Source organism: Orbicella faveolata, unplaced genomic scaffold (genome assembly GCF_042242905.1).
Source record: "Orbicella faveolata isolate gen_17 unplaced genomic scaffold, um_ofav_v1 contig_46, whole genome shotgun sequence".
Lineage (NCBI taxonomy): Eukaryota > Metazoa > Cnidaria > Anthozoa > Scleractinia > Merulinidae > Orbicella > Orbicella faveolata.
Window position 1 is genome coordinate 8,429,283 of NW_028301576.1, and position 69,217 is coordinate 8,498,499.

The 69,217-nt window shown below is 39.4% G+C and overlaps 4 protein-coding genes across 6 annotated transcripts; 1 reads left to right on the forward strand and 3 right to left on the reverse strand.

Annotated features, from left to right (window-relative positions):
- Window positions 1–2,335: 2,335 nt before the first annotated feature.
- Window positions 2,336–21,970, reverse strand: LOC110050858 (unconventional myosin-VIIa-like). 3 transcript variants are annotated; one of them, XM_089277812.1, is made up of 25 exons: window positions 21,760–21,970; window positions 19,648–19,702; window positions 19,414–19,527; window positions 18,591–18,743; window positions 18,034–18,221; window positions 17,502–17,623; window positions 16,878–17,020; window positions 16,443–16,625; window positions 16,020–16,104; window positions 15,727–15,803; window positions 14,883–15,068; window positions 14,342–14,412; window positions 14,007–14,085; window positions 13,384–13,515; window positions 13,046–13,181; window positions 12,162–12,268; window positions 10,664–10,801; window positions 10,339–10,400; window positions 9,749–9,929; window positions 8,241–8,420; window positions 7,535–7,696; window positions 5,707–5,785; window positions 5,237–5,359; window positions 3,588–3,768; window positions 2,336–2,981 (listed from the first exon to the last, which is right to left on the reverse strand). In XM_089277812.1, exons 2-25 carry the CDS (start codon window positions 19,663–19,665, stop codon window positions 2,900–2,902), a joined length of 2,982 nt encoding a protein of 993 aa, XP_089133938.1. In that variant the 5' UTR covers window positions 19,666–19,702; window positions 21,760–21,970; the 3' UTR covers window positions 2,336–2,899. The 3 variants fall into 3 exon arrangements, with proteins under 3 accessions (XP_089133938.1, XP_089133936.1, XP_089133937.1); XM_089277810.1 differs by having other exon boundaries at window positions 5,237–5,362; window positions 21,760–21,969; XM_089277811.1 differs by having other exon boundaries at window positions 5,237–5,362; window positions 19,648–19,708; window positions 21,760–21,969.
- Window positions 21,971–23,521: 1,551 nt separating this feature from the next.
- LOC110050915 (uncharacterized) lies at window positions 23,522–34,938 on the reverse strand. The gene is made up of 12 exons (XM_089277790.1): window positions 34,802–34,938; window positions 33,143–33,230; window positions 32,372–32,404; window positions 31,820–31,885; window positions 30,974–31,085; window positions 30,095–30,162; window positions 29,301–29,349; window positions 29,080–29,110; window positions 27,582–27,896; window positions 25,330–25,437; window positions 24,957–25,072; window positions 23,522–24,470 (listed from the first exon to the last, which is right to left on the reverse strand). Exons 1-12 carry the CDS (start codon window positions 34,891–34,893, stop codon window positions 24,391–24,393), a joined length of 1,158 nt encoding a protein of 385 aa, XP_089133916.1. The 5' UTR covers window positions 34,894–34,938; the 3' UTR covers window positions 23,522–24,390.
- Window positions 34,939–39,746: 4,808 nt separating this feature from the next.
- On the reverse strand, window positions 39,747–47,239 carry LOC110050951 (vacuolar ATPase assembly protein VMA12-like). The gene is made up of 6 exons (XM_020756933.2): window positions 46,976–47,239; window positions 45,064–45,143; window positions 44,058–44,147; window positions 42,470–42,506; window positions 41,542–41,654; window positions 39,747–40,152 (listed from the first exon to the last, which is right to left on the reverse strand). The coding sequence occupies exons 1-6, from the start codon at window positions 47,190–47,192 to the stop codon at window positions 40,075–40,077; spliced, it is 615 nt and encodes a 204-aa protein (XP_020612592.2). The 5' UTR covers window positions 47,193–47,239; the 3' UTR covers window positions 39,747–40,074.
- Window positions 47,240–47,255: 16 nt separating this feature from the next.
- LOC110050950 (uncharacterized) lies at window positions 47,256–58,905 on the forward strand. Its single transcript, XM_020756930.2, has 4 exons — window positions 47,256–47,590; window positions 51,069–51,380; window positions 52,793–52,966; window positions 55,013–58,905. Exons 1-4 carry the CDS (start codon window positions 47,299–47,301, stop codon window positions 55,351–55,353), a joined length of 1,119 nt encoding a protein of 372 aa, XP_020612589.2. The 5' UTR covers window positions 47,256–47,298; the 3' UTR covers window positions 55,354–58,905.
- The last annotated feature ends 10,312 nt before the right edge of the window (window positions 58,906–69,217 follow it).

The window sequence follows — 69,217 nt, forward strand, 5'->3', positions numbered from 1 at the left end:
TATAACAAATATTTAACTCGATCAAGGTCCTTAAAGAGTTCCACTCCTAAATATTTTATTTTGTTTACGGTGTTTATTTATGATGTATTTCTCCTTTGCGCGGGACCTCCTCCGACTTTTTCCTCTTTGGACTCATTGAAGAACGCCGTCTGATTATTGACTTCATTAGGCGCCTAGGAAGCTTAGGCCCGGTCGTCCACTCTACACCGGAGGAATTTAAAAACGTAACCACTACCGGTCGGTTTATATTTTTGTTTGAGGAAATCTCGGCCAGGGAAATCACGTGATTCTCCTAATCCTATCGTGTTCGAAAAGGTCCGTTTTAAAAAATGTTTTCATGTTTTCCGTCCACCCGAAAACTCAAAGCCGGCGTTTTCAAATTTTCCCCAGTTTATAGCGTTTTCGAAAAGCTCCGTTTTCGTGACAGATTACTCTGGACCGTAGGCCTAACCGTAGGAATAAAGCTGTGAGCGTTTTAAAAATTCCTCCGGCGTAGTGTGGACGGAGTCTGGAGCAAACCACGACGTCAATGAGCACCACCAAACAAAAGATTTATGAGGAAAACAAAGGCTGTACAAATGCGTTCAGTAAACCTTTGTACATTTCATAGCCGTCGTCTGCAAAACAACAGGGACCTTAAGATACGAGGACGGGAAGGCCAGGACGGGAACGGCAGTGGACGCGGGAAACTTTCTCGGGTCCAGTTGGGTCGCCAAAAACAAAATGCTCAAGATGTGTATTTTCGTAAAGGACGGCGACGTCAATAATTCGAACTTTCGTACAAACTATTCACGGAAGCAATGGCATCCTTTAGACCATAAAAGAAGAGAAATCTTATCCTATCAAGCTTAAAACTCTATCCCGACCGATGTATCGATTATGTTCACTCCAGTGGCCATAGATTGAAAACGTGACAGAAAACTGGCGTTACTTTCGATTCTCACCAAATTTGGACAGTGGGATGATCTCATCATTAGCCAATTGCAGGCCATTTTGTTAGCCAATTTAATATGCAAGCCACCGTAATGGACTTATGTGCAGTGTAAAACAAACCAGTGACGTCATCGTTCAGCCGTTCGAACGGATACCGTAAGGAACGTCTTCGCGTGAGAGGTCACATATCTGCCGCTGCATTTTTGTGGTTTAATTGGCAAAGTTGAATGAAAGTTGAAAGTTCTTCTTTTAGGGTCGAGAAAGTAAAATTGGCGATGTACTTACTTCTTTTTACGTGACGCGTAATTGGTGAAAAAAATTCTCCGTGATGCGTGATTTAATGGAAAAATTCAGCGTGATGCGTGATTGGTACCCCCACCTTTGCCACCCTCAAAGTAGCCTGATTCTCAGCCGTTCCAGGCCGCGAGCGACCTGGACCGTCAGAGAATCCGGCTAATAGCAAGGAGACCTTATGCTTATTCGACATAAGATCCTTAAATATGAGGCCTTTCCACAGTGTAAATATATATATTGTATAAATGATATAGAATTGTAATTGTATTTCATTTTATTTTATTTTATTTTATCTATTTACTTTTTCTTTCTAATATTTATTTCTCTCGAAAATATTAGCTAACAAGCTACTCGGTAAATTCGAGGTTAAATAAAGTATATGTATGTATGTATGTATGTATGTAAAGCGCGTACCAGGCTACAAGTTGTCTCTCTTTTTCTTAGTCCGTCGAGCAAGACCGTAAATAAACCGCAAGGAAATAATGGCCGCGTGAAATCCTGGGGCGAGAAGCTACTTTCGCGCGCCTCTCGCCCCAACGATTTTGCGTGACCATTTCTTTTCTCGTGGTTTTCTTTCGCGTCACGGACGACGGACCCAGGGAAAGAGGGACTAGTCGTAGTTTAAGCGCGTGCCGGATCGTTTGACCACGCGCTAAGTATCGAACAGACCTTCTGTCACGCTTTTCAGTAAGCTCTAATCTTCTCTCGTTTTCATTTTACAGACTAGAATTTGTACAATCGCGCCCCAGCCGTCCCATCAGATTTCGAATGAGGTTTGATACAGTCACTCTTTCCTTGAACATGTGCTGGACACATCGAAACGTCGGACAACCAAATTTTTGTAAAATCAGGGTTCTTTTGCTCTAATTTCCCTTCTGATGCCGAGCTCTTGCAGATCCAGCTTGAACATCTTTCACAAAGCGACCGCCATGAGATATTTGAAATCCCAAATAATGGCTACAGATCCTGTGAACATGTGACGAAATCTAATTTTAAACTGGGGAACAAAAGCTTCATGGTTTGTTATTGTGCAAAAGAGCATGCTACTGGCTTGAAAGTGCTTGAAGTTTTTGTTCTTATTGATCCACTTAAAAAAGGCACAACATCGTGGAAGAAAAAAAATATATTTTGCGACAAGATACAATGCAAGTTTACTTTACAATTTTTAATTATTTCCACGTGCTTTTTTTGTCTTTTTATAGTTCACTCTTAAATTATTGAACTTGTTAAATTATGAGAAAATAGCGAAAATACTAAAGAATACCCTGATTCCACTAGGCCAATTTGAAAGTGTTAGTTACCTCTAGACACAAATGATTGTACTGTTAGTTGTTTGTTGTTGTTGTTATAACTTTCATGTCATGTCATTTAATTCTATAAATTGCAGACGCGACGATCATTTTGTAGCTTAGTTTTAGCTTACTTTGCCGTGTGTTAATGCTAACCCTAATAGCATCACACTTTTATTTTAAGTTCTGTAAATGCTACTTTATTGTCTGTTTGTTCTTGACTCCAGTTATTACTCAGCTGAATGTATGTGTTGGGTCTTTCTAATATTCACTGTTCTCCTCTTCTGAAGTTTAACTCCCAACAGTTTTGATTTTATTCCACTAGGAAAAAAATATTGACTGACTCATTTTCGCTGGCCCCAGTGAAAATATTCCTCTTGTAGTTATGATTGATCAGAGCGCCACCGAAGTGATCCTTGCGGTCCCTTAGGCTTAGACCGCAGAGGGGATACAAATTCTGAGTCCCTGCAGAAAGAGCCCAAACAAAAAAATTAGATGCAAAAGCAGCAATGGGCATCACAGAAATGACTGCAATCTGACTGGTCAACTAAAGTTCACCTCAAATGTACTCTGTGGCCCCGACCAAGGTTAATTCCTTCAAACATGCCACCGTACTTTTCTAGCATCTGCAAGGAGTCTGTAACCGACTTCCAGAACAGCTTATTTGTGTTATTTCGTGTTCAAGATTATTTTTGGAACATTCCTTCTCTTGCAAATTCGTCGCTTTGCTCTCGTTTTGAGTCCGTTACATCCATTGGAAGCTGATGTTTCTTAATTAGTTTGCAATGCAAACGTATCTCTTCTCTTTTGATCCTTTTCTCTTGCATGCATCTATGTCATTTTCCAAGTTCTTTAACTTCTATAAAACTGAGTAAATATGAGCACTATTCACTGGAAGAAAATAGTACCGCTGGAAAAAAATTTTGGGAATAAATTTAATTTGAGTGTGAACCGGAAGCTTTTTCTCTGCTTGTCTACTGATCAAAATCTGATAAAAAGTGTGCTTTATTTTTTTTCCGGCAGTCTTGATTGACACTTCAAATCGTGCCACTTGACGTTTAACTTGCTTACCTCGATGTTGACTCATTGTTAGGCCCATCACGTGATGAAGCTGCTTGATCCTCATTGGTGGATCCTTGTTGGCATGCTAGTCCCAGGATGAGGGCTGTCAATGTTAGGGCAAGTTCAGACGAGTGGGACTGGGTAACTCGACCAAATCCATTCAACACAGGAGAATTGTAACTCAAAAGAGCTGAAAGAAAAGAACGACGAAATTTTTTTTTTCGCGTATTTTCATTCACAGGAATAGGTGGAAGATAAATATTTCCAGTCAATACCTCTTAACGATGCAGTCGTGAGCAAGTTAAGATAGGGATCCCATGTTATTTCCAAGAGGCTTGCCAAATGTCAAACCCTCAGCTATGTTTAAACTTATTAATTAGCAAGTTGGTTCGTGTTATAAGTTATCAGCATTTCATGAACGGCTTAAGAATGAATGAATGAATGAATGAATGAATGAATGAATGAATGAATGAATGAATGAATGAATGAATGGATGAACTTTATTTAAGTGTCAGAGTGTTCAGCAAGATATTGTGGACACTAAAAGAACATTCCAAATAAAAAAAAAAATTAAAAAAAAAAATTAAAATAGGGATGCTACGAATGTTAATAATCTGTATTAAAATTTACAATCGTTGTAAAATCCTTCAAACTTTACAATTTTTAATTTTTTTAAGAAACTTTTTGAACCTCCCCAATCTTTATCATCGCATTAATACCTTTTTTGTACCAGTTAACCTTGCCACTCAAAAGATTATTTGTAAAACTGTAAAACTATAACCGTGAACGGCGCTTTAAATTAGCAAAGCGTCAAGTAAGACTCTCTAACCTAAGGTACAAAATCAGATCAGTAACGCTGGGTCGCCATTGACCAGGCTTACGTAATATGAACTTCATGACTATCGTTAGTCAACAATTAGATTATGAGCTCAAGATTTCTATGAGGTGATAGTTGATGAGGCCTTCGGCCTCATCAACTATCACTATCATTTCTATCGCCCCATAGAAATCGAGAACGTTTAGTAGAAATCGAGACCGTTTAGTAGAATTCAAACTGAAATAAACGCAAATAATGGTTTTTGATGATTTTTTCTACGCGATATTGAACTTTACGCTTTAACAAAAACGCACGTATTGAATCGTTCTTGGTAAATTTGCAGTTGTTTACGCGCGCGCACCCGTTTTTTCAAAAATTTCAAGTTTTTAAAGTCAAGAAACCGCTAATGTCCGTCTTTTAGTCTTCTCAGGAATTTAATTATCCCTTTACATCTAAAATTTCTCACAAAACTTCGGAAAAACGATAAAAACGTTGCATTTTGTGGACGACCGACTGCCATTGCACTCTAATGGCTGATAGCATACGAGTAGCTCAGCCAATCAGATTGCAGCATTTGCATTAGTATACTAGTAGAATTCTACTAATAGAAAATGGACAATAGCTTCTCTCTAAGTACGACGTCTAACAAGGGACGTGCAGACTACGATTCGAGAGTTCCTCCAAGGGAGAGAAGGGGGGGGGGGGGGAGGGGAGAGGGAAGGTGAGAACGGGAAAACTAGGAGGAGAAAAGAGGGGGAAAAGAACAAGTTTTGGAGCATAGTTCGGGCTAGAGTGTGACGTCGTTTGTAGTGTACACTGTGAAGGGGTAAGGGATACCAACCTGGCCTGTTGAACTGCTCTATTCTTCTGATACCATCCACAAGGCTTGATCCCAAGGTTGATGGAGGTAACTCTTGTTTTGGTTCTTGTGATGGCATACGCCCACGTGACGGTCTCGACTGTTCTGCTGTTGAGCACAGATCAAGGAACAAGAATAAAATCGTTTCTCTTGTGTGAAACTATTCAAATTCGGTTAACAGTAACTTTAATTACTTGCTATCTTGCACTGTTGATGGCGAGGTCTAAGCTCGGCTCAGTTTCCTCTCCGCCCAGTGGAGAGGATCGCGGGCTCACTGAGCCTAGGTGTGAGTGTAAACAAAACGGGAGTTCAGACAATTTCGAAGAACCTCCACTGGGAAAAAAAATCCTCTCGGTGTGTCAAAAGAAATCCTCGTACTGGCATAAAAGGAACTGAATGACGTTACTGTAGGTGTCAGGCCAAAGTAACCTCAGGTAAGACGTGTCACAAACCTTTCTCAGAGTACTTTTCTTCTTCTTTTTCAATGAAACTGAACATCTCCTGGATTTGAGCTGCGGCATCTTCTTGCGCCTTGATTGAGAATAAAACAAGTGAATTACTATTTAACAAATAAAGAATCCTCGACTGTGCTCTGTTCTGTTGTAAAGCACGCAGGAAGCGGTGGAGCACGAAAGAAGTGTAGGGGAAAACACGAGACGTAGTCGAGTGTTTTTCCCTACTTCTTGAGTACTCTACCGTGTCCTAAGTGCTTTACAACAGAACAGAGCACAGTCGAGGCTTCTTTATTTGTTTTACGATAAAGAATCCAACAATTTCCCCACGCATTCGGCTGAATTTTCAAACCAAACTTTATTTTCCAAACGAGCAAAAGTGGCGTCAGCCATGCACTGTTCTCTAATAAAGCACGCTGAAATAAGCCAATCACAATCCTTGTTAGAATTGTTCAAATAATTTGATTGACTAACGAAGCGACAGCTGCCAATCACAATCTCGACTTCAGCTAAGCTTTCAGTTTCGAGTAGTTTGAGCGGCTTTCGAGAGAAGAGCGATGCTTTCAAAGTTCGCTTTTAAATTAATTTATAAATACGGATCTAAAGGCAGGTAAAGGTTCATAGTCCAGAGGAATCCGGCCATATTATGACTAATGAAAACGTGCACTTTTCCAGTGGAAATTACGAAACGCAGAGCTCAAAGCTTGCGGATGAAAATGCGAAATGCCGAGTTGAATTTGAAAGGAGCTACAGTTATTTACGGCTTGTAGCCGCATGCAGCAAGATTGCCCGAACTAGCGTAAAGGTTAGAAAGACTAAACGGCTCCCACTGGTCTTACTCCGAGCACAGAAGCGAATATCAGAGCAATCTTTGCACTGACCACTCGTCGGTTCACTTCGTTGAGATGACGGAGAACGAGCGTTACTACACTGCATGTAAGTGTTGTTTGAGCAACTGAGCATTTTTACAAAAATAAAGCTTCTCATCATAAACAGAGCCAGTTCAATTGTTGTTTTCTGTCGTTGTTTTACTTCTTAAGTATAATTTCTGCCTTCCTAACAAATATAATGTCTATCTTATCGAAGCACTGTTTACGTTAAGAATTTGTTTATTTCGCTACGTGTTTTGTCGGCGGGAATCTAACAACACTTGTTATGTTAGTACAGTTTTAACACTACTGTTGCTAACAATGGTCTCTGTGAGCCGTATTTGCTGCAGACAAATAGCTCGTTTCCATTGCGTTTGTCTGAGTCACAGGGAATGTTTAATTTGGGTCAAATTTGTCAAAATTGCGAAGCAAAAATTTGAAAGCCAACTTACCGTCAACAACCCGTGCTCTGTTTTCTGATAAAGCACGCTGTTTCAGCCAATCAGAGCGCACGTTATATGGAAACTTTATTTTAACATGATATAAGTAATGGACCACTATGCCTTTTTCTAGTCAACTAATGCGCACTAGAAGATGCAGACAGGAGTTGTTTACTCGTCGAATGCATGTTAATAGGCAAAGATCCTCATGGTAACTCCCAGGTTACCTGTAACTTACTAGGATATCCTAGTGGTCGGTTTGATTGTCCTCCTTTTTCAGCGCCATTTGAATTTATTTTTCTCGGATTTAGATTCTTGCCGGGATTTTGAGATACTTCAAAACGTCAACAGAATTTCTGAATGTTTAAATGAAATGTTAAGTCTGTGTTAATAGGCGAGTTAAGAAACAAGAACTAAATGGTGCATGAAACCTTGTTTTCAAAACACAGCAACCTAGATCTCGACATGACCACAATATTTGCTGTCAGATTACAAGGTATTTTACTTTTACTGGCCTACCTTCTTGAGTTTGGCTTCATTCTCTCTCTGTTGCCTCTCTCTCTCCAGTCTCCGCAGTCTTTCCTGCTCAGCTCTCTGCTTTTCTTCACGCATGCGTTTGAATTTGGAAGATAGAATGCGAGCCTTCATAATAGCCTGAAGTCTAGTGATACCTTTAAGAACCTAAGAGAGGATGGTTGAGCCCAGTCAACTTTCATTAAGTTAAAACTATAATTATCAATTTAGGAGCAGTGAGCTCCTGTCATTTGGCCCATAACTTTGGAATGTTCGTCGCTTCAAAGACATCAAAGGTGTGGGCGAGAGCTAGAAGTCGAGAATTCTGACTATGACCATTGCCACTGTTCAAGATACGATAACATACTGCTCAGCCGTCTACCGAGGTGCTAAGTTGAGGCACTGGGAAATATTTTGGCAACCTGATAAAATCTTTCGACAGATTTTATGTCGTTTTTTATCCTTTAGTTTTTTGGGTAACTAAAAGCTAGTTAAGTCTGGAAGCAGCACGCGTGTTTATTTCCTCATTCGATAACTAAGTCAAAATAATTCCACAGCAATGGATTTTTGCAATAAAAACTAAAGTGCAAATCACTTTTAATCAAATGGCTCCAGTGGCTCTTATTTTAGATGAAATCCTAGTGTAAACGACGCTATTTTAAAGCGGTTTCAGTTTTCTTTCCACGTAATGTTAAAACATTTTATCACCAACCTTCTGGTAGGCTCTCTTTTCTTGGTATCCTCTCCAAGTTCTCTGAATCAACACAGCTGCGCTTGTCTGTTTATGACGTTTTCTCTGACGTAAGAACTTCTTTATGGCCCTTTGAAGTACAACCACTGCATTGGTAAGTAGACCATCGCGGGCCTGTTCAAGTATGTCTCCATGGTGATCCTGATGTATCAAAAAGAAAACATGTCAACAAATGATTTAAAATTTAATTTTGAAAATATCTCACAACATTGTGCTACTCCATCAACTGCACGGCGAATCAACAGTTCCATACCGTAAGCTGCCGCTTATATTATAGGCCCTGGGGTCCGTTTCTCGAAAGTCCCGGAAACTTTTCGGGCCCGTAAAGCCCTTTTTAGTCCATCTGTATCTAAAAACGGAGGAGTGTATACGCCTGAAACGTCTTGTATGAAGGGAACTTCTCTTCATATTAAGAATATGTGAATAAACAGCTCTGCAATCGTAAGGTTCGAGATTTTGCTATGGCTTTACGAGCCCGAAAAGTTTCCGGGGCTTTCGAGAAACGGGCCCCTGGGCTTATAAAACTTCGTAAGAGGTATTAGATGGGCTTATAAACGGAGGGGCCTATATCCGGAGAGGTTTATAACCAGAATAAAAAAACCGTATCAAATTTAACTACAGCACTGTTGATGGAAATACGATTTTCGTCATGAAATTGCATTGTAGGGGGTCTTACATCCGGGGTGGCTTGTAATGGGAAGTAATATACTATTTTGTTTACAAGTAGACGGGCCTATAATTGGGGAAAATTAAGCCGAAGGGCTTATAAGCGGTTTACGGTATTCCCAAAAACTCACATGGTTTCTTATTCTAAGGCGACATATTTAAGATCTTATCATTGCTAACTTTAAAAGTTTAAGTGCCTTCTGAAAAAACAAACATCTAAAGTTCTGTTTTACCTCGTAAAATATGTTAATTATAAGTCATTTTGTCATTAAGTTCATTAGCTTAGAACGCACTTTGATATCTTAGGACACCAAATTTCCGTCTATGTGTTAACAACTGCTTAAGTTTTTACGCGCAATCATTCAGAATTTTGCCCTTTTTCACGACAGTCATTGTTTGAGTTTACATTATGTAGATTGCAAACGATCAATGTGCAAAGTAATCAAATGAGCTCAAAACTACATGTAAAACTCATATGACACTGCGACGATATACTAAATTATAAAATATACGACTGAAGAAGCCATTGAAACTGGACGACGTACGTTTAGGGCCTAGGCCTTCCTCGATTTTTGAAATGGAAATGCTATGCACTTATACATTTTGTGTTGATACATTTCTATTCTGGTATTAAAATTACTAAAGTTCACTTCAGAGCATACAAAAACCTCTACTTTATCTTACTTTAGATTGCTTTTCATGAGACTTTGAGGAAGGAAGCTTTGTGTCATAAATATGGTTCTCTAGCGTTTAGAACCAGTCATTATTACGTGCTGGTCAGCCATTGAAAATGATCTATCTACCTTTAAGAATATCATTCTGTGACCGAGGGTCCATTCCACATCATTGAGGAGTGCTTTTGCTAACGCCTCTGTCATTTCTCGTGGAATATCACGTGGCAACTTTAAGTCCTTCATGATGACATGATATCTGTTCACGAATTCGTCAAAAGTGTAACGAATTGCAAAGCCAGCTTTACGAATCCTGTAATTACAACAAAGAATTCCTTGTCAAACATGTCATTTTCTATCTTAAAGAGCTTCAAGGACACTTGCATTTTTTACAGAGGTCCCCGTGCTGCTACGACGCTCGTATCTGAAGCATATTTACCTGGACTTTGGCCTCGATTGTCTTGATGAAGGCCGTGATACTGGAGAAAGCGAAGTCGAAGGTGAACCCGCCATTTTGGATCTTTGGACGGGCGAAGTCTGGAACCAACAGTTTGCAAACTCGTCCCAGTGTTCACGCACTACCATGCAACGTAAGTCCCAGAATAATTAAGACTACCTACGGCAAAACCTTTAACATTCTTATTTGCTGATCGAAATCAAAGTAAATATAGCTTTTGTTTCACTTGTCACCGTTTAAAAAGTCAAAAATAATAAAACCGTACTTTACTGTTTCCAACATCCCCGAGTATTTGAGCTGTTGCCAACACAAGTGGCGATCAAACATCTGCGTGAAAAGAAAAATAAAATACGCGGGTGTCGATAGAATCTGATGTAGTGTAGCATTATAGTAAATTGTTTTCTCATAAAAAAAATATATTCTCCCTCCCAGGCTATCACAAAAGCAAAACCTTCTTTACCGAGGTTTTATTTGCTTGGTAGCTTTACCAGGAATAATGCATTGGATTTTAGTCAATGGACACGATATAAGTGACATTTTTTCGCAAGGGAAAGGAGCATTTACAAGAATAACAAGACTCGATGACGTACCATGGGTTTTTTCAGATCATTGGGCTTAATGCAACGAACAAAAGACGGCTCACAGCTCAGTAACATCTTCATCAACACATCTAAAGATCTTCTAAACTGCGCACTCAGTGTTGGTGACCTTTTCCTTGTTTCTTCACCCTGTGTACAGATGTGAAACTTTGAACAAATGCTACAAACACTTTACACAACTGGAAAGAGAGGGAGTATAGAAGTATTATTGGTCGAAACCCAGACGAAACCCAGACGAAACCCAGAAGACACATCATGAAGAAACTTAATCCTACCTCACTTAATTAGAAAATGGACCACATCAACTTACATTATAATATAGATAGGACCCTGCGCGCGCTCTGATTGGTCAAAAACCCATGTTTTATCAGAGTATAAAACATAGAAAAAGGGTGAAAGTGAAGAATTATCATCGCAGTTAATTTTCCAATTTAAGCAATTGGAAAGAAGAAACCTGAAAAAATCAGGGCTTCAATGGGATTCGAACCCGTGACCTCCGCGATACCGGTGCGATGCTCTACCAACAGTTCATATATGAATGCTCTACCGCAGTTCATATATGAATTATTTCATATAAACTTCACATCATTTCACTCCTCACGGGAAGATTTGAACTCAGTTAATTGACCTCGCTCCCAATATGTGACTTCATAGCTCAGTTGGTAGAGCATCGCACCGGTATCGCGGAGGTCACGGGTTCGAATCCCGTTGAAGCCCTGATTTTTTCAGGCTTCTTCTTTCCAATTGCTTAAATTGGAAAATTAACTGCGATGATCATTCTTCACTTTCATCTACAACCGCAGTTCATATATGAATTATTTCGTATAAACTTCACATCATAGAAAAAGGGTATTTTATTGTATTTCGCCACATTACCTCTATATCATAAAGCAAATGAAAAAGCCTAAGCCGTGTATTACATTGTGATAAAACACTCCGGACATTTGAGAACCCTCGAGAAATGTGGAAAACACTCGCCTGCGGCTGCGGCTGCGGCTTCTTTATTTGTTAAATATATACTTAAGTTTCCTGGGGAATTTGGGCTTGGGGTTCGAAATATTCGTCAGTCGAAGAAAGGCTCGCGGTAATAGTAGGTGGATCGATTCTCAGTGACACACGTACGTGCAATGATACTGGCTCAGAGCGAAATATTTTCCCTAATAGCCCGACCCAACCCATCGAAAAACTTGAACATTTGTTACACCACTTTTATTGAACTTGATCGTCTTGCAAATGGCAAAAGTGTGTCTTGCCTTATAGTTTTGGAGAATTGCTGACGAGTGAGGAGCCAGGAAGCTTTTTCTCCCCCGGAATTAACAGCAACAATTTCGCACTTTAGAGAAAAACGAAGCATCTGAACCACGCTTATAATTTTTTGGTATGGGCGCAACCGCGCAAATTAAATGGCTCTTGAAGTATGTAGGAGGTTAACACGTTGTGATGGAGGTGTGTATGTTAAAGACGTTACGTAAATACCCTCTCAACTTACCATGGACATCTCCTTAGCAAACAAATTAAAAAGAAACTCCATGTTACTTTCGCAGACTAATCCCACGAGGTCGGCGCTGAAAGTGTCTCTATTCTTGTCGAGTATTCCTTAATGTAGACAGTGAGTACAAAGAAAATCGTAGATTGGCATCAGAGAAAAGAAAAAAGCATTTTCCCAAAACATTCTACGATAGGGTACTTGAACGTTTCCAGTTTTCAGTCTTCTTCCTTTTATTCCTCGTCATTCCCTCTGGAACATAGGGCCCTGACTACTAGCTTCCATCTTTCTATTTCAGTAAGTACTGAAAACTTTGAAAGTCGAGTATAAATAAGAAAAACAGCCTGTTTCAGCCCTTTGATAAGTTCAAGAGTGCCGGAAAAAGGGGCGAGTGAAAATAAGTCAAAGGTTAATAGCTGAGGTGACAATTTAAGGCACTCCTCGAACTCCTCGAACTCCTCTTCCCACTGCTACTCCCAAACCGGTCTCCTGGAACAGGAAAACTGGCAGCTTGAGAATCATGGAAGACTCACATGACTGATTCCATGATATAAGTCATAAAAATACCATACAACTATCGTAGGAATATTTTAATGGTGTTCAAAAACTATCTGTACTGTGTTCAGTCATTTGTATTTCTTTCAAATTATGGAATTGAGTTTCAAACACGTTCCCAGGGTCTCTTTTACCCGCTCCTCTCACCCGCCTCCTTGAGCAGGAAGACGAGAGACCCTGGGTACGTGCTTGGTTGAGGTTTTGCCACATTAAAAACTCTTTTCTCGACCGAAAGGTCAAGGGAACACGGGTTCTGAGTGCAAGAAACTAACACGCTACTGAACCTGCGCAAACCCGGAGCTTCAACCAACGGGAATTTTGTCACAATTTACCTCTGACATCGTACTCAATTGTTCCTGCAAAGTGCACCACTCCAAACGATGCCCTGGAAAGTGATTTGGACTTCACAAAACAACTGCTGCTACCGTGCTGGGAGTTAATTTTCTGCAAAAACGATTCGTCGCTTCCCTGAAGTTAAAAACCGTGGAAAATAATTAATTGCTGTTGAAAGACGAAAGTATGAAAGAAGCATGTTACAAGGAAGGAAGGGGAGGGGCGGAAGGGGACAGGAACGGGAGAAGATTTAAGGATTTTCATGCATTTCAACTTTCAGAAAAAAATTAATCTTTTCTTTAAGTCACTGACTACTTTAATTTTCTTTACTGTTTACCTGAGGAAATCTGCTCTCCTCGTCCATCAGGGCGAAGCAGTTCATTGGTTTTTTTGCCAAAGTGTCTACAACTTCTTGGTTGTCAATAAAAGCGACCGGGCGCCAATCCAGGCCCTCGCGACTATATTCAGCCTAGACCACAATGAAAAGAACTGGTAAAACAACCCTGCAATGTTTGTTGATTTACAGTTTGCTGATTCTAAATTGTAGAATAATTTGAAACATTAAATAGTCCATGACTGAAGTTGAGATTGCTAAGCCTAAGATATTTTATTCTGTGATCAGCCTTTCTCCAGCTGCCAAAAGGTTCTTACCAATCGGTTGGTGGACACATTACGTTTTTTTTGTTACCTAGTATTTAATTTTAAGTTTTTTTCAATAGATTTTGTATATAGTTCAGTTAATTATTTTTTCCACCTTTCTTTTAATTTTGTATTTTGCAAAGTCACTTTTAAATGAGTTTCGAACTCATCTGTGTTACGTGGGCAAAAAAAACTTATTCATTCCACTATCACCACATAGTTATCGTGGATGAAAGAAAACATTGGGATTTATGTAGACCGAGGGTTTCTCATGCTCTCAAATTTTGTGTTTGCTAATCGGTTCCAGTCTTTCTCACTAACCTGTTCCATCTTAAACACGTGATCAACAAAGAAACTGTGGAGTTTCTCGTTTGCATAGTTGATGCACAGCTGTTCAAAACTAAGAAGAAAAAACAAGGGAGAGAAGTTAGTACTTGCTTGAGATCGAACTAAAAAGATAATTCAAATATTAACACGCTGCTTACAGAAAGTGGGCTAGAAATGTTATGTTTAGAGAAATGCTTAAGTGCATTTTCCTTCAAGTAAGTCATCAAATTGAAGTTCATTCATGCGTGCACTTGATGGGTTTACGCCCAGCTGGGGCTTTATCGCTGCAATTATGATAGCAAGTCTTTGCATTTCACTTAATTTCTTACCTATTAATGTCAAAGTTTTCAAAGCCAAAAATATCCAGAACACCAAGGGAAACGCAACCCTCTGAGTCAACCTTTGATGAAGAAATGCTGTATTACATTACAAGCTAATTAGAGACCTGATACTCTCGACGTACCCAGGCTATCACCCATCATGTTCAAAGTCAGACCACGCTAAACCACATTCGATTTGTTAACTTGACTAAATGGAATGTAATGGAGAGGAATGGTGACTTAATAATTATGTGCACTTTAATTGGATTTGTACTGAATCAAGCTACGGAAAGTACTGAGATAAAAATCTCATCATGGTAAACTGGAAATGTTCATGTTTATACATGTAATCATCTTCGTTGATTTGTATAAATCAACTTATAACGGGACATTCTGTTCAAATAACTAGGCTTTCTTTATAGTACCAGAAAAGAGGGTTGCTCCATAAGGTCGTTGAAATCAGGTGAGCCTTACTTCCTTGTTTCCATGCTTTTTCTTTCTTTGAGGGGAGGGGGCGGATGTACACAGGCAACTATAACTACGCACTCACCGCAGGTTTACTTATAGACAAGTTAATTTTGCTGACAATCCAGATGAATAGTCTTCCATAAATTCCTTTAACAAATGCATCCCTGATGTGTCTTGCGCTTTCCTCTGCGATAGGAGAGTAGATCAACTCGCCAGAGGCATAAGTCGACTTGCTTGTGAACGCTTCGTGAATCCTTTCAGAAGGAATCTGTGGCGGTTATGAAATAAATGAAATGTTTTGTTTAGTATTTCATACAGAAAAGACGTCTCTTTAAAGTTCCATGACCGCATCACTTATTAAAGTATTTTGCAACTACGAGTAGTCCATCTTTCACTTTGTCTGTTGTGCGTGGCGAGATGGAGAACCGCGAGAAATCCTGGAGCGCTTCTCGCCCCCAGGATTTCGCGCGGCCATTTTTCTCACGCGGTTTTCTTTCACGTCACGCACGACGGACTAAGTGAAAGAAGGACTACTCGAAGTTTTATAATTGATTTGGTAATCTTGCATTTTCATACAACTTATATGTCCACCCTTTATGATGGGCTATAGAAGCTATCGCCCTGCGTTAATAACGTAGCGCGCGTGAAATGCTTGGGAAGGCGTGCTGTTCTTTCGATAGTTGCTAGATTGCTAGCATACGTGCGTGCGTGCGTGCATGTGTGCGTGCATGCGTGGTGTTTACGGAAGTGTCGAGTTGACTTGAGGCCTGGGATCAGAAGGCCAATGAAATCCAGCGGCCCTCCGCACCGTATATTTCGTTTCTTTATCTTCACAATCTATATGCTCCATTTCGTATTAAAACTCTAATATGAATTACATGCAGCCATTTTTGTACGAGATTGGCAAGAGTTAAATTAAAACCAACCTGTAATAAATGCGCTATTGAGTCAACTGTGTCATTATTTAAAATCGCACAGGCCTCCATGTTGTCCTGAATCAAAGCTGTAGGTTGAATGACAATTCAGGCAAACAACAAACGAATTAAAATTTTCAGAAGATGTTATTTACAACCGGTAATCTCGCATCACCTGGGATGCATCTTATTACTCTACCTTCGTGGGACTCGCTTACAAACGATCAGAAGAGGTGTTTACAAGAACTATACGGATAATAAGTTCGAATGTGTATCAATGTTATTCGGTAGCAGTCCGATCTTACCTTGAAAGCGCAAATTGCCGAGGTGAAGGATGGCTGCCAAGAGAGTAAAAATAATCCAGCAATCCTCTTCAGAAAACAGCAACACCTGAACAAAAACCGATATAAACAAATTTACTTTTCAAAAGCCTCGGGAAAACCCCCCAAAGCGTGGGGGAAGCATTTTACAGAACTGCGTCGATTGTTAATTTTGCCGGGAAGATTCTCCACCGATGGTCAAGACAAGACAAGAATATTATGTCTCAAGTACACCTAACCAAAATAACATGAAAAAGCTCTAGTCTTTTTAGAGTACTTGTTCACTTTTGTCCAAACCGATCAGGCACGATGTATACACATAAGCTACTTTCAGCCAATTTTATTAAAGAACTGATTTCACGACGACTTAAAATTTTTATGGTCATTAAAAAAGGCTAATCATTTCACCTTCATTGCTCTTAGAATGTTAGCGAACGCTTCTTTATCGTCCATTCCCTTGCAAACATAACAGTTCCCTTGGGAGAGGTAGTGATAATCTTTTGCCTCCGTGAGATGGAGGCTACTCTTGTCCTTGTCTGTCAGCCCGGCGAGCAAACGATAAAATATGTGATAGTTACGTTCTTCAGGCATCTAAATAGAAGGAAAAAAGCAAATCAAATGATATCACAAGTAAAATCTGTCATTTTTTTTACACGTAAGACGTTTTCTAAACAGTTAGATCTTTCTTAACGCACTTTTAAACCTGTAATCGCGTCTGTCTTAGTTCATCGACATAGATTACACACCCATCTTCTTATGCCGTTTGTGTCAGCGCTACTGCAAAGGTATAAATTTTAACATCAACCGAGTTTGTATTGCGTAGCAGTTCAGTGTTCAATGTACCTGGTACACAATTCTTGACTTCTCCAAGAGGTACTGCTCAATTCTAGCTCCTTCAATAATGGCATGTCTGTTAAAGTAGATGTTGATGTATTTCCCAAATCGACTGGAGTTGTCATTTCTTACGGTCTTTGCATTGCCAAAGGCTGCAAAACAACAACAATAAACCATGAAGTGAGTGTCTTAAAACTATACCCAAAGTTGTCACTGACGTGCTAATCATCTTACCTAAAAGTGTTTGTTAGCCAATCAAAACACAAGGGGCCCAAAAAACCCAATATCAAGCGCAATAGCAGTCACGTGATCTAGTGACGATTAATTTTTCAACGTGAGCTATACATGATCACGAGGGGCCGAAAGAGTAACATGTTTGCTCTTTTTAGCCGAAGCATGTTTTACGTCGTCCGATCCCAAACTAAACTATATCGACCCCAGGGGCGAAAAAGAAAAGAAAAAGAAACAGGTAAAACCATTTTACTGAAGCTTATACGCTAAAGTAACGACACAAATATTCAGCTAAAGAGTTTAATTTGTGTTGAAGACCAACGAGTCGAAAAAGGTTCTTCAGTGGTCTTTAAATCTATGGGGTATTTTCCGTAAACTACGTTTTATGAGGTATTTCAATACCTTCTAAAATTGGATTTGCGTCCAGAATCCGTTGATCCAGTGTGGTGTGCTGCCCGCCTACTGTTGTCAGATATCGCAAAATCAGCTTGGTAGATTCTGTTTTTCCTGCGCCACTTTCACCACTTAAAGAAACCATACACGAAAATAACTAAACTTGACAGTAATGAAATTGCGTAGAAGGTTAGATCTGCGTTCGAGCCTGGTAGCCCGTTGGGCAGACGCTTATTTCTGCAAGTTTTCGTGGCATGAGGCATTTAGGAGTACTTCAACTCCCCTCTGGATGGAATGACTAGTCTATCGCAGGATTACTCTCAACATTTAACTCGCTGATACCCGATTATACACCTGGGAATAGAAAGGCACTGGGGGAGTTAAGTACCTTCCCAAGATGGAGCCAGCTTTTAAGCCGATAGCGCGGGGTACTAATGCACAACCAAAGCAAAAGCGGATTACTTTCAACAGTCTAATGAAAACTGCTCTGTGTAAATCAGAGAGGATCATTACTTGTTTTCAGAAGCTCTTGACATTGTACCTGATTATAATACTCTGGTTTTGGAGTCGTCTTTTCATAGAAGTGAACGCATACTGTGCTGTCGAGAATATATGTGGAGGTAGCAGGGTCATATCTGTTTGTTGACTGTACTTGTCTATGTGCTCTGTACCGTAGATTGGATACAACTCATAAGGGTTTACTGCTACCAGCACCATACCTATATGTGTCTGTAAATGTAGACAGAAAAACGAAAAATATCATCAACGTCATAGGAAGTGTAAAAGTAGTGCAGAAATTGAAGTAAAAGTAAAAGTAGTACACTAAGCGAATCATTGGAAAGATAATGTAAACAAACTGTGCAAAAACGTAGTGTGACCTATATTATCTGTTTTAGATTTAACAAATTGACGTCAGTTTTTTCTGCGTCTGTCCTCTTATTGATGATAAATTGCGTCCCACCCCCGATAAATTGATCCCATCCCCGGATGCACCACTGGACCTCTCCTATCATTTCTTACAATCTCTTGGTCGCTTCAGAACTACAAAAAGAACCTACTATTAGGTAGTCTAGTATCTTTCTTTTCATTCAGACTTACGTAGATTTTGTGGCTGTAATATCTGATTAGCAGATTTCTCAATATTCCAGCTTCACTGAGCTCCCCAAGTTGAATCATGTCATCAACTCCAGAAATACAGCTGGGATGCATCGACTGAACATCGCCAAGAGAAGATCCACCCAGAAAACGTTCCTGGAGAGGTTTAAGGAAGAGAGAGGTTCGTTCAGTTTTCATTACCTGCTATTTAATGACATTGGGACTAAGTGCGTGAGATCAAATTCAGACTGTAATCATATGACCGCCAGATTTACGAAATTGGCCAACGGTGAGGTGGGAGTGTGATATATTTGTTTAATCACAGAGGTACTGGATCTCAGGGTACGACTACCGACGGTTTATAATCGTAGAGTGTAATTACAGACCCAAATAAACGGCACGAAGTCATTTTACCAATTAATAACCACAGCCATGACATGATAGGCCATATTCGTATTCTCGGTATTGGACTGGGACTAGCTTGTACTGGACGCTAATGCGAGGAATATCATTACAAAGAGATTAACGTCATTTACATTTGAAAAGACTCCCCGCATGAGCCTCGGTTGCAAGCTAGTTCCAGTCCTATACCGAGAATACGAATATGCCGGTCTGTACGAATATGCCAGTTCAACGGACGCTTTGGTGCATAAAATTAGTTGAGATCCATGAGTGAGGGAACCTGTCCGATAGGGTATTGTCCAAAAACAATGGAACGACGCTTAAACTGCACGTCGAATAAATTTTTAAACAGGGCCTGCTCATGATAACAAATCAAATTCGAGCATTTGTTGTAGTAATGATCATCCGGGAACTTATGACGCACCTGTCCTTGATCATCTGTGAGAAGCATGCCCAGTCCATCAACTGATTTCACCACCGCACCAATAGGAACATCAAAGTCCTTCACGTCTTTTAAAGAAATCCACACATGGTCTCCCTGTACAAATTAAATGACACCGAGGTAACAGTAATTACTGGGCCTTAAACCGCTGAAACCGATATGACGTTAAAACTGAAAGCTGGGGAAAAAATTAAACAAAACAATTTTATCACAAACCTTTGTAAAGAAGGCCATGTTGACGATAATCTTTGATGATGTCGTTGTCTGTAGACTAAGACTTGCCGTTAGATAAGTCGAAAAAAAATCACATTGACAACCTTATCTACTGTTTAGGTGACTAGTAAAACCGATTGGAGATTTGGAGTGAGGATGGAAGAAATGAATATCTGGTCAGAGTTTTCTGAGAAAAGGAACAGCCCTCAAAACTTAATCCAAATTTCCCTTTCCACTGTTTCTGACTGACCGACTGACCGACGACCGACTGACCGACTGAATGACCAATACCTTCAAAGGGAGGTATTGGTCTAAATATAACAAAGGTTTGAACATTAACGAACAAAAATACAAAATAACATTTACCATATCCGTATACAATTAATTAGAAAAATTCATAGCGCTTATTACATTTGTGAACCAAGAATCTCTTTCCTTTATTGAAACATTGAATGGATATATTTTCCTATAATTTTAGATGTAACTGTGTTTTCTGGTCCGTAAGTAAATACTTCGTCTTCTCGTTATCACTTAAACTGGGGTAATGGGTATCAGCGTTTGAAATATGTTAGTGCAGCTCAGGGCTTAATGTGGTATACCCCCGACAATACATCAAGAAATGCTGTTCATGTTCTATGCAATTTTCTTTGCATCCATACTAAACATGTTCTCTTCTACTGGGATTAATGCTCCTCTATTTTCATATTTGCCAGTTTGTATTCGTAATGCACGACATCCTAATCTAAGCCTTGTCAGGCTAATTTTGCAGATCGATTTACCGGCCGGCTGCCCGAGAGACGGTCAATCGTTTGTCTCACTCAGTCAGCAGCTGGTCAGTCAGTTGATTAGTTAGCTGGCCAGTCAGTCCGTCGTTCAGTCAGTCAGTCAGTCACTCAGGCAGTCAGGCAGTCTTTAAGTCAGTCAGTCAGTCAGTCAGTCAGTCAGTCAGTCAGTCAGCTAGTCAGTCTGTCGGTCAGTCAGTCAGCCAGTCAGTCAGTCATCAGTAAGACAGACAATCAGTCATTCGGTTAGTCAGTCGGTCAGCCAGTCAGTCATACAGCAAGGATGCTTTATTCATAACTACCATCAGAAGCTATTTCCTATCAAGCTAGTTACAAAGTCATTCGTCATCAGACATTGGATTCTAGAAACTGTTTCGACCGTCCTCATTCCCTCTGTCCGTCTATTTATGCATGCATCCATATTTTCCCACGTTCATTTGTTCGCGATATTTCTTCAATCGCTTCTCTGCTCACAGCGGTCAATCAATTTACCAATTATGACGTTAATGAACGACCGAATAAATATAATTAGTGGAGAATCAACCGTGTATGTGTTCGTAGTAACAAGAAGCTAAGACGAAAAAGTTTGATTTCTGTTGCCTTCATACCACACCACCAGATTTCATTCTCAAACACTGAAAGTGAAAAAAAAATGGCCCGAAAACAATGCGCCCTTTCCTTTAAAATCAAGTCTAAAGAGGATGTTTTAAAATAACATTTCGCTCAATATAAATATTAATTTTTCTGCGGTTTGCCCTAAGCCGCGCATAATACATATCAAACCTATTTTTTCTATACAGGTATTTCTCGATAAAACAATGCATGCAAATAGAACTCTGAGTGCGGGAGAAAAGTTATGTCGTACAGTATCAAAGACCTAAAAACTTTAGGAACAAGTAGTTATACACAGAAAGATGCTAAATTAACTTCAGTTCATAACTCGCGCCGGGTACACTAGAGTTATGTTTCGCACTGAAGAGCCGGCACTGCAGAAAGTTATGTTCAAATTTATGCGACAAAAAGCAACCAAAAACGCTTGCTTCTAAATTTTCGGCCCTTCGAGTTATGTCGTCGAAGAAATTATTTGCCGCTCGGTCTCGACGATTCTGGAAACCGGTTACCAACACCTAAAATCATAATTATTGTTGTCTCGTGCAAAAGAATGGTAATTTATAATGATTGGCAAAATAATATTCCGCCGAATGCAAGAAAATATGAATCTCGTTTATCGCTTGGCTTATAAAACTTAAAAACCATCTGAGAGATTACCCTTGCAGGGTTGAATTTGTACAGTGTATCAGCTGAACATAAATACATAAGTGGCTCACCCTACCTGTAATTTTCTCTGGTTACCGTCTCAGCTTTTGTGCTCAAAATGCATTGCAGCTATCGCCTAAGACCACAGGAATACACTTTGAGTCAACCTTTTCGACTGCCATTTCAGTGCTGTGAGGTTATGTAAAGTTGACTTTGTGAACAATACTACCCGACGTTGCTTCGTCGCTCGTGTTGTCATTATTTGTCAGTTTTTCTCATTTGCATTTCAGTGAGAAGATTGAACAGGAATAAACAATGTGTGAATGACAAAAGCGACCAAAAGATGACAGAAAAACACTGGACGTCAACCTTGAATAAATTACTCGCTTTTGAACTTCCATACATATTTTGTATGGCTCATTACCTCCCAGTGGAAAAGTACTTTATTTTGCCTTAATTTTTTTATTCTGGAAAAAGATTCATTTTATTTCTTTCTTATAACCGAATGTCGACTGAGTATTTAGCTCTCTTTTCACGTAAAAAACTGATTGGTGATATTAGTTTCGATAAGTTGTTTTGACTAACATAAAGCACTTAACTTATCATTCACCTAAACGTCAATATACTGTAAGAGACTATTTTTTTATGAGCACTTCACAGAAATATTCCATATTAAAACACTGCAGCTACTCAGTGTATACCAAAATACCGAAATGTCATCACGTTTTAAAAGGACCATTCTAATAATAGCCTGTCTCAAATAGTTCACAAAACTGACTGACGTGGATCAAAAACTGACATTGACCCTGTATGAATTTTCAAATATAACAACATACTTGGCTAAGTAAAAACATTTTAGTTATGACCATTGTTAAAAACAGGCAAAGCAAATCTCTTTCAGAGCAAATACCTGTTCCTTTTGAATCAGTGTGATTAAAACACAACAGTTCATTTTTTGTTTTGTTTTGTTTTGTTTTGTTTTGTTTTGAGAACGAGCTAGGCACTACCTGATAAATTTAAAAGCACTTTTGAGTACACTGTCTTGATGATTCTTCCCAGAGCCTCCGATTCTTCGGGTTGACATTTTATAATGAGTAAACCTGGGGACTAGAATGGCTTCGTTTAACAGTTCCACTCGAGAGTTGAAAACCAATCGTGACTCACTCGCCTTCATATTTCTCGAGCCCTCTGAATGTATTTACTTCGAGATTTGATCACTTCTTCTATCAGTGTTCTTTGTAATTGGCTAGATGAACCGGTTAAGATATTTTGCAGATATTGTCAATCTCGCACCCGGAGCCTGCGTCCCCCTAGACCAGCGGTCGGGAACGAGATTGCGATATTTTCTGCTACAGGAGGAGACCAGGAAGAACTCGCACTGGTATGAAAGTCATTCCGGTATCATGAATGTAAACGCACCCCGGCCCAGGCGTTCACTTAACTGAACACCTGGAAGAGGCTACCCGCTTTTGACCTTCAATAGTGCTCAGTCGATAAATATGGGAGTAGACCAAGTGTTTTCGGTCAAGATGGCTGGATATTGGCCATGTTCTTTTTTTCTTTTTTTCTTTTTTTTTTTTTTTTTTTTCATGTTTATGGACTGAGCTAGAGGTCGATAGACACGCAAAACGAGAACGAGGCTAACAACCAGCCACCTTGATCGACCAAGCTTAGTTAATATGGACTTCATATGGAAAAAGAACACCATTTTCTGCGGTCAACAGCGGGTAAGATAGAGCCATCTTTCCCACTCGGGTAACCATTCGCAGAGCAGGATTCGGTTCATCTTGCCCGCCCACTGAACTAGCCATATAATAAACCACCTTCCGTACACACAATTGTTGCTAAGCATTGTTTAATTGTGTAATTTCATTACGTTTTACAACAGTTCACAACACTACTATTTAATGCGGTGTTACTGTAGTTGCAAACCGAAAAAGGCATAAAATATCTTGACTAAAATATTAAAACAATGACGTAAAATTACAACGGCCTTTAAATAATATTATCATATTCTCGAGTGACATCGAACCTCTTACAAGATATACACGAGATCAACATTATTAATTGGTAGACTCTACCGTTACAGCTTACAAAAGCTGACTAAGATAATTACGTTGACGAGGAATTTTTTACGAGTACGCAACTGCGAGAAGTCTTTGAGATTAAACATTGTAAGGATTTACATTTTAAAACGCACCATGAAATGTCAGTACAGTGACATCGTAGATACGTTAATTTTATGTACAATTCGTTTACAGGAATAAGGAACGTGTTTATAAGATCTGCACTCGAGAAGCTAACCCGCCATCTAATGTAAAGGGAAAGGAGGGAGTAAACTTGGTTATTCGCCCCAAAATGTCCCTGCAATTCAACCCTTAATAGAGGGAAAACTGGGCGGGTAGGGGTACAAAAACAAGACGTGGGTGATTACCGAGAGCGGTAGTTTTGACTCTTCTAGATACATCATGGCAACAATAACGCAATAACCACGGAAAAAAAAGGCATTATCCAGTGGATAAACGTTGACAAAATATACTGCGCTATTCACTGGAAAATACAGTGATTTACCCCGTGGATAGCGTTATCAGTTCAACCTAACACTACAAGCGTCTATAAGAATGATAAAACCAAAGTACTGGAGCAGCACTGCACTGGCAAAGACCTGTTGTATTCATGTTCAACAGGCATTCCAGGTCTGCATGCTTTAGAAATGGCTTACAGGACAGAACATTGATCCTACAACCAAATTATTATTGGGTCCCTTGTGATTGCTTGCTTGAGCACCTGTCACAGGAAAATGAAAGGAGTAATGGATTACACAAGAGTGCATACAGTAACTAATTTTATCGATTGGTATCGATTGATCGATTGCTTTTCCGATCATCGATTTCTATCGATTGGACACCCCCCGCGGGATACAGTAAGGGAAAAGACGGGAAAATGGGTAAGTGGATACAAGGAAAGAAAAATTTGAACTTTGTAGAAAAGTACTTGACGAGTGCCAGAAATAGAAAAACAAAACAAATAACAACGCATAACAAAATCTATTGCTTCTTGTTTAGATAGTTTCTCTTTTGCTTTATCTGAGTTTGAAACCCTTTTGGCAGCTGTTATATAGGTTGTAACGCAACGTTATTCGCCCGTAGTAGAGAGGAGCGTTCCGTGACAGCTGCATGTGATATTTTAGGCTTAAAGTAAACCAGGAGTAACACGTGCGAAGTACAGATGTAATGCATATATCAAAACGTTATCATCTAGCTCAATACGTACCACAATTTAAGGGCACTTTTCTGGTGGTGGGTCGCCTGGCAGGTCCCTTTCGAATGCCTCTCTGCGGTCCCGCACGATTCTGCCTCTGAGGGCCTTCAGTTTGAACCCACTCAGGCCTATTGCAAAAAAAAAAAAAGAAAAAGAAAAAAAAAAAAAAAAAAGAATGAAAGAAAAAGAAAAAGAAAGAAAGAAAGAAAGACTGATTACCAGTTTTGACTCCTAACACCCGAAAACTGAAGCCCAAAGCTAAGAAGATTTATTTTGTGTAAAGTGCGCTCACTGACAAGGCCGAAGTCACGCGGAACCGCATTCAGTTGAACTCTGTGTAAAATTGACACCTTTAATTTCTGCATGTACAGACATAAATACTCACAGCAGCATCAGTGGGTTTGCTCCTTGTGCATTTGCTGGATTGGGTCCACTAGGAACAGACAGGAGAGGAGACCTGTAGGTTTTACTGGCCACCGACACCATCTCGCGTCTAAGACAAAAGAGGAGAGGAAAAATTAAATTAGCTAAAAAAACAACACACAGCCATACTGACCTTTTTATTCTCAGTGTCCTCAGTTAGTTTCATTACTGAGCATTGACACTAAACTAAAGTTATTTTCATTTCAATTACAGGTGTACATAAAAACATTCACGCCACTGCGTTTCAGAAAATACGAAAAAATGTAACACACTCTTGTAGATTTCATAACAACAGTCACGTGCAATAAACACACAAGTCCATGTATATTTTACAAGCAATGTATCAAGCAAACATTTTAAAAAAATCAAGAAAACTCTTTTGATAGATTCGATGGCTCCTTTTTCGTTGTAAGAAGCTTTCAGGAGAGGGGCTGATAGAGGCCCTACAGGTTCATTTGCAAGCTACGTGTACATGTATGATTCGTCAAAAGCTGGCTCCTCCGAACGAAACATTCTACCCGCTACGATTTGTCTGCTTCATTTTCTTGCCTTATTTGAAACGCGTGGATGAAAATCGACCCAACCCGAATTGATTCTTTTGCCCTATTACAGATTTTTAAAAAGTCGGGCCAATTTTGTGTTATCCATGCGGCCGTTATCAATATTGGACAAACTGAATGTGGCCGACAAATCGTAACGTTGCGTGACTGACCCATCATATCTATGTCTGACGGATGTGGAGACAACTGTTAAATTTGTTATCTACTCTCAATTGTTTTAGCTCACATACTGTACCTCCTTAACCACCGCTGAAGTTTCTCAATGCTCTGAATCTGAAGCTTTATTTCTCGTGTGCCCATATACTGTGTTTTCCGACCCAAATACTGTAATGAGGATTGCACAACTACCTCACGTGTAAATCACAAGTTTGTATGATCTAATCTACGTCACGCAAAAACAATTTTCTAAGTATGTATTGTCTAATTACTAATACTTGGTATTACATTGCACTGCATGTCTGTCAAAAATGTTGTTGTTTAAAACCCAGTCAATGTCCATGAAAAACACACATGATGTTGCATAGAAATGTTAACTAAAGGAGTATTTCATAAACAACACCATAGTTTTAAGAGTGAAATGGTTATGAAGCCCTTCAAACATCAAAGGAGCAAACAAAGATGGCAAGGTTTATGCTGGAAGGTCCACGACCGTGCACAATCTTTTGTTTTGCGCTCAGACATTACGTAACCAAAACGTTTCTATTGCTTAGTACCTCAGTCAGGTGTGAACAACTATTGTGCTTTGAGCACGGTCAAGGCCAAAAAAAGAGAAAACCATACAACAAAGAAATTTGTCGGGGGTTCATAACCATTCCCTTTCTATTAACTATGATAACACCAACAAATAAGACCAGTGGAAGTCTTAACCGTACTTGAAACGGCTTCAAAATATGATTTATTCCACGACGCATTTTGAAAAATTTCACTGCTCTTTCTTTTCAGTATTCTTCGACTAAAGGATCGATAAAGGATTTAGAGACTGCGGGACCGTGGGGGCAGTTCGGGGGTGCGGGACTGCGGGACCGCGGGACTTCCTGGGTATGAACTGAAAAACAAACCATTATTTATTTCCTCATTTCGGAAAAAAGGAGCAGTATCTAGATTAACGTTCAAAAATGGCCGGGTATTCTGAAGTTACACACACAAAAAACAGAGGTTATTTTCAATCTTTTTCAGGCGTAACCATCCTTGTCTTTCTACATGTACCTTGGAAAACCGGTATTTGAAGGTTACCATCAATTTGAAATTAATGTTGTACAGTACACATCTACATCAGAAAAAGGGCTTGGAGGATCGCCTCATAGTGTTAACAAATTTTGACGCATAAAAGGCACACAATGTACTGTCAAATTTAGAGGGTAATCAAGATCTGGCCGGTTAGTCTTCAAAGACCATTCTTGTGCACAAAAAATCGAATTATATATACCGATATTTACCGATACATTGACCAATGGCACTTTCCAAAAGTTAAGGAGAGCTAGGATAAGGGGTAGTCTCCTTCGCAGCCGTTATCAGAGTCGTCACGCAACGCTTCTCCAGTGGGGAGAAGCGTTGCGTGACGACCCTAATGACGGCTGCGAAGGAGACTAGGATAAGGTGCTGAAATCAATTGTTAATGAATAATCACAGAATAAGACAAGTGCAGTCTGCTTACTGAGCTTGTTTGGGCTGGGTAGCTGCTGGCTTTTTCTGTGCAGTGGTCGTTGGAGGTGCAGGTGATGTTGACTTGACTGTCTTGGGGGCCGCAGTAGAAGTGGTTTTCAAGTGAAGCTCCTGACTGGAAGATTTTGCCTTAGCAGCAGCAGTAGCCGCTGCAGCAAGACCACCACCACCAGCGGCAGCAGGAGTGGCCTTTGCACGAAGCTCCTGACTAGAAGACTTTGCCTTGGCGGCAGCAGCAGCTTGAGCCTTGGCTGATGAAGCAGCAGGGGCGTTTCCTTTGGGTTTGCCTGGTTCCTTTTTTGTGGCCCTAAAATTGACACTCTCAAAAATTGGTAAATTCATTACACACGTCACGTGTTACAGAGGATTGTCCAAGAAGAGGGTTTTATATTGTGCTCACTGATTTGGAGGTGGCTGTAAATTTGAATCAATTACAGTGTACCTCAATTTAAATCAAGAATTTGTTAAGATACAAACAATTGTGCTCTATCAGCAACACACAAGTTGCTCACAAAAAGTTCTGAGTTGTTCCAACATAAGTCAAACCTAAAGGGAAATGCATCGTCATCTTCTACATTGTATGTGCACCCGTGTAGGATGAATACTATACCATTAAGCTACATGTACATGTACAGGAGACAAAATTTGTCTTAATGGTCCAAGCTATGCCATATACATGTACAGTACCGCTCAGAATTAAGCGAACCAAATTTCGCGTTAATAGCGCGTTAAGAACGCGAGGGGATTAACGCGCCGCGCGTTTTGCTGCGTTCGACTGATTCACTGTGTTTTGACTTCGCGTTATAGCACGTTAAAGTAAATGCAATAGTACAGCTGTATGTATGAGTTTGGTTGTTGTTCGCTGCTTTTGTTACTTTGTGAAAGGAAGTTAACGACCTTTTCAAAAGACGACATTCAAGACGACATTCAAAATGAATGTCATGTGTTTTCAAGGTTCACACAAGTTCTAATTTTTTCGTACCGGCTGAATATGTAATAAGGCTCAAATGCAACAGTCATCTTCAGTCATTCTGCCTGAATGGACTGGATTGAAATGTCTCGTACTCTAGTATCACTTGCAATTTTCTAAAATGTGCAACTAGCCTTATCCTCCTACTTGCATGCAGAGAGATAATGATGAGAGATGATAATATACTATGATGACGATGACGAAAATGATGAAAATGACAATGACAACTATAATGACAATGGTGGTGATGATGATGACGACGACGACAACGACGATGATGATGATGATGACGACGACGATGATGATAGATGCAATATACCCACTGCCTTTGTCTGCACTTCACTTAACACAAGTGATGATCACATGTTAACCAAGTTGTGTACACATATTTGATAAGATGTTTTCTTCTAAAGAGTAAAGCTGCATGACTGTTTAAATCAGTACAACACTGCTACTCTAACTGACAGTGCATGTAAAAATCCACTACAAATGTTAAGAGCTTATACATGTATGAACTCACTTTGCAGGTGCACTTTGTTTGTCGTCATCCCCTACAACACAACAAATAGAGTCAACATGATCATACTGTACATGTAATGAAATACTGAAATACATGATTGTGCATTGCCATCAACACAGGATTATAAACGAGCACTGCCTTATGTCAACCCTGGGCAATAAGGAAGTCTTTTACAATGGCATCAAAATCTGGATAAAAGATTGAACTTAAATTACATGTACCTTTCAACTTCTTTATTATTTCCCTGGCGCGGCTCTCATCATATTTGGTCTAAAAAAGTAATGAGAGTTCATTCTTTGCTTTCAAGTGATGTCATTAAATTGAAAATGGATTTCACAATACAGTGTAATTTCACGGAGCTAAAACTCTGAGTATATAGTTTACATACATGTATACATGTAACATAACTTTCTCATGAGGTGACTGTGAAAACCAGCCATAAATACAAGTAAACACAAACAAGCGAACCAAATTTGAGTAAATGAAACCACAAATGCACCAACAAACAGACAAAACCAATCACCAGATGCAACGAAACAAAATTTCTTCCCCACAGTATTTGTAACTCGACATGGTCAAGACTGATATTGAAGAGAACATGTACACTGTATTTATTTAATGGCAAGTTAAAGCAGCTTTATGACCTTTGGGTCACTTTTACTGTATCATAATGTATCATTAAGAGTGACTCTTTATCATATTTTTAATTTTTTTAGATTGCTAGTTTTTGAGGTATTTTGCTAGTTTTTGTTTCTAAGTTTCTTAGAGTAAAACTGTGGTTTTAGGGATAATTTTGTAAAGTACCTTGGGCAAATCATGGATGTGTGTGCTATATAAATGAACAATAATTATTATTATAAATAATATGGTGGGTTTGTGACATCTACCAATGAAAATGTAGTGATTTAGAAAAATAATGCATTGACTCATGTTCAAATTATGCCACATATGACATGCAGTTTTCCAGTACAATGAGCACTCAAATTCATGTAATATGAGTACACAGTAAACTTACCGTACGAAGGGAAACATCAATCACAACCTCATCAACATCGGGGAACTCTCGGACCAACTTCTTTTTCACTGCAAGAGGTCAAATATTACATTCAGCAGCAACCTTAGGGCCATTTTCACACGCAGATACACAGATGAACAAGAAGAACTGAATAGCAAAACAGGTTAACAATCACAAAACTGATTATGAAACAAAAAGAATGCCAGGAAGGGAAATTTAGAAGTACGATTGTAAAATTGAGACTATTCATCTTTATGCATGAGATTTTCTAGTGGTTTGAAGGTTTATCAACATTAATATACAATGATATTTTAAGCTTGCCAAAAAATTCTACCATTTCACTCCATCATTCGGTGGTCTCAAATGTTATCATGTTACTGACTGACATTGTACATGTATTTTCTTGTTCTTCTGACAGATTGTTTCTTGTCAATGGCATGGTCATGTTATATGTCATGGGAGGCGCGGTGGCCTCATGGTTAGTGCGCTCGTCTCTGGATCGAGCGGTCCGGGTTCGAGCCCTGGCCGGGGACATTGTGTTGTGTTCTTGGGCAAGACACTTTACTCTCACAGTGCCTCTCTCCACCCAGGTGTATAAATGGGTACCGGCAAACTTAATGCTCGGGGTAACCCTACGATGGACTACCATCCCATCCAGGAGGGAGAAGAAATACTCCTAGTCGCTTCATGCTACAGAAACCGGGATAAGCTCCAGCCTGATGGGCCACTTGGCTCGCATGCAGACTTTACCATGTTATATGTCAGAGTTCTGCAAAGAACTTATTGTGAAATTATTTTTGGTGCAAACCAGTTGTTTTACTCTGTCTAAGTATAAACATGTAGTATTTACACCAGCAAGAAAGCACGTTGAAAACTGACCATTTTGCTTGTCTTCCTCACTCTTGTCCTCCTTCCACATGGTTGCCAAAATGTTATCAATGGGAAAGTCCTCCTCAGAACCAAAACTGGCTGGATGCTGAGGCTCAGCAGGCTGCCAGTGAAAGAAAGGCAAAATTTAATATATTACCAGCACATAGTTATACTGTAATTTACAGTACCGCAAGTACATGTATCTGTACCTGTAAGCAAATTGTCTTTTCCATTCTCTGTATCCTTTTAAACTAAAATTATTTAAACTGTACATTGTACACACACCCACACTATTCGGTGTTGTGTTCACTGATCTCAACTTGCAAACCCACTAAACATTAATATTTGGATGTAAGAACTGTATGTAAATTTTGATGACTTGAGAGAAAGTACAACCTGTATCTACATGTACATGATTCTTTGATTAGTATTTACATTTGGTACAGTGAATATCAGAAAATTGGGGAGTGACATTTTTTATAAGAAGGCAAGAATGAGAACAAATTTCACAGAATCTAGCACCACTAGACAGTTCTGAATAGTTTATAACATAGACAAGACAAGTGTGAGGATAGTTAGCATCATTGAAAACCAAGTTTTGGTTTATTACGAGTTACTGTTTCGAACCCTGCATACCACACTTACAATGTAGCTTTCAGCATTGACATAAAGAAAACAAAAACAGAATGTGCTTGTAATTTGTACCCTCCTTAATGTTATACTTATTAAGTTTAACAATTAATTTACAATACAGCTAAGGAGGGTGCAGGATCTCAGCAAATACACGTACAAGTATAATAATATTATACAATCATGTACATGTATGTTTTCAGTATAATGCCCCTCAGAACATACTTTATGTGTTGCTGGCTGTCTTGGCTGTGACCTTGGCTTGGAAGATGTGCCACCAAAACTGGTCTCCTGAAGACATGACAAGAATTGATATAATATTCTATACACGTTCGTATTTTGAACAAGTTCTTACAATGTACATCATGTAGCTCCTTGACGAAACATAAATGATTGATTGATTAATTGACTGATTGAATGAACGAATGATTGTTTGATTGATTGTTTGATTGATTGATTGATTGATTGATTGATTGATTGATTGATTGATTGATTGATTGATTGATTGATTGATTGATTGATTGAAGTACTGGACAAGTATATGTTTCTTGACCTTTAAGAAAATATTTAAATGTGGTATATGTCTTGTACATGTACATGATCATGCAAGACTCCAGCATTTTGCTTTCTTCAGTAAAAGAAAATGTTGCTTTCTCCAATAATAGACACAGGATACATGTATTTACTCTGCATTTATTTGATGATGATTTCTGTCAAGTGTGTCCAAGTTAAAATATGCACTACATTGTTAAGTAGCATTTCAAATCCTGTCCTTACCAACTGACTTGAACCTCCAGTGTTTGAAGATGCCTAAAAATAAATTTAAAAAAAAAACAGATTGAGCTGTGACCGGAGGAGGTGTGCATAATCAGGATACTGCTTGAGATACACATGTAACACTAACTCTTATGGGAAACAAGGCTCCCTTCTCCTTGAACAAGGAAAAAGAAGGGTTTTTTCCTCAGGCAGCCGTCTTTGCTTGTTATACTGCAGTGCAGTATTAAAGGCTTTTGTGTTTAAGGTCATGTGCATATAATTTTCATGTTGTCTAGTAAGTAGATCGGTCTAAAGTATGATTATTACATATTTGTGTAACCAGAAAGAAATTGTGATGCTGCAGTTAACGCATGTAGATGTGCAAGTTGTGTTTACCAGATTAAACATTTATTCTATTCCACACGATTTTATAAACCAAACTTTTAAATGATGCCCTGACAGTCCAAGTGTCCTCGATATTCGAAAATGCCCAAGAAGTTCCGATCCGTACTGCACACACCGAGGATTAGAATTTTTTTCACTTATTTTTATGAATGAAAACTAATATATGAAAAATGTATGATGGCAAGTAAAACAAAAGGATTACGTAATGCCTAAAGGTATTGGTAAACACTAACGAATGCAATTGCCCGTGTTCATTATGTAATGCGCAAAGGTATTGGTAAACACTAACGAATGCAATTGTCCCATGTTCAAGTTGTGTTTCTTCCACATATCACACTGTACATATCGTTGGATGCAACTGACCGCTCAATATATGTAGTGATTTACCTTAAATTGACTCAAAGGAATGGCTTCTGGTTTCTTCACCCTTGGGTCCTGCCATGTTGTCTTGTGAGTTGTATGATCTATGAAATAGCTGAGAAAACACCAAAAGGTCAAAGCCAAGTTCATGTATGTGATTCTTGTCTTTGCTTTAACCCTCCTTATATTTTCAGACTGCACCTTTTTGATCTTCTAGGACCAGGGAGGGGAATGTGTGGAGTCTGTACCCCTCTGTATAAATTTAAGAATGTTTAACAATACACAATAATAGTTAGACTTTCAGAAAAGTCCTTCGTCTTGTTTATTCATCACCTGCCGGACGAAAGACTTTTCATACTTGATTGGCACCAATTTCAGTGACCCAAAATCAGGTCTTTGCGCTATGACCAATCAGAGTTGCCATGAATACGCCTTGGGAACTGAACTGTCAAACAAATGTGACTTGCGGTTAAATTCAATATAAGGTTGATTGCAAAAGTGATTAAAGAAGCTGCAAATGGCCATGGGATATTCTATATTGCATGACTACCAACACAAGTCAGTGGAAGCATATCTGCCCAGAAAAGATGTGTTTGTTTCTGCCCCAACCGGAGCAGTGAAAAGCTAATGGCTTTTGAGCTAGCTCTGAATGCTTTCAATTGTTTAAATGAAGAGAATAGCAATGCTCTCCTCTTGGTAGTGGTTCCATTAATTTTGCTCACGAAAGATCAGGTCTCAAACCTAAATTCCTGTGCCATTTAAGGGTCTTACATACCCAGTACATTGGAGATGATTGTTCAGAACAACAGTTGTCGGGCATTTTAGATATTAAAGTTAAACTGGTGTTTGGAAGTCCCCCAGTCAAGTCAAGCTCGCAAATATCACCTGAGACAACAGTTGCAAGCCACGCCATTCCTCATTTTTGGCGTGAAATGCAAAAAACTCCCTTCAAGCAAGACAAGTCAACCTCTCGTGACTTCATCGCTCCCTTGACCACTTCAGGACCTTTCAACACCTAAAACCTCACAGGTCACTTCGCTCACTTAGCTATCATGAGGTCGACTAGTAGCAAGTCTAAATGAAAGTGAAATTTGGAGGGGATATACATGTAGCAGAATTAAAAAAATATCTTTTGAGGTAAGCAACATGAGACGAAGACATCGTGTCTCATGGGAGGTACATGTATGTACATCATGACATCAAAAGAGCTGCCCCCTTGGATCTACCATTTTTTCGAACAACATCACAAAACCACCTTAAAAATGACTCGAAGCCAATCAAAAACAATAAAGGAATGCTAAAAAGTGCTATAATTGTAAAACTAATTAAAATGGAGTTCATTTTGGTTAATACATCTGTAGAAACAAGACGTCGTGTGTTTCACCCTACACTTCTTTCGTGCTCTACCGCTTCCTGTGTGTTTTACAACAGAACAGAGCACAGTCGAGGCTTCTTCATTTGTTAAATATTGCCTGTGAAACAGCAACGACATAATCATAGTAGCCTGCCTATATCTATAACTACTCTGATCTAACGGTCACCGGAATTTTACCTTTGCTAAAAATTTATCTCGCGTGTTTGTAGCCATCTGGCTACAAATACGGCAGAAAACTTTCGGTTCAGTCATCGATCAAAGGTTCACTGCTTTACGAAACAAATTACTGCCATATTCGTACTAGTACTTACTATCTTCTGACGTTTGCGTCATATCTTGTTTCCCAACCTGGCGGCAAAGCCTGGTTCTGCCATGGTTGAAACTGGTTCCAAGCATTCGCCATCTTTGTTTAGTTCTTTGCAAAACAATTTAGACCTCTGTCATGTAGTGTTACTTGAAAAATACCTCATCTACGCCCATCAGTGGAGGTGGGCTAACCACGTTTTTCGATATTCAATTATTTTCATTTTTTGTTTGTTTGTTTGTTTGAATAATCAACTATTGATTTATCAAATTATGTTTTCTGAAACGTTTAAAGTTCTTATTTTTGATTTCCTACTGGTGATACTCGGCCTGGTGCTCCATCACACGAGCGCTTTATTGTATGACGGAGAAAATTACTTAAGTGTGATTGGCTGAGAGGTATAAATGCGACCATTTTTACCGTCTGTAAAAGAATTAGTGTTAACATAACCAGTCTTGGAGATATGAAAAATCTCAAAACTAAGTATACCGCTGGTGTTTTAAAACGAAATAAAAATCAGATTCATTAAAACTAAAGTTGGCCCTCAAGGTCAGTTCTAGTGATCGGTCAACTGATGGGAAAAAATAATACGTTAAATTAAAACAAACGTGTCAACACGGGCATGAAAGCAATAACACATATCATTCATATAAATGAATTAATGCCGAGTTAAAAAGTTGTCAGTCTCGGTCTTTTAATAAACTGGACTCGGCGGTGATCACTGGTGATAAAGATCAGTTTCATTGCAGACAGTCAGACAGGCAAAAGCCGTTAATAGAAGTGGTACTAATAGCTTGCCATAACAGCTTGAATTGCGGCCGTATTCAACCACGCAGAAGAGTATCAGAATGTTGTCATCTTGACTTTATCTGATTTGATCTCTGATCTGTACCGGCATTTACCAACAGTGATGTATTCAAGCGGCTGGTGGATTATTTTCAATAAAATAATCGAACATTCGTTTCTAGCGGAATTGGCTATATTGTTTGTAACTGGCTTAAGATCACTGTTCACCGATCGATAAGGAGTATTACCATTGTGTTGGATTGACATAATTTTTTGGCGAGTTCGTAAATTATGATCCAGTCATTACTGATCCAATATTCTAAAAAGCCCTTGTTATGATTAACATATATATATAGATCTTTGCTTTTTACTGAGTTTTCGCGCAAAACTGATACACTCGCATACATTGTTTACTTCATTTTCTTATAGTAACTTCTTGTTCGAAGTTTTAGCGTCCATCTTGAAATTCGTTTTAATTTCCCGAGTGACCAAAAGGCAAAACTATATGTTATTATGATTTAAAAACAGCTATCGCGCAATTGTCTCGTTTGAACAAAATGGTTTATAACGAGAAATCTTTTCTCTTAATTTTAATCAAGGCTATTATGCTTCCAAAACGCTTTCGAAGCGGTTGAAACAAGAGTCAAAGCAAATGTCTCAACCGTAAACTGATGGCGTAAATTAAAACATAACCATTAGTCATCCCTTAAATTTTTGAAATTGGCCAGACGAGTTGGTTGTTTTAAGAACGTTTTTATCTCTATTTCTTGTGTTTAATTCCTTTCTATAGCTAGCGGACACCGTTTATGAGATATGAAAACTGAAAACTAACGGTATATTTTAGAGTAAATCGAAAATGCGGAATGCCATTAAAATTTAATTAAGCCCTCAGGCTTAGTTCCAACCCTTGATTTGTTATGTCATCAAAGACTTACAGAAGACTAAGATGTTCCGTTAGGAACTGAAGAAAAAGGTGTTGGAACTGCAACTGTAGCCTGCAGAACAAGCGGATTTTCGGGGCAGAGAGCGAAACGTTACCTAGAGCGAAACGCGATAGGCGAGCGCGAAGCGCGAGACGAAAAGAATTTTCGAAAGCACCTCAAAAGCGAGACGAAAAGAATTTTCGTCTCGCGCTCAGCGCTCGTGTATCGCGTCTCGCTCACTGACCCGCTAATCCACCTGTTCTGCAAGCTAAGAGGAAGTAAAAACAAGCCGTAGGGCAACAGTCAGCAGGTGGCCAAAACAATTAGTTAAACCAACTTGCATACCTAGAGTTACGGAAAATATCTTGCTCCTATATCGTATTATTTTGGCTGAGCGTGAGGTCATATGACGATACAGTGAAACCCCGCTCTACGGACACCCGCTTAATACGGACACTCGCTTATAACGGACAGTTTTCTTTGTCCCGACAACTAAAAAGGTCATATATTTTCTCTTAAATTAGTCCGCTTAATACGGACACCCGGATAATGCGGACACTTAATCATGTCCCTTTGGTGTCCGTATTAACGGGGTTCCACTGCTTATGAACTAGAGCTTTGTGTATGCTTTGAGTCAGTTGTTCCTACTAGTCCTGAAGGAAAGCACAGAGAAAATCATTGTCAAACTGAGCAGCCCAAGCCAGCCGTAGAAGATGTCATCGATTCGCTTCATCCAAATTACCTTGCTTCTGGCCCTACTTGTGATGAACCGCTTGGCCTCACCCAGGGCGGTTGATTCTGGTTCCAAAATTGACAAAGGTGAGTACATTTGTAGCATCGGATTCTCTTATCTCGAAGCTACTTATTTTCACGCCAACTTTGTATTACTCTTTTTTTGTTTCTTTTGTCATTGTGTACTAAGCCTATTGTGTTCCTAATTTTCTCCGCTTCTTCCTGACCTGCAGCTTCAAGTCTTTAAGGGCCCATTAACCGATTTATGCGCGCGCTCGCGCGCGTTGCCAAGGAAGTGAAATTTCACTTCCGGTTACTTACGTCAGCCTGAGCGCGGGAAATAAAAACAACTCAATAACTTCCAAATTCGCTTACATTTTAGATGTTTTTCTTTGTGTTTCACAAAATGCAAAGTAAAAAGAGTACAAGCAAAGACAAAATAAGAAAAAGACAGAAAAACAAGAGCAACAGAAAGAGAAAAACTAACTCCTCGTGGCTTTGTTTGATCTTACCGAAGTGCGCTGGTAGTGTAAATTGCGCACGCGCTGATAGGGTTTTTTCCAATATTTATCGGGCGCACTTACGGTTTCTTTAAATGCTAAAGGAAACGCGGTTTTTCATTAAATCCAGCCTTTTTCGACGGGTTTCGATTAAAGCCAACGTTGGAAAGATAGCTATGCATTCTTTTTTCAAAATCATGCTTTTTTCAGAAAATTACGAATTTTTTAATATTTTGAAATTCTCTCAAAATCTGACCTTTTAAAATGAAACAAAATCTATGCATAGCGCAATGAGGATTTAAATTAAAATATTAAATCAATGAAAAAAATCCCGATAAAGTAATTTGCCTGGGAGCCTTTGCGTTTTTTCAGTATTAGTCACATGACCATGAGCGTGGCCTGATGACGTCATCACTAGTGTTACTGATCATGAAAAAGTTAAAACAGATGAAATAACTCTGAACTAACCAAAAATGATGAGGTTATATGAGAATAAATTTTCCTTAGCAACGGCTCGAAAAGATCGGTTAATGGGCCTATAAGGCGAACATTTGGCTTAAAGGTCATTTAATACCCGTATTTATTATAATTATATGGCTGTGTCTCACAAGGACTGGGAACTACCGAATTCACGAATTTGATTGGCTGAAATCGATATTGACCGCGGTCTAGATTTTCTCATCTAGACCGGTTTCATTTTGCGTTGAAAAAGTAGCAAACTAAAATACAAAATTGTTCACCATTTTCTTTTCTTTTCTTCTCAATCATTTATGGAAGTGCCAAAAAGCCTGATGACAAAAAAAAGTAAAGAGGACGAGCAAATTTCGGCAGGTTCATGTTAAGTTCATCGCCGTTCGCAAGCAAAATGTCAGCAAACCAGTTACATTAAACGAAGTAAAGTTTTCTTCTTTGCCATATAATAAACATCCTATTAACCGAGCTAAGTCGGTCTGTATGGGAGAATCTTGACCTCGGTCGTGTGTACAGACCTCACTGCGTTCGGTCTGTACTCACGACCTCGGTCAAGATTCTTCCATACAGACCTCCAGCTCGGTTAGTAAGAGCTAAGTATAACCAGTAGCGCTGGGAGCAGTTTTTGAAACTGTCCGCGAAAACCTGCAATCAGGGCAATTCAAGCCAACGTGTCGGTAAACTATCGACTCGGGGCCTGAGCCGGGAAAGGGGCTAGTCTGCTGGCAGCCGGTTTGTTCTCTAAGCGTCACAAGTCATCGCGAACGCAAAAGGTAAGGGCGGTATGGCGGTAGCCGAGTGGGGAAGAAGGCGGGACAAGAGCGGAATGGCCGAGTAGGGAAGATCCCTCCTGAAATTTTGAGAGAAAAACAGATTGCCAGCAGTCTAGAAAGGGGCCGGGGCAAAGTACAACTATGGGCTTGTCTTGGCTGTCGAGGACCTTCCGTACTCATCTTTAATACGCCCCTGTTGAAAATGATAAAGAGCTGTCAAAAAGTTCCTGTTAGTACCTTCCTGTTACTTGATGACAAGACTACGGTTTTTGTTTTAACACGGCGCAACATGAACTCACGAAGCACGAATTGACATTTCTGACAACGCTTCGTGGCATAAGCGATACCTTTCTTTGTTTTACAGTGCTAAAAATCAAGTTATCATACGTAACTTTCACCTTACTGTTGGTTGGAAAAATAAATATGCTATTGAACTTGGGTCTCACTATTCCCGAGGAGGGGGATGTTGGGGGAGGGCTCGCTACCTTTGGGGGTCGCTACTTTCGGGATTTATTAATGGCCACAATTTGTGACGTTACTTTCCGGGGATCGCTACTTTCGGAGGGTCATTACTTTCGGAATTTTTCGGTAGTTACATTGCGACTGTCCCAAGGAATTTGAGTCCGACGTATTGAATACTTTTTGAGCGACGCGGGTTTAAAAATTCAGAATTTCGCCAAAAAAATTTATGAGCTCATTAGCGCCTCCCGAAAGTCGTCGTCCGAGATTGAAGTATGCTTTTTACGATCAACGTCACAGTCAATGGCTCGGAGTTTTCTGCATTATTTTAATGGAAATTCACACGATTAAGTGCTCACCAACTGCGTAAAAATTCATTTTTTGTTGGGACATTTTTTGTTGCTTGACCTGAGTAAATCACATTTCCACGGGCAAGAGAATTCAACCATTAAAAACTAGACGATTTTCCATACGTAAGTTTGGAGGAAGAAAATGTAATATTTACAAAACCATGTACAAATATGAGCGGACCAAGAGGGGTTCTGACAGGTTATTAACAAGATTTTCAATACATCACTTATTTTTATGTACATCACTTATTAATAAAATTCAGATTTAATTGAGTTCGTCTAGTAATCAAATTTCCACTCTTGCCATGAAATACAATTCTGCTATTGCCACAACAACGGCCAGCACAATTCCAATAATCACACGCTGAAATACAACGAAAAAAAACACAGTAAGGTAATAGGAGCTAAGTAGTTTGTAATGGTAATAGGACTGACAATTCGGTCTGTAATCATACGAGTGATAAGAAAATCGGACGACTGCGCAGCGGGAGTCCGATTTGTTTATCGCGAGGATTATTGCAGACCGAATTAGAGGACAAAAAATCTTAGAGCGGTTTTCAATTGAGTGTCGAAAGTAATTAGACAATTGCTTTGGTTTTGGTTTTGGTTTTACTACGGTTTGAGATTAGCTGAGTAGTCTAATTGGTAAGAAATTGGTTTGGTTTTGATTTTACGACACTCAATTGAAAACCTCTCTATTACCAATTAATCATAAAAGTTACAATTTCCGAGAAGAGAAGAATAGCCAAGTTATGAAAGAAAGGGAAAATTTGCATTACAAGACTGACAAAGTAGGCGTAAATTGTAACAAGGTTGTGATTGGTTGATTTGAACTACAACTTTGAACGTGATTGGTTGATTTAAACTTCTCTACAACTTTGAATGTGATTGGCTTATTGAACTGTCCGATAACAACTCGACAAGAAAATTGGTGGAAAATAGGAGTTTTTTAAACTGATCACAATCAAGGAAAATTAATTGTAATTTTTATGATTAAAGTGGAAAACAACAGTGTATGTAATGAACGTCTGAATAACCAATAAGCGACTCAGATACTGTGTCCCTCAGTGGTGAAAAAAACTTACAGGATCTTAGAGGTTCTTTCAAGATCTTTATGGATTAGGATTTTTCAAGGATTCTCAAAAGATCTACCTCTGAAAGATCATGCAAAGGTCCTTAGAGTTGCGAGGATTTTTGCAGAAGTTTCGTCCAAGATCTTGGCAGGATCATTGAGCAAGATCTTTGAACATTCTCAAGGATCTTTGTCAGGATCTTTGGCAATCCTGGCGAGAGGTTTTAAGATCCTAAAGATTCTTAACTAGGAGCTAAATTAAGTTAACATACATCCTGAACATTGTTTCTTAACAATGGTCTTTGCATTCGCGCAATATGGGACGGACCATATTGATTATAGTTTTGAGGAGGGGAGGGGGTTGGGAAATTACCCATTAAAAAAATTCCTTCAAGGCAAAAACTGCTGGGAAAAAAATCGTGCAAGGGGAACCATGGGGAAAAAAGCGAGCAAGTGTTTTCTACTATTCAATTCTTGCACGAGCTATTGCCCACCAAAAAAATTCATGTACAACCTAAGGGTGAGAAAAAATCCATGCCCCAGAAAATTGCCCAACATCACCCCACCCCCCCCCCCCCCTTCTCCACCCCTCAAAATAATAATGGTCCATCCCTAATCTAAAAGGCCTTAACAATAATTCATTTTACATGTATAACCTAAAAGCATAAACAATGTAATTACCACAGCAACTGAAGGAAAAGCGTACTGTGACGCAATATAACCAAAGACAAATGTTCCAACTACTGACAACAAGAAGTTAATGATGGAAGCCAACTGCTTGCTACCAGAACGAACTGAAATGTAATTTAAACATATATAGCAACAATTAAATCTTAAGGTCAGCACACATGAGGGGACTAGTTAGTCCCTGCATGTTGTCCCTGCAACAAGTAACAGAGACAAGTCCCATCATGTGAACTAGCCATTTTTGCCATGAAATCTAGTCGCAGGGACTAAAATTTGGTCCCTGCAACTAGTCCCACAAATTCAAACTGGTTTAAATTTTTGGGACAAGTCCTTGCGACCTGTTCCTCCAAACGCTTTGTGTGAAATGCTTGTGGGACAAGTCCTGCAACCAGTCTCTTGGTGTGAACTCTTGAGGGGACTAGTGGCAGGGACTAGTCACAGGGACCAGTCTTCTTGCGTGTGCCGACCTTAAACTTCTCCTAAACTGTTAATTCAAGAAGCAAGCTTGGCAGAATGTAGAACATCACTATAAATAACTAGAGACATCTTGTATCAATGATAATTTTCCAAGAAATAATATTATTGTCCCATGAAAACAAGAGAAAGCTTATGATCAACAGCAAGAGGAGTTTAAATTGATCTTACCAAAAACATTGAATGGGTATCAATGGTTTTAGTTCCTGCAACAGTCTTGGAAATACATGTATATGTTTACTTTTTTTTAAGTTGCACTGAAATCACATATTTTAATGTCTTTTTATCCCTTAAGCATTTCTTTTCAAGAGTAACAACTTTAATACTAAGAGATGAGAAATCAATCTAGACAAACTAAAAAGGTGATCTTTTAATGTTCCTTTTTTTCCCTTTTTTTAATCAAAGACAAGAATGGCTGCTAAATTATATAAGCAAAAAAATTACTCACCTTCCTGTCCAAATTGCATTCCATCACTTTGGTCCCACTACAAGGGAAAACAGATCAAAGGCAGCAAAAATTTACATATGGAATAAATTTATGGTCAGCGCGAGGTTGAGCTTCGAGTTTGTGCTGAAATTTTCCAGCTCAAATTTTTAAAATTGAAGTTCTCGGAAATGGGATTTCTGGCACTCTGAGGCCAAGTCAGCGTTTTATAACGTCTCATTTTCTTAATTTAGGTGATTCAACCGCACAGCAAATGTACATTAAGAGGACACAATGGTACAAAAAAAGTTTAATAAATAATAAATTTCCATAAACCCTGTTCCAAGCTAAAATACTCGAAAAACTATTATCCAATATTATACGTAATAGTATATACATACTGTCATGTACATTAATCCACCACATCAAAAAGGATGGTGACTGGTACATTTGCCCATAACTCCAGCTTAACACACAGTTAGCAACGTGGTATTATTGCAAGATATTATCTTACTAATCTGAAGGTTTAATATAGCTGCCATATTTTCAAGTCAACAGAAGTCATTTTGGTGTACTGTCCTCCACAAGGGCATACATTCTAAGCAAGATACTTCATCTTTATTTTTTTCTCAAGCATCTGAGCGGGCCGGATTCCTAAATCCTCAACTTTGATTAGCTAATCATACGCACATGACCGGCCCAGCTTTCTACAATAAGGCTCATGGGCTGGATTTTTTCCCCACTGCCTAAATTGCGCTCCTAAAAGTTTGCGGTAATCATCAATCTTTTGCCTTTTTTACATGTCCATCGACGATTAGTCAACACAAGTTTGTCTCTGTTCACTTTAGAATGGCAAGGAAAGTCACTGTAAGTAAATCCAATTGAGTGTTTTGAAGTTGTGAGAGTTTGCTTGGTTGTTTGTTGCTTGGCACTGTAATGGTGCGTAATCCTGTGTTTCTCTTGCCGTAAAATTTGAGTCAAGTTCAGTTGAGTTTACCTCTCTGATTGTTGCTGTATTAAGGAGAATTTCTGTGGAATAAACTTAATGAATTTCCTCGCTTTTTGCTATTCAATTTTCGGTCTATAGCAACAAGTCTGATTTCAAGTGATTTTAAAAGCAATGACTGACAGAATCTGTTTTTGTAGTAAAACTTCAAACTTTGCATGAAATCTCACACCACAAAAACAATTTTGGGGAGCTTAACTGGTGAAATAAATGCAACTAACATAAAGTAGTTAAAAAAAAAGCTGTTCTTTAATACATCTTGCTTTGTCTACTATCTGAGTTACTTGTTCGTCGCCAAGATTTTTTACAAATCATTAGTAAACGGCATGCAAGCCGATTCAGTGACAAGAGTTGCGTAACGAAACCCATTTGTAATCTGTAAAACCAATTTACTGCAGGAAAAAAAATAAACATGTTATTTGCCGGCTTAGGGTCGCTCCGTATAGTGAAAAACTGTGACCTCAGGCAGAAAATGCTGCCCTCGGCCTTGAATGTGCTGCTCGAGGCCGCAGGCCGAGGGCAGCATTTTCAAGACCTTGGTCACAGTTTTTCACTATACGGATCTCCCAGCCAGCAAATTACATATATATATATATTTTACATTACCTTTTTATCGACATTTGAAACCATTCTGTCATATTCTGCTTTTTCTTGCTCTGCTTTTAGCTTTTTCAGACGAGCTACAAGTTCTGGACTCTGGTCAAAATACAACATTAGACTTATTTTAAAGGAGCTTTCTCAGTACAGGTTACAACAGTTTTTAGATTGAAATGTGGGCATATCATAGATAGTGATTTTTAAAAATAATTTTCTGTTCAATATGTACTCTGTATTAAAGCTCTTTCAAGTTCAAGGGTCAATTTAACAAATCGAATGGGGTTTAGCGTTGTCTGTACTCTCATCAACAATGATGTGCATCATCACAGCCTCGTGAGTCCACAACATTTTGACCACTGTGATGACGCATATCGTTGTCGATAAGAGTACACACAATGCTAAACCACATTCAATTTGTTTTTTACCACAACATCAACGTCAAAGAAAATGCTTTTTTTTTTCAGAGTGTGACCAAGAGTGTGACACGTTGACGCCAGCAGCATTGTCTGGACTCTTATTGACAACAACAGATTAGCCAATCAGATTGCGAGATTTGTGGCAATTGTGGTAAAAAACATATTGTACAATTTTGTAACCTGATATGCTCCAAGTTTTGCTATAATATACCCGAGACCATCATGGGCCACATGGGTACTGGAGTCTTCTCATCCCTCTCCACCACCACCCAGTCCGTGCTTTCAAAAGTCTACTGCAGAATTTTCAATGTGTCACTTTTTCGACTCTTCTTGGGACTGAGAACTCCATATTTGTTTTCTGAAGCAGTTTGTGTCACTAACTGGATAACATCTTTTTAACATTCTACCAATTAAAGTATATACTTGTAAATCTTAAATAATTTCTTTCTGAAAACCTTGGGCAATCGTGATTTAGACATAGAATTATTCATTAACTGTTTCATATTTTGTTTGATGTGTGCATTTCATGCCAGAAAATGTATGTCTTTATCCTTGCTTTTGAAATAAAAAATGTAGACATCAAATAAATTGGCACCTACCTTTTCTGGTAATTTTAAAGGTTCAACATAAACTTCACTCCCTGCAAGAAGCTCATGTAAATACATCTTAGATCCAGAATCTGAAAAAAGATTGATAGGATCAAAATTATACACTGCACATTATACTACTGTCAATTTGAAGAAAATGCTGCATGATAGTTTATGTTACTGGAAGAATTTTCCATTGTTAGCCACTGTAAAGAATGTGCATAATGCACAGGTTTTATAAGCCTAATGATATGGCCTGTTTCATCTGGTTCCATGCTATCTTTTAGCTTTAATTCATCTCAAGAAGTTTTATTTATTACTAAACAAAACACATACCTATGCGTACTAGGTAGATAAAGGTGTGTAGATGTAAGTAAACAGAATCAGTAATTACTTGGAGTTACTGATAGATCTACAGAAGCTCAACTAGTCATTTAATTTATTTGCATAATTTATTATGATTACAAATTGGCTGACAATAAAGCTGGCAAGAGAAAAAATTCAGGTTGCTCTTATGATAGAAGAGGAAAAAATTTGTGTTGCTGTATTATAGCAGGACTATCACGTCAGGTGAAACTTTCTATCTTGTAGCAAGACAAGGTGGTTTTTAAACATTTTTCATTAAAGATTCCCACAGATTGGCTTTCTCAGTCCAGATGGGAATGAATTGGTTTTACAACTCCTTTAGAAACTAATCATAAATAATCTAATTACAAATCTTGTGATTAACAATATGCTGTTCCAGAAAATTTCCATACCCACATCATAGACAGTTTTGGGTTTGGACCCCCTATGTCAGTGGAAATTCTAGTCAAACTTCGTACTCTGCATTGTAAAATCTCTTTCGTTGGAAGTCGTAGGGAGTCAAACAAGGAATTCCAGAGGGTTGAAGTAAAAAACGGAGATCCGGAAGGGAGGGAGGGTTAACGACTTTGGAATTTGGAAGTCATGTGGGGTAAAGCATTTTGGAATTTCCGAAGGCCAAGGGGGGTTAAAATGTTCATGCCACCCGTGGTAGGATATGGATATTTTCTAGAATAGCCTTAACTGCCATCCACAGGGGGGCGGGGGTGTGGGGAGTGCAGAGTGCAGCTAAAAAATGAAATGTCCCAATTAGTTTATGTGATCATGTTTTGAGTGTTTTGAGTGTACATGCATCCCGGGAGGAGGGGGGACCCCATATAAAGGCGATGGGGTGCTCAATGAACATTTTAAAAAGAACCCCTAAGAGGTACCAAGATCCCGCTTTGTGGGCATGGCTTGAAATGTTTTTCACCCCAAGAGGTACCAATTCTAAAACAACACATTATCTCCTGTCATATTTTTTTGGTTCACTACCCTAAAAGGTACTGCAAAAGCTCCCTCTGTGGACTTTTTGAGGCTGAACACCCAAAGAGGTACCAAAAAATGCTCTTTTAACCCCTAACAGGCACAACAAGCACTCCTGTCTTTTTTATATGGGAGTCCACCCCTTCCCCGGGACGTTCGGTTACATCATCATCCAGGTGATGATGGATAATTGATGCGTGATATCTATGTATTATTTAGACAGAGACATAAACATACTTTATTTAGTGCACGGTTTGTCACGTCACGTCAGTCATTCGCTCTCAGCTCACGGTCAATAGTTTTCGTTTACCCTATTACCCTCCCGCCCTAAGGCGTTGGAGTTTTATTGTCAATGTAGTTTCAGCTTCTTTGATTGCATGACAATAAACTCCTTCGTTGCCAAACTCTTTGTGGTCTGTGGTTAAAAACGATCGATTATGTTGAGTGATATATAAGAATGGGCAAACACGAGCTAATTCCACATTTGTAGCATTCACATTACCTTTTTTCCACTGGAATTATTGCTAAGTAACAACAGCACTGGAAATTAAAATTGTTTTGAAACTAAACTTCATGGATATCACCAGTAAGTTACCTGTAGTCTGTTTCTCTCGAAGACATTCCCAAAGTTGCTTTACTAACTTGAACGGAATCGGCACTATTTTCTCGGCTTTCGCCGATTCTTGATTTACTAAAGACATTGATGTATACCTTGATAACGTTTCTGCCAGATCATGTGGAATATGGTGGCATTTTATAGCTTCTGTAATGGTGTGTTGCATGCCACTTGTAAGGACAACATCGACCGCCATTTTGTTTGACCGCTTCCTTGTTAGACAGTCGGCTCACGTGAGTGAAAGTCCATCAACTTCCGCAATTCAGCGGCAATCAGTGCGTGCTTCCCGTGAAGTTAAAAAAATGGGGTCCGTTTCTACAAATTGTCTGATTAATCTTGCCTTAGATTTGTCCAGCAGGTGGAAAAAGCTTGCTCGAGCACTCGAACTTGAGGATGAAGTCGAAAGAATCAGCGAAGATTACAGAGGAAATGTGTCCGAACAAGCGTACAGAATGCTTTTGACCTGGAAGCAGAGAAACGGCGCCTTGGCAACATTGCAAGTGTTAGGTGAAGCCCTGAAAAAACCGACCGTATCACGCAAGGATCTAGCTCAAAAGTACTGTGAAAATGACAATAGAGACGCGTCGAAAACCGGTAAGAGATTCAGAAAATCAAGCTTATGTGTAAATTTAGGGCACACTTCGTTGATTGAGTGCATGAAGAAAACGCGAAACAGCGTTGTCCAACAATACACCCAACTGAATGAAGTTGATTCGTCTAATGTAGTTTACCTGTTACTACCGAAAGTTGATTTCCAAGAGACTTTAACAAACAATTTTGTATGACGGTAGTTCCGTCATACCGGAAGTCGATTTGAAGAGACTGGAAGAAATACAGTGTGTAGGGGGTTTTGAAAATGCTGTCGAATCGAACAGTCCGCCGACTCTAGGGATTATTACGGACAATTTTTAAATGGCCTTTCATGTTTACGGTGAGCAAATATCGCTATTTTAACCGATTGTAGCTTCTTATCGGTTACTTCTTTGTCTAGAAGCTATCCTAGTTTAGTTAAATTTAGTTTTAATGGTGTTATTGTATGGACACGCAATTTCCGGTGAGTCGATTCGTCAACCAATGGCCGGGTCGCACTACAGCCAATTTTGTTTGTATAAGTAATAAATCTGTCAACAAGCAGCGTAAAATAAGTGCGTCCCCCAGTTTCAAAAACTTGCCAAATTTAGCGGATTGTCAAAATTTTGCCGATCTTAAAAGATGCCGTTCAATGTTGTTCAATGGAAGTGTTGAAGTAGCGCCCTGTATGATTGACCTGAACGTAACACCACGGACAGAACTCGCATTGGAGCTTATATATATAAGGGAAAGAAGAGACACCTCACTTTATATGGAAAAATTCAAATTGTGAAGACATTTGTCATACCCAAGTTTATGTTTCGTGCATCTCTCATTTCCCTGACAAAAAATATTATTAAGCTAATCGATGCTACTATTTATAGCTTCATTTGGAAAGGTAAGGATAAGATTAAGCGCCATGCTCTCATAAGCGACTATAAAAGCGGCGGATTGAGAATGCCTCACATTCAGACAATGATCGATACGCAAAAAATGACGTATTATGTGTCTTAGGAAATATACTGAAGATTATATTAGCCCTTGAAAGCAAATACTCTCCTTTTTTTCTGAAAGATTTATGGTGGTAAGTTTCTCCTGCATTGCAATTTCAGTGTTGCTGACTTGCCTAGCTGTCTTCCAAATTTCTATAGGGAATGTTTCGAAGTCTGGTGCAATCTATCCGTAAAACCCATTTTATCCCGTGAACAAGCCTTAAATCAACTATTATGGAATAACCAATTCCTCCGCATCGGTGGTAAACCTATTTTCAACAAGACGCTCTTCTCAAAAGGTCTCATATCTCTTGCTAATATCTTAACAAATACTGGAAGCCTTAAACCTTGGACCTTTTTCAAGGCAGGAAGGCTAAATTTTAATGATTATTTGTCACTGTTTGGTCTCTTCAATTCCATTCCTCTCATATGGAAAAAGCTCATCAACTACAAAGACGACACTTCAGCTGACACTTCAGCTAACACTTCAGCTGACTCTCGGAATATCATGCTCAGCTACGCTCTTTACTTAAAAGATAGTAGTCTTCCTCTTGATTCAATCACCTCCTCGAAATTGTATTGGAAACTTATAGAAATTATTCAGGTCTATCCTTCAGCACGGCATAAATTTAGTACCTTGTTTCAGAATAGTGGTGATCTTAATTGGGAAGTGATCTATCAAATTCCTCACGTTGTCACGCTTGACACTAAAACAAGAGTTTTTCAGTGTAAATTACTAAATCGAATAATTTATACCAACAAATCCTTACACAAAATGAAAATGATTGATTCACCCCTCTGCACTTTTTGCAAAATTTCAGATGAATCTCTCGAGCATCTTTTTGGTAGGTGTGATTTCATTGTAGCATTCTGGATGTCTGTTGTTCTTTGGCTTAAATCCTTGCACATTGCTATCGATTCTGTAAACGACTGTGACCTAATATTTGGACTGACACAAAAAAGGTCTCATTGGTTGATTTTAAATCATATTATCATCGCTGGAAAGCTAGTTATTTACCACAGTCTTCTGAAGAATATTTTACCATCATTGCGTCATCTCATGATAAAATTAGATCACACAGAATCCACTGAACGATCTATAGCCATAGAGAACAACCGACTTAAAATCCACGAAGGAAAGTGGAAGCCTCTCATTAATTAGAGACACTTATTTGTATATTTTTTATAGAATATTTATTGTATAGACACTTTTTTCTGTATTGTTAGAAAACTTATGTAGTGTTGTAAGCGTTGTAAACCTTATCGACTTATTTCCATTTCGGGTGTTAAGTATAAGTAGTGTGAAGTAGTGTGAAGTAGTGTGAAGTAGTGTAGTATACAATGTGGATGTAAAAGTAGTATGTAAAGTAATTAAGTAAATTACTATGTAGTGTAGAAGTGTGTGGTAGTGTAATATACAATGTAGATGTAACTTAATGAACGTAATGTAATCATAAAAATAAATAAATAATAAAAAAAATAAGGGAAAGCGGGGAAAAGTCTTAACCGTTTTTCCTTCGCAATCCTACCTGCATGACACTAGTGATAACTTAGGGCTCGAATATTATAAGGCTACGAATTCGTTCTCGAATGATAGATGATTTTTCATCGGAAAGCAAACGCTGTGTTTACGTAAATGCTTTTTTTTTTAAGCATCGGAAAGGCAAACGCTGTGTTTCGGTAAACTTTTTTATATATATATATATATATATCCGTTAACAAGAAAAAAAGTAAAAAAGATAAAAAATCGTTGTTTCCCGTAGGATTCGAACTCATGGCCTCTCGCGTTCCGGGCAATCATCTACTCCCCTGCGCCACATCGACGTCTATAAACTTGACACAAGTCGACCTTTGCTTTTAACTCCCGAAGCGAGAGGGCAATCTTCAAGCGACGAACTGCGAAACCAACAGGGCAGGGAAGAATTATTGGAAAGGACTTTTAGAAAGTCTACTGCATCCAATGAAATACGGTGAAACATATTCATTATATTGTTTTTTACAAAACCGCTGGGTTGTTAGACCAGCAGGCTCGTGTAAAAAGAGTTGGGCGAAAGTCCTGCGGTTCCATCTTATCCTTCAAATAAGTCTTTGCTGAGCTCGTTCAAGCGAAGCTGAAGTATTGTCTTTCTGGTAATGTTTCTCATTCGTGCATTCGTGGATCTGTGTGGACGTTTGGCAATGGCGTCATTCGTCACTCAGTGGAGCTGGAGTAGTGGGAGACTGTAGTAATTTCAAACGACTACATTTGGACATAAGGCTATGAATGGACTCGCGTTATTTAATAAATACAAAAACTCCATTCTCAGCTTTTTATAATTATCCGAGTTCAGTGGCTCACAGTACAGCTATGATTCCATGGATGTTTAGACAGAGTGCGCGACCCATGCGGGTCGTGTCTCCTCGATCGTAGGGGTTAGGGGTAAATTTCTTGTGCATGCGTACTCCCTCACCTGACTAACCTTGTAGCGCCTCTGCAATTACATGTGATGTTAATTGTCCTTTCAACTTAGAAATCAACCTTCAAGACCAACCTAGAAGTGGGCAAGTTTCAACGAGCGACCTGAATTCTATTTCACAAGACCTTGGAAAAGATTGGCTGTGGGTTGGTCGCCTTCTTGGTATTGAGGATGCTGCATTGGACAACATTAAAGATGCACACACGCAGCTCTACGAGTGCTCCTTTCAAATGCTGAAGTCATGGGCTGGGAAGAATGGTGACGACGCTACCTACGGGTGGCTTGCATGGGCGTTAATGCACAGAGCAGTTGGAAAGCGGGACATCGCTGAAAAATACTGCCTTGAGTGTCGGCAACCACAGAGTGGTGTGTTAAAATAGAATAATGACAGGGTAGGAAAAAAAATTGAAATCCACTTGCCCAGTGGGCTAGCAAATTTCAGTTTTCACTTGTCCCCATTAAAATGCTACTTGCCGACGTGGCGCCCACTATGGCAATCAGAGAACAAATGCGAACAAAGTATGCTTGGATTCCTCACTAATTAATCCATGCTTTCAACTCAGTAGTTAACTAATTTTGCAGTCTCAAGTTTTGAAACAGCTTCTAGCTTGAAATTTTTATCCAGCTGACATTTTCATTCAGACTAATAAGACTATTTAGGCTAATTTCACTTGCTTACCGGGCAATTGAACTTCTATTTTCACCAACCCAGGAGCGAAATTTACTTGCCCCGGGCAATCGGACCTAGGTGTTTTCCTGCCCTGAATGATAATGGCGGCTAGTTAGTTGTAGAGAATAATGGTCAAATGGGAAACGTCTTAAATAGTCTAGAGACGTTTTTTTGCCAATATCTTGGTGGTTATTAAAGTACACATGGGCTCCGTTTCCAGTCGTTTTGGGAGTCCGATTGTTCATCCATGTATGGATGCATGAACAACAGGACTCCCAGAACGGCGTGGGGCAAGAAACGCGGGCTTAGAAAACGGCTGGAAATCGATGGAATAGAGTAAACAGTGAAGTGCAAAATAAGTTTTACTAGAGTAAATTGTACTCTTGTTGATTTAAACCTGTTTGCGTCATTGTTTTAAAAAATAGATTCACTCAGTAACCATGGAGCTTTTAATTCATATTTGAACTGCGGTTGTAGATGAAAGTGAAGAATGATCATCGCAGTACATTTCCAATTTAAGCAATTGGAAAGAAGAAGCCTGAGAAAAATCAGGGCTTCAACGGGATTCGAACCCATGACCTCCGCGATACCGATGCGATGCTCTACCAACTGAGCTGCAAATGCTGTTTCAAGGTGGCGCACAGTTCTGAGAGTTCAGATTCTGTAGATTCTAGTTCTGAACTTTCAGAATTTGAAGATGTTGAACTGCTTAACAGGAGATGACTGTATGTTGCACACTTGTGACGTCATCTTATGGCGTGATATCAATTCAAACGTTTCAGGTCACGCGAGAAAAATCGATTGTTTTTCCTCAAAGGTATTGGAGAGGGCGGGTATCGGTTCCCGAAAAATCTTTTTGTTTTTTATCGGTCAGTACCCAAGACTACTTCTATGAAAGTTAAGAAAAAAAAAGGTAAAAAAACCCCGGAACTTAAAACATCGTTTTTGTCGATAGTCCAACTTCCTCACCCCATCCCTCACCAATCAATGTTGAAACAGGCTCTGACGAGACTGTCATGTGGTCACAACATTTGAGGGGGTGGGGTAGGGTGACCAAACATGAGAACTTGTGATAGGACAGCGTCTCAACTGACTCCTTTTGTCCCAGATTGTGCAACAGCTTCATATGTGTCTTCTGGAGAAGGGATTCCGGCATTGGACAAGAACATGCAGAATTTGGGTTTTAGCGATTCGTCAGCAAATAAATCTGGAGTGGCTTGTAGCCCAGTTCACGTCCAGAGCAATGCAGAGCCGGGGGCAGTGAGTAAAAAAAGTCAAACAGGTTTGTCCAGATTTCTACATGCTTGGTTGGTCAACTTGTCTTTATAATTCGTACGCTAAAAAAAGACATTCCATGCAAATGTATCCATTTATTTATTTATTTATTTATTTATTTATTTACTCAAATTCAATTACACAGATGATCAAAACAAAAACAAAAACAAAGAACTAAATATCTTTCCAAGTATAAAAAGGAAATATCTGAGTAACTAGGCCAGTTTATACAGAATTCTAGATTCCTTATTTTAAATAAATTGCCTGAGATAAAATGCAAAATACATAGAAAAATAGCATAGACAAATCGCAACAACAACAATAAGTGATCAGAAAACTATAAAAATTTATCTGGGAATGAGATTGCGAACGACCTAAGAAGAGGAACTGTCTGAAAGTGAAACAGTGTTGAAAAAAACGAAAAAAAGAATGCAAAGGTTTATTGGACGAGAGCGCAACCCAAGGGAAACAAACTGAGTGAAACAACCAAGGGTCGAGAAGGGAAACAGCTTGCGTTTGACCAGAACGTGATCAGCTCGAGCGACGTGCATGAGACCGCTGAAAATTTGCTCGAGCGTACGTCGTCTCTAATAACGTTGAATGGTGTTTTCACCTTGTTTTACTGTTCGCAAAAGTTCTTGGGGCCTCCTGGTTAATGGAACGTGTTGTTTCTACCCCTGCTTATAGACCTGGCCTGTTCCAGGCTCTGGGTCGTTAAGGCATCCGTGCAGCAATTTCTCACAAAAAATATCAGAAATGAGAGAGAAACACGCGAGAAGCTTAACGAGAGCTCAGTTCCAATTATTCGCGCGTACGGCCAATGTCTCAAATGAGACAATACCTCATATCGCCAAGTAACTGGACGCTAACCAAGGTACACTCTTTCTTTTTTATGAGAATATACCCTACAAGAATATCGAGGTTGAAGTTTGCGAAATTTTAAGGATGTTTTAAGAATAAACCCGAGGCCGAAATTTTGAAAAGAATATAATTTTTTGGGTTGAAAATTTGTAAATACAATACTACGTTTCCTGAACTAAACCGTCTAAAAGTTATTCCTTCCCTAAGGGCAAATGTGCCATATCAGGCATTGTTGCCTGCAGTCTGGCTCAAAAATAACTTAACGCCATCAAAGTCATGATAGAACAGATAATTTGACGTTTTGTCGGCATAGTCCACTTTTTTATATTCATGTAATCTAAAACTATTCACAAGAATATCAAAGTCAACCTAAAATCGGCAGAAAAATAAGAATAGTCAGCCTAGGCCGGAAAAACAATATTCTTATTAAAAAAAGAGTGTAGCGCTGTATACCATTAGGTTTGTTTGGTGGATAAAGCTAGGAGAGTCATTAGAGAGCCAGAATAAATATCTCCCCGGGAAGGGGCTCATTCACTCCGGCGAAACATATTAAGACTTTTCCTCCCTTTCCCTTTTCTGCGTTCTCTTTTACAAAGTGCAGGTGTCCTTCTAGTCCACCTCTGGACAGATCTTTGACTTGCCGCAAGTCGACCTTTTCTTAATCTTTGACTTATTTATCTCCCTCAAGCGAAGCAAGAGGGTAATCTTCGAGCGACGAAGTCGCGAGGGCGAACGCGAGCGACGTAAGTCGCGAGAGGTGGTGAAACCAACAGGCCAGGGAAGAATTATTGGAAAGGACTTTTAGAAAGTCTAGACAGAGGGTGGTAAAGGGTACTTTCGTGACTCGTGATCGGCCCTTTTTTTTCCCCGTGATATGTGAAATGGCAAATTTTTTCCTCCGGAATCGTAATTTCCATAGTCGCCGTGAACCGTGATTTTCCAAAATGTTCTCTTTTATTTTCTGTGAAGCGTGAAATGCCAATGTTGTATTTTTCGTGAATTGTGAAAGGGCTGCTTTATTTTCCGTGAAACGTGATCTATAACCCCCCCATCCTCCACCCCCTTTACCACCCTCTAGACAGAGCGAGGCAAGAACTGCATGATGGAAACCGCAAGTCAGGCATCTGTTTTTTTTATGCATTGTTCAAATGTAACCTAAATTAATTTCATTTTACTTTTCCTTGATGACCAGGTTCAACACCTCCATCACCTCCGGTGCCCGATGACTGTATAATGAAGGACTTCATCACAATTTTTCCGCATCACGTGTGGAAGGGATTGATCATCAAATTGGATCCCCCAGGCATTCAAGGAAATTACAAAGACCTTGCCAGCGAGTTGGGATTTAACATGGAGAAGATATTGTATATAGCGTCACTGAAAACTCCCACAGAGGATGTGCTCACTAGTCGCTCGATTACTATAGAAGAACTTTGTACCAAGCTGGTGGCGATTGGAAGGTCTGACGCAAGGTTAATAATTAAAGAATGGGTCAAGTCGCAAGATTGCAAATGTGCGGCTTGCAGCAATTAACCTTAGGCGTACAAGGGAGGATTCCAACCCCCACCTCTCAGACTTGTTTCGAATTCTGAAAACAGGATTAACTCAATGTTACTGAAACTTTAAGTAGGTGTTAATGTTCATTAATTTTTAGGGCCACGTCCACACTACGCCGAAGGAATTTTAAACCGGAGGTTTCACTCTGAAAACGCATTTAATGTTTTCCGTCCACACTAGGCCGGAGGAATTTAAAGATACAACAATCGCCGGGTCATTTGGATTTGTGTTTGAGGAAAACCCGGGCAAGGAAATCACGTTATTGTCGTGACTCCATGGTTTTCGGAAAGCTCCGTTTTCAAAATGTTTTCCGTCCACAAGAAAACGCCGGCGTTTTCAAATTCCTCCGGTTTAATGAGCGTTTTCGAAAACTCCGTTTTCGTGACGGATTAGTGTGGACGGCAGGCCTAGCCGGAGACATGAAGCTGCGTTTTCAAATTCCTCAGGCGTAGTGTAGATGGGGCCTAATCCCTCGTTAAGTCCGTTTGAAATTGCCAGTAACAACCACATTTTCATTGAGCAGCACTGCGAAATTAGTACATCTCCTGTATTCTATTTTTATTATGGAGCAATTTTTTTTGTCATTTTGGATTTTTGCCTCTTTTTTTGGATTTCCTGAGGGTGAAATCAAGATGGACGTATAAAAGAGCATTTCCGAGTTGCTCTTTTCCTCCATGTCAAAACGAGTCTTGACGCGAGACCATTGTAATGAAAATGCGTTTCATTTGTAAGTTCATTTTCATGCAAATCAAACTCATTTTCATAAAAAAAAGTTTTGCACGGGGACTCGTTTTGAAACAGACGCAAAAGAGTCAAAAAACAACTCGGAAATGGCCTATTGGCGGCGACTCAATGAGAGGATGAGACCTTACGCAAAACACGACGGCAACGGCAGCGAGAACGTCGCTGAACAAAAGACTTAATGAGGAGAAAAATGGATCTTCAGGTGCATTTTTAGCTTGCGAGCAGGCTCACCTTTGAGTAAAGCCTGGTTCTCATATCCCGCCGACCTAACTGCGACGTAGTCGCCGGTTGCAACTGAAAATGTTCGGCGATCTGTTCCGGTGGGTCCCCAGCGCATCTGTCATGGATCGCCGACATACTCAAATTTGCGCGAATTGGCGCAATTCCAACCATTTCACCTGTAAATATGGATCGATTCGTCTTACTGGAGTACGTTGCGTCCGCAGATGATGTTCACATAGATTATTTTCATCGTTGACAACCGCCGGCAACCGCCGACTTGCCTGCGAAGTTGAACTCAGCTCAACTTCGCAGGCAAGCCGGCGGTCAATGCCTGGGATAGATTATGATTCGGCGATAAATGTTTACATATGCCGTAACGGTGTCCCAGGTATGTCGGCGGCATATGAGAACCAGGCTTAACGCGCGCGAGTGGTGAAGAGCAAAGCGATTCGGCGGGAAAAAGTCTGGTGAAGAGGTGCCAAGAAAGTGAACTCCATTGTTCTCCTCAATAAGTCTTTTGTTCAGCGATTTCACGTTCGCGCTTGTGCTCCAACGTGAGCCTGCTCGCAGAGTAGTGCATTTTTTATTGTGCACCTTTGTACATTTCGTAGCCGCGTCTTTTGCAAATCAACAACTTGAAATGACCAACGTCCCAGTCTTTTGGAGAACGTGAATCACTAAGAGGGGTATCGAATGGTCCTATTCAAATAAGAAGTGCTTGCAAAATTTGGACCCTAGCCCTCGAAGACCTCGAATTGCTCGCTTGCCGACTTGTGCTCGCAAAATTTTTGCAACTGCTCGTAAGCTCGAACTATCGTTAAAGTGTGCTCGATTCTCGTGTGGCAAAACTGGGAAACATTGGGGAAGCATACACGCCCTCTAAATATTTTTGGAAACATGCTTCCTCGTTTTGCTGACGTTTTCAGTATTGAAACTGACGCGCGTAAGAATTCTTCACGAAAGGCAACCGCAAAGATCGAAAGTAATCTAGAGACATGAAGAATATTGGAAAATGTTAACTTTTCTAATTCGGAGGATTTCAGGAACAACGCCCAAGTGCTCGTACTCTAGTCAAATGTATGGACCACAATTTAAGTATCTATCTTGCATCTAATTAATACACTACTAGATATTAACTGACAAATAATGACAGCTTCTATTGGCAAATCTTTTCATGCAAAAAAAAAAAAAACCTGATAAGGAATATAATGAGGAATATAATATAACAAACAAATCTAATGGTTAAAAGTGATATACCAAGGTACAGGTCAACCCTCATAAAACGTAGTCGAAATAACAAACATTTGTAACAACACTTTTATCCTTTTCCAAAGGCATAGAGTTAACTTTGTCATGCAAACTTATTGGCCAGTGGTCACAAACGAAAGCTTTTTTTCTTGCTTCAATCGCAAAACGTGCTTTTCATTTTATTTTAAGTCAGAATTTTAATTTTAGTTTTATAACTTTTCAGTGAAGTTTTATACGAATCTTTTATTTGCTCCACATTTTGAGACCTCGGGGGATTATTTTGTTGGGGCATGAAAATGGTCGTTCTGTGCGATACAAGGAAATAAGTAGAGGGGACGCGTAATGAAGGCTCAACTGTTTCAGCTTCGTGCAGCAGCCAGAGAAACATCCATTGTATGTTTACAAACACTGGCCTTGCTATTTAAATGTTCCTAGCAAGTTAAACTGACGAAATTTTGCATCATCAGTTAATAGTTCTCTGCTTCAGTGGAACATTATTAACGTCAATGATATCTACGTTATAAAGGGGTTGCACTGTATGTCATATCAGTAGTTTAAAGTACTAGTTCTAGCCTATCATAAAACGCCGATACAAGCTCTTTCCTCTCTTTGCAAATAGCACCAGGTAGTAGGCACAGTTTAGCGTAATGAGCTACAGTTTTCACAAGTACATTGGGTTTCTATCCATTTTTTTATTACGTTTACAACATCAGACCTCCTCATATCTTCCTTCAGTAGGTGATTGCGAAGCTCGTACAACGTTGGTTCGTGATGTTGTAACAGAAGCCCAGTAGGGTTTGGTTTGGTGCCCAAAAACACGATGTCAACCTGGTTCCTGCCAGATGCACTAGCCAGCGTTTGGTAGTCTCCACCAAGTGGCCTGGGTGGGTCTAATTGTTTTTCAATCTCACGAAAAACATTACCGAATTCAGACAAATTCATGATGTTTGAATGCCATACACATTCACGTCGGGGTGCTAAGGAACAGAAAAACATAGTTCTGTGAGTTAAAGATATAAGCAGACGTATAGTCAGGGTAAACTCGATTATGTATTATTAGTTTAAGTCTCGAAGTTGAACACAGAAATTCTAAAATTGTAATTTGCTGAGGCTCAAACTATATAATTAGACCACGAGCCAGGGCAGGACTCCACGGTACGTTAAGTCCGCTACAGAGGGAGGGCGGTGGCGGTTAAAACAAAAAGGTTGGGGGGGGGGGGTGCTTTAAAGTTTAAATGAAAACACTGCCAGGTTATCGTTTTGCCACTCTTTTTTGTACGGGATTTTGTTCAATAAATACCTCTTCCTAACCGAGTTCAGTCGAGGTTCGTAACGACCCAGTCAAGTCGTTAGTAGTTTTACCACGCAATTTAAAGACAACGAAAAAAAAAATAAATAAAAGTTGAGGGGCGCGCTCACTCATCCTGTCACCCAGTAACTCATATAGTAGCAAAGACGAGACAAATGCTCCGTTCCAAATAACCGCCCTGTCTCCAGTGCGCCTGCGTCATGTGCGTGGACTATATATCGGCGTTGGTAAATTCTCAACAGAATTCACTATGACTGATCGATAGAAAACTGTTGTTTCCGTCATCTTGAGGAACATGCAAACAAACATGGCGTGTGGCAGTGTTTGTTTCGCGTTCCTGAACTTCGATGTACTTTTCACTTTTCTTGTTTGCACACAACCTGCGCCCATAAATCAAGCTTAAAAATTATCCCATCTTCAGCTTATGTGATCTGATCATATGACACTCCTTTGCAAACTCATCTGAGAAGACAGCCACGTATTGCTATTGAAAATGTTGCTAAGACATACAAACCGAAATCTGTAGAATCCACGTCCATCTGCAGTGGGATGAAAGCCATTGTTACACTGACTCCTGAAACCGCAAAAATCACATAACTTTACCTCATCATTGCATGACTGAAGCCTCAAACTGATAAGTTTAATTTTTCTTCTTGGCAGGCATAAATTTTAGCTGGATAAAATAGCCAGGAAGCATAATATTTTGTACGAACTGCCCAATATAAATCCGTTTCGCGCTTTGTTGAAACAAGCATTTGGCGAACTGAAAATATGACAATAGGCTATAAGAACCTTTTTTTGCTGTCGCTTCTATTGCGCTTCTCCTTCGATTTACTAACGAAAAAGCGGGACTGCTCTCTTTTCCCTACGAAGAGTCTGCTTGCAGTCTACAGCAACAGAGGCGAATACAGGAGAGGGGTTGAGAGGGTTGCACCACCTCCGCTTTGGCAGCATTTTTTGTTATTTATTTGACTCTTCAGAAAAATAACAGAATAAAATGGACTTGTATGTATATCGAATAGTCAGTTGCTTGTTAAAGAATTTAACAAGAAATATAAGGAGTAACGTCATTCGACGTTTCGATGTATCCAACATCATTATCAGGAATAAAAATCAATGAATGTCAAAGTTGTTAAAAGAGTTGAGTTATGAATATCATTAGGTGGCATTCCTGTGTGCGTGATAATTATGTTAATGGCATAGCTTCCTGCGAATCGAGTCCGATTGCACGTTGGTTTGAGATCACCAAGGAAATACAGTTTTTCACAATCGCAAAAATGGTTCCCGCAAAGTAAAAATAAACAACTCGGATAATTACTCCAGCATCATTAATTGAGTACGTTAACCCAAACAATTCACTTGGTTAGCAAATCGTGTCGCCTTCACTTGAATAAGCTCAGCAACGAGTTATTTGCAGGAAGAGCTAGAACCGCACCAGCCAGCAACTCGTACGACTTGGTTAATCGTTCGTGATCAGAACTCGCTTGAATCTGATGTTCTAATCACTCAGCGTTTCTGTACAAACCTTTATGAACAATACGCTTCTAACACAATAAAAATAGTTGTAGATGTTGCTCGGTGGAGAAGGTGTTCGCCCCACGCGCGGGAGATTGTGGTTTCAATTCTCTCGGAGTTATTTTCTTTTCATCTTCATTTATTTTTTTTTCTTATTAACGCATACATTTATATCCAAAATAATTTACCAAAAGGTAGCGATTGGCTTCGTCTAGCACTTCTATCAATTTCGAACTAAAAAATGCGCTATTTCGCCCATTGAACAGTATTGAACTGGTTTATCGGTGGGGGCTTAAAGTAAAAAAAAATCTCGGATTAATGACTAAGTCATTATCCGAGTTAAAAACCACCGATTCGGTGGGTCAAGTCGTTTTCGCAGTTCAATAAACGAAAGATGGACGAATGTGCCGGTAACGACAGCGAGGTCACCAGTGTTCCTCTTGTCCCTGCTACTGTTGTAACCTGCGAGCAGGTGTTCATTTCCAAATGTATGCGAAGGGAACGAAACTGCGAGCGAGTACGAAAAAATATAAAGGAGGACGGGGAGGGGTTGGGGGCCAAAAATGAATAATTCCTTTCCTCCCCACCCTCTCCCTCTTTTCCTCCTTTTTTTTTTTCTCACCCCCTCTCCACTCCTCCCCGTTTTTTGCTCACCCCAGGCGCGTTACGTTATGCGTTATTGCGTTCATAGAACCCAGTCCTAATGCAGACTTGAGTCAAGTTTCATGGAACGGTGGACCTTCGTCCGAAGTTATGACACCGATTTGGCCACCCCGCAGCAGGGGCGAAACGAATGACATCATCGCCAAACCATATGCTGTACATTTCTTTCGAGTGCGGGTCTTTGTTTCGTTCAAGTGCGGGTTTTTGTGGACATTTACACTGTAATTTGGAAGCTGTAAGTAGTCAATTTTCTTTTCAAGTCTTTCTGACTGGATATCATGAGACTAAAAGATATCACTGTTAACATTTATCGATGCCTTAAGGAGGTATGTATGACTTCTGGTGCGAAAGTAGAGTTTGGACCTGTTAGACGAAATCGCCCGTCGTCAGCAACAGACAACTGCGTTGACGAAGCTCAACTTCAGCTGTATTATTTCGCTCCTCTGCCTGAGCTTTGTAGTCAGAAATCTAACTTGTGGAGTTGTGTGGCTCGGAAAGCGGCCGTGATTTGTTTTCAGAAATTTAACCCACCGAGTGGTGTAGTTCGAAAATTGGCCATAATTTGTTGTCAGAAATCTAACTTGCCGAGTTGTGTAGCTCGGAAAGCGGCCGTCATTTGTGGTCAGAAATTTAACTCACCAAGTGGTGTTGTTCCAAAACTGGCCATGATTTGTGGTCAGGAATTTAACTCACCGAGTGGTGTTGTTCCAAAACTGGCCATCGTTTGTGGTCAGAAATTTAACTCACCGGGTGGTTTAGTTCGAAAATTGGCCATGATTTCTGGTCGCAAATCTAACCACCTGAGTTATGTAGCTCGGCATTTAGCCATGATTTCTGGTCGCAGATCTAACCATCTGAGTTATGTAGCTCGGCATTTAGCCAAGATTTCTGGTCGCAAATCTAACCATGCGAGTTATGTAGCTCGGAATTTAGCAACGATTTTTCGTCATATCTCCGGAAAATTTGTTACGGCAAGTCATACACGACTTCCCGTTAAGGCCTCGGTGAATAATTTTTGTTTGCCTTGAATATGAAAAGGAATTAACATTGTGTGGATGTAGTGCTAACTGTAATGCTGGAGAAGGCCAAGAAATAGAAATAATTGAAAAGAGTAGTTGTTTATCTGTAATTGCAAGGGATTTTACACAATGTAAGAGAATCCGGTCTGTTACAAGAGAAAATCAGAGAAGAACAAGAGAACCTTCCCGGATTCCTGTTCGCAGGGTTCTTAAAGTTTTGAAGAGAAATTTAGACAAAAATTCGAATTATTCTGAAAAATAGTGTTCCACACAATTCGTTCATTAGATTTCTGTGTTGCAATTACAAGTATTTGTGCAAGTGGCATGAACGTGAAAGTTTCTTCAGTAAATATGTTTTTTTCTTTAAGAATGTGAAATTATGTCGTGCACATGTCACTTCGTACAACTCTGACAATAACCGAGAAGAGTGTGTCTCACTGCCAGCATTAAAATCACAGCTACATGTCAATTCGACGATTACGTCTACTTTAAAAGGAGGTTTTTTTCCCGATGAGAATGTTAGAGGCAACTTGCCCTGGGATCATCTATCTGATAAACTTAAACACATCAGTAAAACAAATGTCAAATGCAGGCACATGGTGTGACAATGTTATTGTTCAGGCAGTAGCAAACTCACACAACTATGTCATTCATATTAGTGAGTCTGATTTTAATAAACCTGATGGTACAATTATTTATCCTGCATCAACTGCATATCATGAGAAAAAGCAAACGTAACAGTGATATTCATTGGATATATAAATGGGTTTCACTATGTGTCAACTGCCAGTGCCCCTCGGTAACTGTGGCAGTAGCCATATGCCTTACAAACTTACCACAAAACAAACTACACGAGGTACCTCGCGAATGACGAACCAGAGCTAAGCTAATCTAACAGTACCCTTTTCTAAAGTAAACATATGCAAATGTGTTACACAACATATTTGTTCCCATGGCCTACCCAAATTCATTAGCTTTGCATGTACCTCTACACCTTTCCAATTGACCAGAATGTCAACTTTGCCTAAAGACCTTTACACGAACGCACTCATAATCTGTGATTATTTCTAGTTATAGACTATTATTTTAGCTCATTTGCATATGTAATGCAACGCTTGCACTTTCAAGCCAGAGTCGGTGTTTTCAATTGTCAACAAATCTTGACAAAGATTTCTTTCGTTGCCTTTTGTGCTGAGATGCTGCAACAATTTTTCACCAACGCCAAAAGGCTACGAACATCATGTGTGTTTCTTTAACTTGGTGAAATTTTACACTGCGAAAATAAAATAGAAGAGGAGTTTTAATAATTCAACCAACAAAATCGTAATCATTATTCCAATTCATTTAAGAAAGCGTCATCGTAACTTTGGTGATTAATTCTGCTGTATTCACATATTTCAGCTAAGCTTTTATTATGTTCTCAAACGTTTATCAACCTTGAACATATTTAAAAATTCGGTTGCATGAGACCCGGGTAAAATCCTTCTGCCAAGTTCACCGTATAAACAGTGGCTTTGTTCAGCACAGAAAGACTAACTTTGGACAAAATCAGTGGAAAGCATCCTTTACTTTTTGATTTAAAAAAAAAAACAAAAAACAAAAAACAGAGATTCCATCACCCAGTCGACCAGAGGGCAATTATTTTCTCCCTCTTCTCGGATAAGTTTTGCCAAAGTAGTAGCTCAGTACCGAGATTCCCACCTGAAATGCGACTGCGACTGAAACAGCAACTGTAAGTAAATTCGATTAAGTGTTTTGAAGTTGTGAGAGTTTGCTTGGTTGTTTGTAGCATGGCGCTGTAATGGCACGCAATCCTGTGTTTCTCTCGCCGTGAAATTTGAGTCAATTTTAGTCGAGTTTACCTCTCTGATCGTTGCTGTATTTAGGAGAATTTCTGTTGAATACACCTAACGAATTTTCCTCACTTTCTGCTATTCAATTCGGTAGAAAAGTTTGATTTCAAGTGATTTTAAAAGCAACGACTGACAGAAATTGTTTTGGTAACTTCAAACTTCGCAAGAAATTTCACACCGCAAAAACAATTTTGGAGGACTTAACTGGTGAGATAAATGCAACTAACAAAGTAGTTCGAAAAAGATCTGTTCTTTAATACATTTTTCTTTGTCTACTATCTGAGTTACTCGCTCGTAGCTAAGAGTTTTTTACAAATCGTTAGTAGACGGCGGCGTCGACAAAACCTGGGTCGGACCGGCCGGATCACGGATCGGATCACGGACCGGATCACGGATCGGATCACAGAAAAAAAAAGTTTAAAGAAAAAAAATCCCCCCAAAAATCAAATCATTTATAAGATAGTAATAAATAAAAAATAAAAGTGGAGGACTAAAATATGTTAAAAGAAAATAAGAATCCCGAATTTGACGCAATGACATGTTAATTACAGAGAATGACAAGAGGTCATTTAAAAAGCCACATAAGCGCCTAATTTACGACGAATTCAAATTGTAATGAACAGGCAGATGTAGTTATATTTGAACGTTAGTTGGCTCGAAGCTTGCGTGAACCTCCCATTCTCGTTTTTGAAATTGTTGTTAGTATCAGTAGCTAATTCTCGGCTACATTTTCGTGTCAGATTTGGCGTTACAGTTAATGAGAAAACTTACGTACGAAAGCTTAAGGTTACAGTATACCTTCAGATCGGCAATTTTCTTCAAATTTGGATTTTTGGTTCAAAATAATGGTCGAAGAGTAATCTCTAATTTCTGAAAACAAAATTGAAAAAAACTCAATATTGGCGGAGAAATGGAGGTTTTACGTCACGGCCGGAAGTAAAAGTTCCCTCTTGATTGACAGCCCTATAACGTGTACGCAGTCAACCGAGACTACTTTCGCGGGAATATATGGATACCACGAATTGGCTGGCTACTCAGATCCAAGCATTTTTCGTATTAGATGTAATTCTATTAAGTTATAAGTAAACATGGGCCACGGAAAACATTGTTTACCAGTTCGAAAAAGCGAAGAACGAATGAAAACACATCAATAAGTGAAGAAGCGAAAGTTGGCCTCGCGGATGAAGCTATGGCTATCGTATCAAGCGGGCAAAAAGATCGAGTCAAGAGTAGAGAAAGATTCTGTAAAATTTTGGGAACTCGACAGCTATAACAGCGATGTTTACATTGACTCTTTTGTTGAGTCCGATACTGATGAATCGCCCAACTCATTGAGATCCACTGGAATATTTTCCATGCACATTTGCTCCGCCGCGCTTTCTTTTGTTCAGTTTGTTCTCGTCGCCCAGCCACTCTAGCGTTCGTATCCTTTTTCCTCTTCCCCATTTTGCCAGACCAGCTTCAAGAAAAACCGAGCTATAGAAAAATTATCCGCCTTGAGCGCATTGCGAAACACGAGGGTTTTTTCGAGATTCACGCGTGAATTTCACCGCGAGTTAATGGTAGTAAATTTTCCAAGCGCTGATTGGCTCAGTGATCTGAGAACCCAGTTGAAGGCGTTTGTGGGCGGAGTTTGTTTGCGAAGCAAGAGATTTTTCTTAGCGCTGTTTTCTCGAATAAATTTTTTCGCTTGAAGCAGACACTTTAAAGAGTTACAACTCAAAGGGGATTTGTTTGATTGCCCTCAAATTTGGACAGTAGCTAGATTAACATATGAAAAACAAAAACGTGTCTGCGAATTGTTTATTTCGAAATATTTTTTCTCCGAGAGCAATTTTTGTACGATCACTTCACATTTTTTAAATCCTATTTTGAAAATGTTCTGTAACTTTTTACTGCAATTGAATGTGGAAAAACGCAGACACGCTTTTTTAGCGCTTTTTGTCCTGAAACCGAGGAAAAAAATAAATTGGCGAAAAACAAAATTCGCTTTGACTTGTAGCTTCCAAAAGGTGATTAGGACGCTCGCATTTAGTGGCCGTGAAAAAATCGGCACTTTATTTTATTTCAAAATTTTTGGTATGGTTTGATAGCCAGCTCTATAAGCTTTAATTTGATATAGGGGTTTAGGTATCTACATCTTAAACCGGACGCGCTACATCGCTTGGACGTGAGACACCCCTGAAGGTATACGGTAACCTTAAGGGCATGACTTGCTTTAAAGGAGCTACGTCACGATTTGCACATCTTGAAAAAGCTAGCCTAGTTTTTCAAGTTCGTCATTTGCAGTCCTCGTTAATCTTTGCCATCCTTAACGATCTTCATTCTGTTTTGATTTGTTCTTGCCTCTTAAGTGTTTTCTATCCTAGAGCACGATCATTTTAAGGTTTTATTCTATTTAAAGGCAACTCTTTACGACCCTAAAAATGACTCTAAAAATCGTAACGTAACTCCTAAAATGTTATTTATTCTCGGGTTGCGTTATCGTTCACACTATCGATGTTATTCTTATAATTTTTGTAAAACAGCTATATTTCCTTGAAATACAAATGGTCTGTTTCGTTTTATTCCAGTGCGAAATATCTTATTCCAAACTCACATCTTGTAAAAGTATAGACTTGTCTCAAAAAAGGAAATTGTTTGAAATCATCAGGTGTTTAATTTTTTTTAGTGTTTTTAGTTTTTGTGTTCCGATTCATACGTTCGTCCTGTTATTACCATGCTGACTCTCTTTATGACAGTTTGCCTTTGATGCAAGTGATTATACGAAATATCATTTATCTGAACTGCGGGGAAAGATATGAAGGCATGATTGATCATCGCAATGAAAACCCAACAGCCTGAAAAAAATTGATCTGTGACCAGCTCCCAGTTGGCTTGATATTATAAAAGAATAAAGGAATATCACACCTGAATTAAATAAAACGTTCTGCTCAAAGTAGTCACTCTAGTGTAATTTGCTCAACAAAATTTTGCATTTTGAATCTTGAATTTTGAATTTTGAATTTATTTTCCTTGATCCGATCCGTGATCCGATCCTTGATCCGGGCCTTGATCCGGTCCGTGATCCGGTCCGTGATCCGATCCGTGATCCGATCCGTGATCTGATCCGTGATCCGATCCGTGATCCGATCCGTGATCCGATCCGTGATCCGGTCCGATCCAGATTTTGTCGACGCCGACTAGACGGCGCGCAAGCCGATTCAATGACAAAGTTGCGTAAACAAACCCATTTGTAATCTGTAAAACCAATTTACCGCAGGAAAAAAAAAAATAAACATGTTATTTGCCGGCTTAGGGTCGGTCCGTACAGTGAAAAACTGTGACCGAGGTCTTGAAAATAATAATAATAATATGTATATCGGCAAATAATAACAATATGTATGTATCAGCGGGCGTTTGGATTCACGGTTGCAAAGCAACGCGGCCGATAAGCGACTGGGTGCGAGGTAATCGATTGAGGCGGTACGCAGCTCTTACAAGGTTCGCTCTGATTGGTCGACGTAGTTTTAGGATGAAAAAATATTCAATAAGAAGTGGATTAATAATAATATAATAAGAAATGAATACTAAGAAATAAATATAGAAGGAAATATAAAAAGATTTCGATGGGAAAGGATATCAGGAACGTAGATCGAATGCATAGGTTGATTTAAGTTAGTTTAGCCTTGAAGTTCTTTGTTACTTTCTTGAAATAAAAGATGCTTCATGCAAAGGTATAAAGTAAGGATGAAGATTTGCCCAGTTGCCCTTGTTGCCCTGTAGCCCAGTAGCCTTGTAGCCTTGCCCTGTTGCCCATGTTGCCCATGTTGTCCTTCTTGCCCTTGTTACCCTTGTAGCCCTTTAGCCCTGTGGCCCTGTAGCCTGGTAGCCCATGTTGCCCATGTTGCCCATGTTGCCCATGTTGCCCATGTTGCCCATGTTGCCCATGTTGCCCATGTTGCCCTTGTTGCCCTTGTTGCCCTTGTTGCCCTGTTGCCCATGTAGCCCATGTTGCCCTTCTTGCCCTTGTTACCCTTGTAGCCCTTTAGCCCTGTAGCCCTGTAACCTGGTAGCCTTGTAGTCCATGTAGCCCATGTAGCCCATGTTGCCCTTGTTGCCCTGTAGCCCTGTAGCCCATGCAGTCCATGTTGCCCTTGTAGTCCTGTAGCCCTGTAGCCCTGTAGCCTGGTAGCCCATGTAGCCCATGTAGCCCATGTTGCCCTTGTTGCCCTTGTTGCCCTTGTTGCCCTTGTTGCCCTTGTTGCCCTTGTTGCCCTTGTTGCCCTTGTTGCCCATGTTGCCCTTGTTGCCCATGTTGCCCTTGTTGTCTTGTTGCCTTGTTGCCCTTGTTGCCCTGTTGCCCATGTTGCCGTTGTTGCTGTTGTTGCCCATGTTGCCCTTGTTGCCCTTGTTGCCCATGTTGGCCTTGTTGCCCATGTTGCCCTTGTTGCCTTGTTGCTCTAATCAGTTTTTAGATATTGTTCGACCAAAATATATAAGAATAGGTTTGGTCGCTAAATTCTAAATTACGATTTAAATGGACGTTGAGAGGCCAACAGGCTGGAAACTTGTGCGCTTGATTCTGGGTTCCAAGGTACCAACTAGATCTGTTTGTACTGAAATAAGGACATTGGATAGGATTGCAGATGTTTACTATTCTTCTCTCTCCATCTTCAACCGAAATCTTCGATGTAAATCGTCTTGCATGGATAAGAGCACTCTATTTATACTAACAAAATACGTGGTTGCATCATTCGAGATACAATTTTGAAGAAGGTTGAATAAAGTCAGCTTGAAACCTGAAAGAGCCCGATTAAACTAAACTGCATGTCAATTTGAAACCTCGATAAATACAGCTGATTCAGTGGTCTCTAGAGAGGTGTTTTGCAATGTCCATCTAGAGAATGTACACCCAGCTTAGAAAGCTGTGTAAAGCCAACTTTAATTTACAACATAAATTGAAAATTGAGTTTTCTTTCGCTAAATCATTTCAGTTTGTTTAGCATAAAATACATTCATTCTATTAACCCTTTGGATACCAAACTTTAGCCAAAAAATACCGTTTTTAACCGTTTAGTCAGATTTTTTAGCTGCCATGATGCTAAATAAGCCTAAGTTTTGCTAAGAAAGCTTTTTTTTTCACTAAAAGGAGAAATTTTTCGAAGATTGTTACAAAATTGAGCAAAATTTCCATTCCGAGCATGCGCATAAGCCAAAATTTGGATTTCTCAATTTTGTTTGTTGCCCCTTTCCTTTCTGTTTTTCTCGGCCCTTTTACACTGGCT

Coding starts and splice junctions, on each gene's coding strand:
- LOC110050858 (XM_089277810.1), bottom strand. Junction 13,516..14,006: donor ACGTGTTTAAGATGGAACAG/GTTAGTGAGAAA, acceptor ATTGTGGTCTAG/GCTGAATATAGTCGCGAGGG. Junction 5,363..5,706: donor AGAAAAGTACTCTGAGAAAG/GTTTGTGACACG, acceptor TGTGCTCAACAG/CAGAACAGTCGAGACCGTCA.
- LOC110050915 (XM_089277790.1), bottom strand. CDS start 34,893: ATGGCGAATGCTTGGAACCAGTTTCAACCATGGCAGAACCAGGCTTTG. Junction 31,886..32,371: donor CTGGAGGTTCAAGTCAGTTG/GTAAGGACAGGA, acceptor TCATGTCTTCAG/GAGACCAGTTTTGGTGGCAC. Junction 25,438..27,581: donor ACCCAGCCCAAACAAGCTCA/GTAAGCAGACTG, acceptor CTTTTGTCTTAG/ACGCGAGATGGTGTCGGTGG.
- LOC110050951 (XM_020756933.2), bottom strand. CDS start 47,192: ATGGCGGTCGATGTTGTCCTTACAAGTGGCATGCAACACACCATTACA. Junction 45,144..46,975: donor TCGAGAGAAACAGACTACAG/GTAACTTACTGG, acceptor ATCTTTTTTCAG/ATTCTGGATCTAAGATGTAT. Junction 42,507..44,057: donor TTTCAAATGTCGATAAAAAG/GTAATGTAAAAT, acceptor TTTCCCTTGTAG/TGGGACCAAAGTGATGGAAT.
- LOC110050950 (XM_020756930.2), top strand. CDS start 47,299: ATGGGGTCCGTTTCTACAAATTGTCTGATTAATCTTGCCTTAGATTTG. Junction 47,591..51,068: donor TAGAGACGCGTCGAAAACCG/GTAAGAGATTCA, acceptor CTTTCAACTTAG/AAATCAACCTTCAAGACCAA. Junction 51,381..52,792: donor GTGTCGGCAACCACAGAGTG/GTGTGTTAAAAT, acceptor CTTTTGTCCCAG/ATTGTGCAACAGCTTCATAT.